Source organism: Pinus tabuliformis, chromosome 7 (assembly GCF_031772625.1).
Source record: "Pinus tabuliformis cultivar Carrire ecotype Pingquan chromosome 7, CPIR1, whole genome shotgun sequence".
NCBI lineage: Eukaryota > Viridiplantae > Streptophyta > Pinopsida > Pinales > Pinaceae > Pinus > Pinus tabuliformis.
This window is the reverse complement of record NC_142293.1, coordinates 571219422-571291510: the sequence shown is the minus strand read 5'-3', so window position 1 is coordinate 571291510 and position 72089 is coordinate 571219422. Positions and strand designations below refer to the sequence as shown.

Sequence of the window (72089 nt, the reverse complement as noted above, 5' to 3'; positions counted from 1 at the left end):
AGCATTGGGCTAGTCAATACATATTCTCCCATGGATAGCTTGATATTATGGCACTTTCCAGAGCAATTTATTGTTCCTCCATTTGCAATCATCACTTGACACTCTGGTGCTGGATATAGGAATTCAATTCTTTTGCTACCCTACAATGAATAAAATTGTGGGTGCTTCCTGAATCAATCAACACTATTACCTTTTTCTTCTTGATTTGTCCTTCTATCTTGATGGTTTGAGGAGTGGTAATTCCCACCAATGCATTACAAGATATGGTCGGATTTATTTGTTCTTCATCTAGGCTTTGTTCCTGGAGTATATCTTCTTCTTTTGACCTTTCTTGCTCCTTTTCTTCTTCCTCTTCACAATCTATGTAGAATAATTTCTTCTCAGCACACTTATGACCTTTAGTGTATTTGCTATCACAAATGTAACAAAGCCCTTTTTCTCTTTTTTCTTCCAATTGTTGTGGTGTCAACCTTATAGGTTGTGGAAGACTAGGGGCAACAACACTTCCGTCTTTATAGTTGTGAGTGGTATGCTTCCTGGTTGCCATAATTTTGCTTTCCATTTTTCTTGCTAACCTGAATGCCTTCTCTAATGAATCAGGTTCCCAAAGGCGAACATCATGTTGGATATTATCCTTTAAAGACCCTATGAACACATCAATCCTATGCTCCTCTGGAATATCTTTTACCCTTATGTTCAATTTTTGGAACTCCTCAATGTGCTCCATTACTGAACCCTTTTGTTTGAGACTTATCAATTGGCTAAAAAAGTGTTGCTTTTTGTATCTTCATAATGTGCTATCAATTCTTTCGTAAAAATTCCCCAAGTGATAAATTTTTAAAAGAGCAAAGCCATTGATACCATAGAAACTGATTTGGTTCCAAATATACAGTTTCCATACGTACCTTTTGTGTGTTTTGCACATTATTGAGATCGAAGAACTGCTCCATCTGTAATATCCATGTGGCAGGATCCTTGCCATCAAACTTCCTCATATCGATTTTTGGAATATGGTGGGTCTTCGATCCAACATTAGAGTCTATGGAATCATGATTAACATTACTTTTGTTCACATCATGAGTTTCCTTTACAACCTTTTCACCATTAGTAAGTATTTCTTGTAGAAATTTTGTCAAATCTGTCTTCAAATCTGTCATGTTTGTCTTCAAATCTGTCTTCAAATTTGCCATGTCTCTCTTCAAATCTGTCTTCAAATCTATCTTCAAATCGTCCATCTTAGCTTCCACACCATTTATCTTAGATTCCACGCCATTTATCTTAGCTTCTGTTAGCTTTTGTGACCGTGACATTTGTTGCACTTGTTCTTGTAATTTTGATATATCATGTAGCATTTCTTCCTCTTCTTCATGAGTCATGCTAGAGCTTTCAGGTTCCTTACTAGGTGTTTTCATTTTCTTTCCTTGAGGCATCAGTTACCGATAATAATGCTTTACTATGCCCTTTGAATTCTGTTAAACCAAGCTTACACAAAAATTAAAAAAAACTACACACCTTTTTTCACTTTATAGAAGCCTGATATTGAATCTAATGTATCTCTGTAATTTCAGATCATCCAATTCTGACATTGCGACCCGTAGTATCCTTCTGCATCCTCTTTCCAATGCCACAAGTCTGACCCAAATTTGATTCTCCAAGGAAGAGTTATGTGAAATCTCCCACACTGACTTGCTTTTAGACTATTTCAGTAGAGTAAACTTGTATGACATGCCACGAGTCACTGTTTCAGCCTTTGGATCTGAAACACACATACAAAAAACTAAACTCCGTTCTCTTTCAGTACCTTCTTACGAAATTTCAATCCAATCCCCAGAGAGAAAGTTATGACAATTTTCCCCAGGTCAACTATTTTGAATGTAATTCAGGAGTCTGCAAAAAGACAAACTTCCTTAGATCATATCTCCGCAAATATTGCGCAAAAAGATCTCAAATTTGGACCGAAGGTTCAGCGCAATTTCTTCTCAAATGGGTTTTTTTTGCGGCTTCTGAAACGTCACAGAAAAAACGTTATAGCGAAAATGCCACGATGACCTGTTTGGAGCATCGAAACCCTAGAATCCAAAGCTCTGATACCAAATGTTATGAAACCAGCTCAAGAAAAGATAGAAAAGATAGATCAACGCCTTAGAATTCAGCCTCTTCGAGGGGGCAACCTCCTTTAAATTACATAAATGAACAATTCTTGGATGATACAAATGACAAAACCTCCTTTCTATATATAGGAGTCTAAGGAGTCACAATATAATCCAGCCGACCTAAAAATAATAATATAAAGCCACAAAAATAACAATAGAGGGATTCTATGGGGCACAGAAATAACAACATGGGGGTAATAGGGGCACAACAATATAAATAAGGGGTATAACTACAATAGTAATGGGGTAATCACTAGTATTATAGGGACCCAACATATGCTTTTTCTTTCATTCATGAGATAATTTCTGTTGTTTAGGTTCATTTTGCTTCATTAGATTAGGTTTCTTTTGATGATTAGAATAGTTGTTTTTTATTCAAGTTGCTTAAGTAATTTGCTGTAGTGATAGAAAAAGATCCAAAAAGGTCAACAGTAGGTCTTGATCTCTTTTCTCCCTCCTTGGGACCATGATTTGAGGTCAAGGCACTACTGCTGCCACCAAAAACATAGTTTTTGCTCTTCCAATGCAACTGCTAGTGTGATATTTTGAGTTGGAGAAGTTGACATTAGTTTAGATTCACATGCTTAGATCATTTCCTATTTATTTACCATGGTTTTCTCACATGATTTCTTGTTCATAAGATATTTTTTAGCATTTCTCTGGTTTTAGGTCAGAAATTAGGTTAAGTTAGACAAAACTTTGTTTCTTTGTTCTTGCTATGGTCAGTTTTGCTAAGTGAATGTGCAGATCTATTGTAGGACATCTCAGCTCACTATCCCTCCATCAAACAGCCAACACCAACTCACTTCTCCAAGATTTCCCCACTCATTCGCCGCATTTCGCCAATCTGCCCTAATTTCTGCATTTTTCCATAAAGCTGCTTTCTTGTCCCTTGAACAAATCCAACCATCTCCTTCATCCCTGATCTTCCTTGACAATTTATAGACACCCCAACACCTTCATCCAACCTTCATTTCCCTTCTCCCATCATTTTTCCACCTTCAAACCTCCAAAAACCACTTTCGGCCTCCTCCTGTAGATCCTCCTGTAGAACCTCCTGTAGATCCCCTGCAACCTCCTGTAGAATTTCCTGTGAGTGATTTTTCGAAGTTTGATCACAATGGAAGTCTTCAGAAGGGTACTAGGGGCTTCTTAGGACCTCTCCACACCTTCCTCACCTTTTGCAAAAGCCAACTCCATCTTCCTTTGCCACCAACCCTCTGCACAACCACAACTAGTCAAAACACAAGCATAATAATTCCACATAAAAATGCTCAAAAGTACAAAAAGATGACTTCTTCTCATTTCTCTTCAGAAGTAGCGTGAATAAATGCAATTTACCTTTTCAGCAGTCAATGGCACCCATTTCAGTATTTTCCATCTCTTTTCTTGCAAAAGTAGGGTTAGTGGGTAAACTAGGGTTTGCTAGGGTTTGCATTTCATTCCAGTTTTCCTTATTTTTTTGCAAATAGGATAACCTCTATAGAGTTAGCTTTCTTCCATCACAATTAAAAGCTTCTTCTAAGAACTCATATAAGTTGGCTTAAACTCCTAGCAAACCTACACCAGCTGATCAAGTGACAACCTGCAGTAAGAGCTAGTACTTGTGCATACAACACTTTCACTTCCAAGTTTGTTACGAACTAGGAGGTTGATAAAAGTAAAGTAGGGAGCCCCAAGAGTTGCAACATTATTGTTGCAATACTGGTGCTTACCATCAACCATACTAAACAACAGTGTTTTAATCATAACTTCTTTGTCGCTCATATGATTTGAGTGATTCCAAATACAAATGAAAGTACACTAATAGTGATATATCCAATTAAAAAAATACAAAGTTTGTAAGAAGGTATGTGAAATATGTTCAAAACAACCTACATAATAGAGTTATTTTCTATTTCCCAAGTTCAACCAACAATCGATATTTTACGTATACCTTTTCTATTTTATATCGGATTGAATTCATTCAAATTTGATAGTAAATTATATTCATGTACTTGTCTCCAATAGAAACAATTTTTAAATACAAGAGGAATTCATGGGTCAAATGTGCTATGGAACAATTAGAAAACAAAGTTTTAAGAGTGTTGATTTATGATAGGCAGTCAGTATTTTGGTCATAACTTTCTCATATGATATAGAAAATGAGTGATTCAAATTTATTTGTAAACTAGATTCATAGGGGAATATACCATAGAAATATGTTTGCAATATATAGTGACTTAGACATCCAAAAACTTATTATTCCAACTCTATCACTGAGCTACCTACTAGAGACCCTGTCAATGTTTTTGTCATAAGTTTTTCCTTGAGATCAAAATTGAGTGATTAAAATTGGGTTAGAAATTAAAAGGAATATTTATAATAGGAAAAAAATTTAAACATATACCCATTTGGTCCCTTAAAAAATGACTGTCTCGACTATTTTTTTCAGATTTTTCATCAAGCCAATATGCCATAAAATATGATAAACAAGAAATTTCTCCCAAATGATGATGAAAATGGATATCAATGTTTATAGAATACTATTTTCAATATAATACATATAAATACAAAAATAAATTCAAATATCTATCACATATATTGATTTACACAATGTGGTGCAACAAACGCCACAATATTTATTTACCTACTTATTTATTTTATTTTCTACACTAACCTACTCTACTTTAAAAAAAGATGAAATATCCATACGTATAAGAATACTTCCAATGGATCCATTTTCAAAAGAAGGCCTCAAGTATGTATATACCCAAATTAGAAAAATGCACATTAACAAATACCAAGGTATGGGAGACCAACTTCCCTTGAAAAGATGGTGCCAAGAATTGTCAAAGTATGGAGTGATGTGGCAAACAAATAATAGATTGAAACAAAGATTCCATATAGTATTTTCTCTCTTTATTTCCCATAGTTATTATATCATGAAGTTCTTCCATGACTTGTGCAATTTTTGGATCTAAAACCTTCCTAGACCTAATATAAGTTGCATGTAGTGGTAGAGGTGAAATAGAATGGGTAGAAAGGGTGGGTAAATTTTGTAGTCTAACAATGTAAGCATGATGTACTAGTTTATTATTGTGATGGTGTGGAATATATTGAGCAAGAAAACATGATGTACTAGTTTATTATTATGATGGTGTGGAATATATTGAGCAAGAAATTGTGTGGGTCATGGATACTTTTGATGATATAGTTGATTGGGTTTTAGGGCTAATCTTGATAGGCAAGCAAAACGACATGCTTGTGCTGCAAGAATAGCCATGTAATCATAAGATGCTCCATGCCAAAACTATGGGAAAAATTGGTGGGGATTATACTAAGATCACCACAACCGCCATGGTGCAGGATTATATGATATATTATGCAAGTAATAAAATGGAAGGATAGAGTTTTAGAGCATACATGTAAGCCACAACTGCCATGGTTGTGAACTTGTTGCATATTCTTTATCTCTTTGATATGTTGCTTTCATCCTGGGTAAGGAAGAGAAGCTATCCATGGAATGGCTCAAGTCACATATCCTAGAAGTTTTGAGACTATCCAAAGGATAACCTCTTGCAAAATGGCACCGAGATCAAAACACTTTTTCAAATTCTTCTTGATTTTCTTTATCTTGCAAAATTCCTAATTGTGAATTTATATAGCTAACAAATTAAAATAAATTACTAATTTCATCTCCTGTAACTCTTTTTTTTGCAGCATATTTCAATAATGAAGAGGAAAGTTCTCTAGAACTCTTACCAGCCTTGAATATTCCTCCTTCAAATGTTCTTGCCAACTGGTTAGTAGAATGGGTGGTGCTTAGATCACCACTTAAATGAAATGATAAGAGTTTTTTTTATACAAATTTCTACCTCTAAGATTCCTACTTCTATTCAAGCATGATATTTGACCTGAAACTACATACTATGGGAAAACCTCACCACAAGTTAGATGGTGTGACTGTGTAGGTTCTTACCTTCTCTCTTTAATATCCAACCCTCTTGGAGTTAGAAATGCATCTACAATCAAATATTAGTGTGGTAGTGATCCAATTCTCTTCAGCGACTAGAATTATCTAAGATCTTTTACTTCTGTGATGTTAGAATAATTGCATTCAAAAGAGCATGAAAAGACACATGTGCATACTGTAAACAAGACAAAACATAATGACAACCATCAAATCATGAACACATACACATTGATAACAGAGTTCACCTAGTGTGGGTTACATCTCTAGGCCCTGGTGCCAAGACTAGGGAGGTCGCATCATTAATGCTACAAGATGATGATGAGTACATAGTAAATTCTTTGTCATTACAAGGATGAATACCCTAAAATAGAGTGTCTTGTCTCTCCACAATACCTTCTCAGGAACTCTCACTCATATGAGCAAATTCCCTCAACAAGAATGGCATGTCTCTCCACAAGACGTTCTCCCTGTAGGAACTCTCACTAAAATGGGTCTTCCTTTAACATGACAATCTAATAAATTCTAACAAGATGTGGCATACATGTATCCCTCAACATAATGGTAATCAAGGATCTCAACAATAAAAAAACATCTCAACAAATCAAAAGAAAGAATGATATAACTACATCATATACCTCCACTTTCCAGGATGGATGAAAAATGAAAAGCTCAGTTGCCTAAACGGAAACCACCGCTGAATTCGTGGTGCGAAATCATGTCAAACGACTATAAAATTTGCCCCTTTCTCACACCGTCAGATTATGGACCCTCGGGTATCTTGAAGATTCCCACAAAGATTCCTTTCTGAAGATGGCTGAAAAATTTACTACTCGGATGAAGATTTTGAGCACACCACTATGCTTGTTGTGAAATTCTATGAAAAATGACTATAAAGTCAGCATCATTCTGATACTATCAAAAATCAGGCTCCAAGGGAATCTTTAAGATTCCACAAGATTCTCTAAATATTCCTTGCTACTAGACACCTGTATTTCTTCTTCTCGAATGGAGATTCTAATTGCAGAGTTGGACTCCTAGCGAGAAAATTGTGCAAAAGTGACTATAAGCTTGACAAATTATGTCACTGGCATCTCTGGCCCTCAAGGGAATCTTTTCAGCATCTTAGATTCTCTATGTTCAGGGTTCCACACCCTTTGCCTACTCATGGTTCCACTAGGTGTGGTTCCATCATTAGGGTTCCACCCCTTCTTTGCTATGCTTTTCTCGGTTGAATGAGTAACAAGGTTTTTATATGTAGGCATCAACGAAGATTTCAACGTGAGGTCATTTGTCCTATTGGCAAAGGTCAAATTTGGGTTGGCGATCATTGCGTGTTCAAACCTTTGCATTATTTTTTTTGGTATGTCGCGGGTTTATAACTAGCACATGGTCATGCCATGCGATGGTGGCACTAAAAGTTTTGCAAGGCTTTCAGAAGTTAGCAACTTGTAACGGGTGGTTGAATTTATGTTAACGTTTGAATATGTGTATGTTTTTTTTGTTGGAGTTTACATATATATTTGGGGCCACTTGGTGAGGGCTGGCCCACATGGATTGAGTGGGCTCGAGCTCCATCAACACCGAAATTGACTTTGGTCCATGTGCAGGGTCCACAACATGTAGCCCCAACCCAACCACTATATACGTAATGTGGAGCGGAGGTGCCAAAGGTGGTTGCTCACCCACCCATTAATACATTTATTTTGGTTTTTCACTAACCAACTATATATTTTTAATTTTATCTAATTTAAGGGTTCTTAGACAAATTAATCGGTCAACAATTTCGCCCACTTGGTGGCCAAATTTTGTGCATCGGGTCTCGCCAATCTGTTGCCTCCTTAAGCCTGCTACTTGTCAAATTTGACCAGCCATAACTCGACCATAGGAACTCAAATTTGAGTGTCATTCACACCGTTGGAATGAGGGAGACAGGAAATATGATCTAGTTCTAGTTGCACTTCAATCCAATGACTTTTATTTTTGGGCTATTATAAAGCCACTTCTGAATTTGAGCGTGTCTAGAGACACTTGGATCATTCCTCCCCACTAAGGAGATTTTGGTCCTCTAGAAGCATGAACATAATTTTCAACTACTATGTACATTTTCTACACCACAACTATCTTGATAGATCACCCTTCCTTCTCCTCCACCCTTGTCCTTCGGAGCAATAATTGATGAACCGACACCTACATGCACTACAAACTTGTAGTACATATTTGAAAATTATATTATCAATTACATGACCAATCATGACCCAAACATCCCCACACTTCCCAAGATTTTATAAGACACACTCTATGGTCAAGTTTACATCATAATAGAAATTAATACCCCAGCTACCAATAAAAGGACAAAACATAATTGTTTCTTCAATAAGCGATGGAAAACACATCATCGCTTTTATAATTTAAATAGAAAAACATGATTTACAAAATTTAGCCAGGACAAGCTACCAAATCTAGAAAAACCATCTCTTACTCAACAAAGTGAACAACCATTATTGTGGCGGATTCACTTGACGAACATTTTCACCCACTGGTTTCTACGCAAACACTTTGTCCTTGAGACATTGATCTAGATGGAGCCTCCAACATGTGGCTCTTACACGTCCACCTATGTTGCAATGACTGCAAAAAATATTCTTGTTGATACCTGCTTTACCTTCTTCCTTCCCTGATGTGGAGAAGGCCTTTCACGCCTCATCCTCTTTCTTACTGCCATTCTCTTCCAGAACTCAGCAATCACATGGTTATTTAATCCACAAAAACTACATGTTTTTCTACGATATGATTTTTTTTCCATCATTAACATGGTTGTAATCAAAATGAACTTTGGAATACTAAGACTTGTTATACCTCTCTTGACTGTCTCTGATGTAAGATTTCTGATGAGAGCTTGCATTAGCTCTTCTCCTGCAACATGTATTGCCATGGGAGGATGGTGATGTTTTCGCATCATTCTCTTTCCTCAACGGTTTCAACAATGTCTTGAAATCTTCTGACACATTTAATCACTCTCCTTCAGTGTATCCCAAACCTGCGAATCAGGGTCTTTGTACAACCTCTAATGGATAAGTCATCACTTGGACATTAACACCAAGTCCTCCTCCTTTATACCCCATCTTGGTAACGAGTCTCATGCCAGTTCCTGAAATAGGTACCTCCACATTTCCAACAGAAATAACATCATGTGAAAATGAAACTGAAGAATGATCAACACTGTTTACCTCAGTTGTCAATTCTGAAACAAGTGATGACGACTTCACTAAGCGTTTGTTGCAGTTCAATTCTTCCAAGGCCTCTTTTGTGGATCATAGCTGAATCTGCAATATCTGCTTCTCCTCTTTCTCTTCTCATAGGAATCTCCTCAATTCAATATTCTCTGCTTAAGGGCTCTAACTAATCTCATCATTTGAATTACGAGAAGATGATGAAGAAGATGAATGTACACTCAGGGAGGTAGATGGAGCATCATCCTTTCCTCTTTCTTTCTCTCGTTCCACTCTTGGAATTTTATTCTCATAAGATTCATACATTATGTCTGGACCATTTTGACATCTTGAGGCAGGCCTTGTACATATCTCTGTCATCATCCATTTTCGTTCTAGCTGCAAGTTCAATATTTAACACTCGCAATTCACATCAGTGAGAAGAGTGCTCTGATACCAGACTTGATCTCGTTCTCTTCAACTACCGGAATTATCCAAGATATTTTACTTCGGTGATGTTAGCAAAATTTCATTCAAAAGATCATTAAAAGCCACATGTTCATACTATAAAGAAAATGAATGTTAACGACAACCATCAAATCATGAACACAAACACATTGATAATGGAGTTCACCCAGTGTGAGTTATGTCTCTGGGCCCTGGTGTCAAGAGTGGAGAGGTCGCTTCATTAATGTTGCAAAATGATGATGAGTACATAGTACATTCTTTGTCATTTCAAGGATGAATTCGCTCAACCAGAGTGGCTTATCTATCCACGAGACGTTCTTAGGAACTCTCACTCATATGGGAATATTCCCTCAACAAGAGTGGTATGTCTCTCCATGAGACGTTCTCCCTGGAGGAACTCTCACTCAAATGGGTCTTCCTTCAACATGACAAGCTAATAACTTCTCACAAGATGTGGTATACAAGTATCCCTCAATGTAATGGTAATCAGGGATCTCAACAATAAGAACACCATGTCATCAAATCAAAAGGAAGCATCACATAACTACATCATAGACCTCCACTTTTGAGGATGACCAAACAATTCAAACCTCAGCTAGTGAAATGAACACCACCATTGAATTCGTGGTATGAAATTGTGTTAAATGACTATAAACTTTTCCCATTTGTTACATCTCAAATTATGGACCCTCGGGCATCTTGAAGATTCCCCCAAAGATTCCTTTTGAGCTATTTTGAAACCATCTGGCCCTCAAGGGAATATTTTTAGCATTTTTTGAGCTATTCTGAAACCACTTGTGAATTTAAGCGTGTTTGGAGCTAGCTAGACCATTCCTTCCCACTGATGAGCTTCTAGTCCTCTAAAAGCATGAATATAATTTGCAACTACTATGTACATTTTCTTCATTGCAAGTGTCCTAACATGTCACGTTTCCTTCTCCTTCACCCTTGTCTTTTAGAGCCATAAGTGATGAACCGACACCTGCATCCCCTGCAACCTTGTAATACATATTTGCAAATTACATGCTTAATTACATGACCAATCATGACCCAAGAATCCCCATACTTGCCAAGATTTTATAAGACACAATCTTTCGTCAATTTTATGTCAAAATATAAATCAATACCCTAGCTACCAATAAAAGGACAAAACATCATGGTTGCTTTAATAAGCGATGGAAAACACCTCATCACTTTCATAATTTAAATCAAAGAACATGATTTATAAATTTTAGCCATGACAAGCTACCAAATCTACAAAAAACATCTCTTACTAAGCAAAGTGAACCACCATGATTGTGGCAGATTCACTTGATGAACATTTTCACCTACTAGTTTCTGCATGGATGCTTTGTCCTTGAGACGTTGATTTGGATGGAGTCTCCAACATGTGGCTCTTTGATGTCCACCTATGTTTCAATGACTACAAAACGTATCCTTCCTACATACCTACTTTACCTTCTTCCTTGCCTAACATGGAGAAGGCCTTTCATGCCTCATCCTTTGTCTTGCTACCATGCTCTTCCAACACTTAGCAATCACATGGGTATGTAAACCACAAAAACTACATGTTTTTCTATGACATGATTTATGTTCATCATTAACATGCTTGTAATCAAAATGAACTTTGGACTACTGAGACTTGTTATACCTCTCTTGACTATCTTTGATGCAATTATAGTGATGAGATCTTGCTTTAGCTCTTTTGCTACAATGTTTACTGTCATGGGAAGATGGTGATGTGTTCCCATCATTCTCTTTCCTCGCTGGTCTCAACAATGTCTTCGAATCTTCTGACATAGTTGAGCAATTCCCTTCATTGTATCCCAAACCTACAAATCGAGGTCTTTGTACAACCTCCAATGGTTGAGTCATCGCTTAGCCATTAATACCATGTCCTCCTCCTTTATACCCCATCTTGGTAAGGAGTTTCATGCCAGATCCTGAAATGGGTACCTCCATATTTCCAATAGAAATAACATCATGTGAAAATGAAACTGAAGAATGATCAACATTGTTTACCTCAACTATCACTTCTAAAATAGGTGATGATGGCTTTGCTAAGCCTTCGTTGCGCTTCAATTCTTCCAAGGTTTCTATGGATCGTAGTTGAAGCTGCAATCTTTTCTTTTCCTCTTTCTATTTTCGTAGGAGTCTCCTCAACTCAACTTTCTCTGCTTGAAGTATTTAACTGATCTTCTAATCTCGATGACGGGAAGATGATGAAGAAGATGAATTTACACTCGAGGGGGTACATGGAGCATCACCCTCCTCTCTTTCTTTCTCCCATTCCTCTCTCGCCATTTTCTTCTCATAAAATTCATACATTATGTCCACCATTTTTTAAATCCTTAAGAAGGCCTCATACATATATCTGTCATCCTCCATTTTCCTTTTAGATGCATGTTCAATCTTTGACACTCGCAATTCACATCAGCGAGATGACTTCTCTGGTACCAAACCTAATCCAGTTCTTTTCAACTACCGAAATTATCCAAGATATTTTACTTTTGTGATGTTAGCATAATTGAATTCAAAAGAGCATGAAAAGCCACATGTGCATAATGTAAAGAATATGAAACATAACGACAACTGTCAAATCAAGAACACAAATATATTGATAATAGAGTTCACCCAGTGTGGGTTATGTCTCGAGGCACTGGTGTTAAGAGTGAGGAGGCCGCTCCATTAATGCTGTAAGATGATGATTACATATTACATCCATTTTCATTACAAGGATGGATACCCTCAACTAGAGTATCTTGTCTTTCCATGAAATGTTCTCAAGAACCCTCACTCATATGGGAAAATTCCCTCAAAAAAAGTGGCATGTCTCTCCATGAGACATTCTCCCTGTAAGAACTCTCACTCAAATGGGTCTTCCTTCAACATGAAAAGCTAATAAATTCACACAAGATGTGGCATACAAGTATTCCTCAACGTAATGGTAATCAAGGATCTCAACAATAAAACCATCATTTCATCAAATCAAAAGAAAGCACGACATAATTGCAACATATACCACCACTTCGAGCATGGTCGAAAAATGCAAATCTCAACTATTAAAATAGAAACCATTGCCAAATTCGTGGCATGAAATTGTGTCAAACGACTATGAACTTTTCCCATTTCTTACACCGTCAAATTCTGGACCCTCGGGCATCTCGAAGATTCCCCGAAAGATTCCTTTCTAAAGATGGCCGAAAAATCCACTACTTAGATAAGATTCTAAGCACACCATTGTGCTCCCTGTGAAATTGTATGAAAAATGACTATAAAGTCAACATCATTATGATACTGACAGAAATCAACCTCTAGGGGAATCTTTAAGATTCCACAAGATTCTCCAAAGATTCTTTGCTGCTAGACACTTGCATTTCTACTTCTCATATAGAGATTTTGAATACATGATTGGACTCTTGGTGAGAAAACGTGCAAAAATTACTATAAGCTTGACAAATTATGTCACTGGCATCTCTAGCCCTCAAGGGAATCTTTTCAGCATCCTAAGATTCTCCACGTTTAGGGTTCCACACCCTTTGCATGCTCATGGTTCCGCTAGGCATGGTTCCACCTTCAGGGTTCCACCTTCGCTCTGCTACACTCTACCTGATCGAATGAATAACAGGGTTTTTATATGTGGGCACCAATGAAGATTTCAACGTGAGTTCATTTTACCTATTGGAAATGGTCAAATTTGGGTTGGCGGTGGTTGCCTGTTCAAACCTTCGCGTTATTTTTTTTGGTATGACTTAGTTTCCCAACTGGCACATGGTTATGCCATGTGATGGTGGCAATTAAAGCTTGGCGCAGTGGCTTTCGGTGGTTAGAAATTTGTAATGCGAGGTTTAATTTATGTTAACATTTGAATATGTGTATTTTCTTTTTAGTTGGAGATTATAGATATATTTGGGGCTACCTGGCGGGGGCTGGACCAAGTGGGCTAGATGGGTTTGAGGCCCACTAGTGCCGACATTGACTTTGGTTCATGGGCATGGTTCGCGACACGTGGCCTCGACCCAACCACTATATACGTAATGTGGAGAGGGGTGGCAGGGTGGCAGCTTGCCCCTCATTAATACATTTTTTTAGTTTTTCACTAACCAACTATATATTTTTTATTTTTCCAAATTCAATGGTTCTTAGACAAATTAATCGTCTGACAATTTTTACCATTCATTTTCCTCATTGCACGTGCTGGGTCTCGTCCAATTTGTTGCCTCATTAAGCCTACCACTTGTCCACTTTGACCAAAACTTTCACTAGCCATAACTCGACCATACGAACTTAATTTTAGTGTCGTTTTCACAGTTGGAATCAAGTAGACGGGCACTACAATTGGGTTTTGGTTGCACTTCAATATGAAGACTTTTATTTTTGAGTTATTCTAAAGCCACTTCTGAATCTGAGCATGTCTGACGCCACCTTGATCAGATAGTGTTATTTGACTACGTCCCCGACAATGACACCAAAATCTCGGAAAAATTAATTGCTTAATAAAAACAACTAATTACCTAGACATTAATTATCAACCCAAAGAACATATTTTTATTTCAAGAAAATTAACAAACTATATGCAAGAAGCTACCAAAAACTAATACTAATTCTACATGATTGTTCTAAACTAGCAAGCTCATTCAGCAAAAAATAAAACGTAAGACTTAAATGACAATGCTAAATTTAAAAAGCAGAAAGTAAATGACAAGAGAAATAATTATGTTAATCACATGACTTAAATTAATACTAAATTAAATCACACCTTGAATTGGAAATTTAACCTATTGCACCCAACATAATTCAAAATCTAATGTAAAGCATTAAATTAATAGAAATATAGAAATTGCAAGAAACAACAAATCTAGAAAATGTAGCAAACAACAAATTAGTTGATTAAAAAGTAACTTTAAGGAAGAATAATCAAAATTCAAAGAAACAACAATTAATTAAAAAGGAACGTCACACAACTAAACTACTTTACATGTTCAAGACAACACCTCATCCAGGAAGTGGGCCTAAACCACCAGGAGTTAGTTCTGCCTTGAAGAATAATTCAGATAAAATTGCAAACAACATATGAAAATTTTAATAAATGGCTTCCTTCGTTAGGAGATCTTAAAAATAATTACAACCAGAACAAAGTTCTTAACTGTTCCTCAAATTCAACAATTTTCCATCATCCCCCTTTCTGATTTCTATCTTCATTTAAATACACATAGCGAAAAAGGAAAATCACAACTAAATTGAACATCATGATTTATGATTAGATTAGAAAATTATTTTCGTTAAAATAATAGATCAAACAACAAGATCATATCTGGAAGATCTCTCCATCATTAATCAGCTGGAACAAGTTGAATTTGGTTTTATACTTGGGGAAAATTTAGGAAACGACCGCAACAAAAAATATGGGAAAATTGTCCTTAAAGAACAATGGGTTTCTCTCAATTAAGATTGAATTTTGTAAAATTGGAAAGTAACAATCTAAATTGGTTTGTTCTACACAAAGCCCATGTCGTGAAAGTTCTATATTCGTCCTCGTTTTCCTGTAATCCAATGCAAAATCATCACTTCTTATCCAACAAATTTCAAGGTTGGAATGTGTGACCATGAGTTGGAGCTCAAATTTGCAATCTAGATGAGAACTTGGTGGGTTAAATCATGAGTGCACTTATAACAACCTTCTTCATAAACCATCACTAGAAAAATTATGCATAATAAGCTTCAATTTATTAAAAATAAAGGAGAACAAACATTTCTTATCCACAATATCATAAATAATTATGAAATAGAATTATATGATCAATTATGATAAATAGAATAATAAAAGATCAGTAGTAATGGATGAAATAGATGTCAAGAAATGATAATTATAATAACAAATTAGTGGCCCAACATTGATCGCGAAGGGAAAAAACCTTCAAGAGGAAAGTCATATGAAGGATGAAAATGAATAAATCCACTACAAATAATATCATCACTTGGAAAAATACCTTATATATAGCCTCAACAAGGTATGACACCTTCAAAAATTCATAGTAGAATGAAATGCTATTATTATGACAAGCTTGGGAATCATTCTAGGTATTGTTTTATAATAAAGTATCATGAATTGAAACATAGAAGTAGAAGGAATAAAAGTCATTTTGCTAAAGGAGGAAAAGCTATGAATAATGATTTTAAATTATTTGTTTCAAATGTTGCACTATTTGTTGACATCGATGATTCAAATTCATTGTTCGTAGACTCTAGAGCCTTTATTCACATGTCATGTAATAAACATTGGTTTCAAAACCTCCATGAACTAAATAATTGTGCAAACATATATCTTGGAGATGATCATCCACACCAGATTAAAGGGTATGGTGATGTGCCTATAAAATTACCAAATGGAAGTGTTAAACATATTCATAATGTGATGTATATACTTGGCATTAAGAAGAATTTAATCTCTATTTCTTCCATAAGAGATTAAAATTTGAAGGTAGAGTTTGTGAAGTCACATTGTTTGGTGAAAGACATGCATGATCACTTCAAAGTTGTTGCTACAAGTGTGATAGTTTGAGGCTTATATGAGCTTGTTGTGACAAGCAAAAGTCATCAAGCATTGGCATCTTCTGCTATGATAGAGAAAGATCTTTGGCGCCAAAGATATGGCCACCTAAATTATCATGATTTATTCCTATTTCAAAAACAAAAAATGGTAGAGGGACCCCATTGTTAAATAATGAATATTTTGTGTGTGAAGGATACACATTAGGGAAAATTCATAGGGAGGAATTCCCTACTAATACATATAGAAGAAAAAGGGATATTTTGGAGCTTATGCATATATATATGTGTGTGTGTGCCTATGCATATTAGATCATTAGGACGAGCATATTTTTTTTTATCTTAATTGATGATTGAATAAAATATACATGGGTTTACTTTATGAGAAAATCTAGTGATGTATTTGAATATTTTAAAGAGGTTAAAAACTTGGTGGAAAAACAAAGAGGAAAATACATCAAAATCCTTTGATATGATCAAGCGGGAGAATACAAATTGTGAGATTTTTTCAAGTACTGCAAAGACCATGGAATCATGTAACAATTAACAGTGCCACATACTCCACAATAGAATGGAGTAGCTAAAAGGAAGAACATGACCTTGATGGAATGTGTGAGGAGTATGATGAAAGTTAAAAATATTTCTAATGCTTTTTAGGTTGAATCTATTAATATTGTTGTATATTTAAAAAATAGAAGTCCAACAAAAATTTTGAATCATAAGACTCCATTTGAAGCTCTTCATTGATATAAACCAACAATAAACCATTTGAGAGTATTTGGAAGCAAAGTTTTTTCTCATGTTCCAAAAGAGGATATGAAGAAACTTGATGCCAAAGCCATCAAGTGTATATTTATTGGTTACTATTCTGATCATAATGCATATAAAATGTTTTTTCCCTCTTCACATAAAGTCTTTGCATGTAGAGATGTTTTATTTCATGAATATGCAAATGAAGGCCACTGGGACGACAACTATGATGTATGATATATTCCTCATGAGCATGATGACTCCAAAGAATAAGTTGAAGAAAAAGAAGAGAAGAAACAATAAGGTGAATCCAGTGATATGGACACCTCAACTAGCGAAAGCACACCCAAAGAAGAATATGGGTGACCACAAAGCAGAAGATGTAGCGAGAGTAGTGAACTCCCAAGAAGATCAGCATGCCAAATTCAGCCTCTTGTAAGGAATAAATATCATGCCTTGCTTACTAATGTGTTTAATGTCGTATAACCCTTGAATTTTAAAGAATCTAAGGAGCACGTGGAATAGAGAAATGCAATGAAGGAAGAATATCATTCAATAATAAAAAATGATACTTGGGAATTAACTGAATTTTTTAAAAATAAAATACCCATATAATGAAAATTGTTGTTCAAATCAAAATTTTGAGTTGATGGGAGTGTGGATAAATATAGAGATAGATTGGTTGCTAAAGGATATTAAAAAAAACAGGGAATCGATTATCATGAAATCTTTGCACCAGTAGCTAAGTTAAATACAATTACAGTTTTGATTGCTTTAGCTACAAATCATAAACAGAAACTTCATCATTTGGATGTTAAATCTTCCTTCTTGAATGGGGAATTAAAAGAAGAAGTATATCTTACTCATCCAGAAGGATTTGTTAAGAAGGGACAAGAACATTTAGTTTGTAAATTAAAGAAAAAATTAAATGTAGGTTTTGAACCCCGTTTAGAAATTACCTACATACGAATTTAAAACACAGAAAATAAACAATACGAGAGCATAACACATAAAACACATATACACAGATATTTTCCCCTGGATCCCAAAACCAGGACTACCAACTTTATTTTTCATTATGTTCCTTTCAATGTTACAATACATATTTATACATGTCGAAGCATCCAATACCATGTACCAAAAACCATCACATCCAAAACCATGGACCGAAAACCATCACGTCCAAAACCATGTGCAAAAAACATGCACAAAACCATAGGTAGGTCTGCCCAACCTAATATAGGGTCCAAAACCAAAATTTTCTGGGGCGCTACCCTGGACCCCATAGAGTGGGGTTACCTACACCCCTCAAACCCCCTGTGACTCCCCCCTCTACGCAATCGGCACAATGAAGGGGGGACTCTACCCCCCTTCTAACTCCCCAGTTAACTACGTGGGTTAGTCATGGAAATAATATAACACAACCCAACATTCTCCCACTTGTTTTTGTCTTTCCACAAGGGGCCACATGACAGCTTAGTCATTTATCCAGCCCTGCAATGCCCATTGTTTCTCTACACCAAGAGAATTTCTCAGAGCTGATAGATTTTGTCAATGCATATGCAGTATTCTTCAAAGTGTCCACCTTTACCAGCAACACCTTTTTGTCTTCTATCATATCCCTCACAAAGTGATACTAAACATCAATATGCTTTGTCTTTGAATGATATGTAGGGTTCCTTGCCAAGAAAATTGCACTATGGTTGTCACAGTCTATCCTTATAGCTCCTTGTACTAACCCCATACTTGAACACAATCTCTGCAACCAAACTACTTCCTTGCTTGCATGAGTGGCTACCATGGATTCTGCATCTATAGTTGATAGTTCCACTACAGATTGTTTCTTACTCATCCAACTAACTACACATCCAAATAGATGAAACACATACCCACTTGTAGATCTTCTTAGATCCAGACCTCCAGCCTAATCTACATCAACAAAGCCATGAATATCCAACACTCTATCCAATCCTGGTCTTCATTGGTAGTACAAACCATAGTCATTAGTGCCATGCAAATACCTCAAAACCCGCTTCACTGTTGTCCAGTGCTCCTTCCCTAGTTTTGACATAAACCTACTCAATACTCCCACTGCATGTGCAATGTCTAGACTAGTACAGACCATCGCATACATCAAACTACTGACTGCACTTGCATATGGAATGCAGGACATGTCCTCTTCCTCTTCTTGTGTCTTGGGACATTTTTCAGCAGATAACTTTACACCTATAGGAATAGGAAACTTCATCGATTTATTATCTTGCATATTAAACTTCTGTAATATTGTCTCGACATACTTCCTCTGGTTTAACTAGAGCTTCCTCTTTGTCTGATCTCTTTTAATTTCCATGCCGAAAATATACTTTGCAGCACCAAGATCTTTCATGTTGAATTTGGAGGACAAATGGATCTTCAAATCCTGGATAATTTCTTTGTCATTTCCAACTAGCAATATATCATCCACATATAACACCAGATAAATAACACGGTCACAATTTAATTTAAAATAAACACAATGATCTGCTTTGCTTCTGGTGAAGCCAAGTCCCCGTACAAATGTATCAAATTTCTGATACCACATCCTTGGTGACTGTTTTAACCCATACAAAGTCTTCTTTAACTTGCATACCAGTTTTTTCTTATGCTTCACCGCAAAACCTTTAGGTTTCTCCTCTTCTAGATCCCCATGAAGAAATGTTGTCTTCACATCCATCTGTTCTACCTCAAAATCAAAAGCAGCAGCAACAGATAAAAGTAATCTAATAGAAGTTACCTTGCCAATAAGAGAAAAAATATCACCAAAATCAATTCCTGACACTTGGGAATAACCTTTGGCTACCAACCGAGCTTTGTATTTCTCCACCTTTCCTTCTGCATTTGTCTTCTTCTTGAACACCCATTTGTTGCCAATGGGTTTCCTTCCAGCCGGCAACTCCACCAGATCCCAAGCCTCATTTTTGTCAAAATATGCCATTTCAACAACCATGGCCTCTTTCTAGAGTTTTCCATCCTCTGAATCTATTGTTTCCTTCAAAGTTTTGGGATCATCATCAGTAATAGATAAAGCAAAATTTGAACAGAAAGTAGATGGACTATACCTTTTTGGCTGCCTTCTTTCTCAGACTGATCTTCTCACACCCGAAGTTTGTGGTTCTTCATCTTCTGATTCCTCCTCTATTGTAGAGTCTGATTCTTCCTCCTTAAGCTCAAACTCTATCTTCTCAGGTTCCTTTGGTTGGAATTCATGTTTAATAACATCTTTCACCTCTCTGAAAACCACATCTCAGCTGTACACAACCTTCCTTGTTGCTGGGTTCCAAAGCTTATAACCCTTTAAACCATCCTTATACCCAATAAAGATGAACTTTTCATATTTACTATCCAACTTGGTTCTTTTATCCTTTGGAACATGTACATATGCATCACATCCAAATGCCCTTAGATGTGAAAGAGAGGGTTTCTTACCAGTCCATACCTCTTATGGAATCTTATCCTCCAATGCTGATGAAGGTGATCTGTTGACCAGGTAACATGCTGTCTCCACTGCCTATGCCCAGAATTCCTGTCCTAACCTGGCACCACTGAGCATGCTTCTTGCCCTTTCCATCAACATCTTGTTTATTCTTTCTACAACTTCATTTTTCTCAGGTGTGTACGGAGTAGTATTCTGTTGTGATATACCACACTTCTTACAAAATTATTCAAATTACTTGCTGCAAAACTCTCCACCATTATCTGTCCTCAACACCTTTATCTTCTTCTCTGTCTGGTTTTCCCCCAGAGCCTTAAATTCTTTAAACCTGTCAAAGACTTTAGATTTCTTCTTAAGGAAATATATCCATGTATTCCTTGAGAAGTCATCTATAAATGATACATAGTACACAAACTTACCCAGTGATGGAACCTTGACAGGTGCAAACACATCACTGTGCACAAGTTCTAATATATGTTTCACCCTCTTACCACCAGAGGGAAAACTCACCTGATTCTACTTCCCATATACACAATTTTCACAGAAATCAAAATCCAGAGAGCTATTACTCATACATTCTACCATACTTTTACCATGAAGTATTCGAAGGCCCTTCTCTCCAATATGTCCAAGCCTTTGATGCCACAACATGTTCTTCTCTACAGAGACCACTATATTTTTAGCTCCATTTTCAGGAACCACAGAACTGTTGCACCCATCAACAACAATGCTACCTTGTAGCTTGTACATAGTTCCAATCTGAACTCCCCACATCAATACCAGTGCTCCCCGAACCATCTTGCAGGTATCCTTCTAGCCAATGCAAGAATATGTAGAAAACTCGGAAGTGTTCTAACCCTTCTACCTTGCAATTTCAAATTTACTTTTCCATGACCAATGATTCTAGCCTTCCTATCATCCCCTAAGAAGACATCACCACCATCGTATTTCTCATACTTGCAGAACCACTCTCTATGGGGAGTGAAGTGAAAGGATGCACCTGAGTCAATCAACCATGCCTCATGATCTACATGTGTACTTGAAGAAGCCAAGTACACATCCCCACCTTCGTCTGAGGTTGTTTTCACCTCTGTAGAAGGAGCATCATTAAATCCATTTCCTTTGTCAAGAGCTTTAGATTTACAATCCCTTTTCTAGTGCCCTTCCTTTCTGCATTTCCAGCACACCACCTTTACAGGTTTTCCTGGAGATTTAGATCTCCCACTCGATGACTAATTTTTGTTTCTGTTCTAGAACTGTCCTCGTACAGACAAGGCATCACCATTCTGGCTCTCCATATTTTTCCATCTCATCACCTTCGTCATCAAGGATGAGACTATTTCATCAAACTGTAAGGTAGTTGCATTGCTACCTATTGTAATAACCAGACTATCCCACAAATCTGGTAGAGAACACAACAAACTAATGTACTTATCTTCATCTAAAATTTTGATATCAACAGATGATAACTGACTTACCACAGTATTAAACACATTCAGATGCTCTGTCACTGAGTCTCCATCTTTCATCCTCAGGTTATACAACTTTTTCCGTAGGAACAGTTTATTCACCAGAGACTTAGACTGGCACAAAGTCCCTAACTTGTCCCACAAAGCCTTCATTGTAGATTCCCCTAATACATTCAGCAATACTGAATCTGAGACACATAATCGTATTAATCTCTTTGCCTTCCGATCCAACTTCTTCCATTCTTCATCAGAGACTCCCATTAGTTTAGTACCCGGATCTACCGCGATCCACTGTTCTTTATCCACCAACAGATCCTCCATCTTGCGTTTCCAAAACTCAAAACTCTAATCATTAAATTTCTTGATCTCTATCATTCCATTGCTCACCATCTTCTTTCACCACCAGAATCAATCCCACAGATCTCCCACTAAACAGGATCTACCAGAGGCCCGAGCGAAACCCCTCAGCAACAAAGGCATCCCCTTGAAGCCAAAACAACTCTGATACCAAATGTAGGTTTTAACCCTGTACAGAAATTATCTGCATATGAATTCTAAAATAGAAAATAAACAATGCGAGAGCATAACACATAAAACACATATACACAAAGATTTTCCACTGGATCCCAAAACCAAGACTACCAGCTTGATTTTTCATTATGTTCCTTTCAATGTTACAATACATATTTATACATGCCGAAGCATCCAATACCATGGACCAAAAACCATCGCATCCAAAACCATGGACCGGAAACCATCGCGTCCAAAACCATGGACCGAAAACCATTGCGTCCAAAACCATGGACCGAAAACCATCATGTCCAAAACCATGTGCAAAAAACATGCACAAAACCATAGGTAGGTCTACCCAACTTAATATGGGATCCAAAACCAAAATTTTTTGGGGCGCTACCTTGGACCCCATAGAGTGGGGTTACCTGCACACCTCAAACCCCCTGTGACTCCCCCTGCTGTGCAATTGGCACAACGAAGGGGGGGCTCTGCCCCCTTCTAACCCCCCGGTTAACTATGTGGTCTAGTCATGGAAAGAATATAACACCACCCAACTTAAATGGGTTGAAACAGGAACCAATATTGTCGTATGAAAGGATTGGTTCTTTCTTTCATCGAAAGGTTTTTATGAAAATTGAAAGCGATCCTAATATCTATATAAAAAAAAAATCAAAAGTGGCATGTTGTTTTAATTTCCTTGTATGTTGATTGGAAATTCTTGGAAATTGATGTAGGAGCATGCGACTTAGAGGAAAAATCTTCAAACTTATTCCAAAAATCCAAAAAAATCTACAAGCAAATGAGTGGGGTCCTTTAGCCATCAATTTCCTTGCTTTTCTAGTTTAAGATAAGGATAGAATTAAGAATAAAATCATGTTGTAATAATCTCTTATGGATAAGCGATAATAAGCCTTATGGATAATTGCTTTAATCGCTTTACTGTAATTGGCATGCTTTTGTAAGAGATAAAGACTGAGTAAGCTTTATCTATTATGTTTTAAAAAGAAATAACGAGATGCTCTGAAGAGGTCAATCCCGGATGCATTGTGACTTTCGAAGAACTCTCTCTGTGCATTTGAATTGATAGTTCTCTGTTAACTGGTATTTGCATGTGTGTTTGGTGGTGATTATTTTCTTCTGAACCTTGTTAATGGTGATTCAACATTGTTTCCCTATTAATACTTGATTTAAGATTGCTAATGTGTTTTTCTTATATCAACATGCCTGTTTTCCTTGTAAGCATTATTGAGTTCCACAAGTGGAAACTCTGTTTTACACAGGAAATTCATGAAATTACTTAGTTGAACAAAGTGCCAGACCTGATATTTTATTGAATCTGGTTCATACCCATATCGGGTCCGAACCATTATCTCATCACAAAACCACAAGTGGAGTGGAAGGTACCTTTGGAGCCGCCAAAGTTTGAAACTCCAATAGCTCAGAACCAAAACACTATAGAGCAGGGTGTATAAGGTTTTGGGTCCGCGAAGCTGATCGCATCACTAGATCGGAGCGGGAGGAGCCTAGTATTGGGAGCATTGGAGTCGTGACTGCGATCTCTGATAACACTATGTGTTATCGCATCGGAGAAAGGAATGTTGGAAGGCCGATAGTAATCGCCGATAGTGTTATTTGGGTGTAACACATTTCTTTGGGAATCTTGTGCTGATAGTGTAATTCCTAAGAATTAACACTATAGTGGTGTTAAAGCGTGATAGTGTTGTTACGTTCCTTTCGAACAGAAGCCCACCGACTGTGTGTTTTGCGTTTAAAATGAATTTTCCTCATTTTAAAGGAACGCTAGTATATTATTATAATTCCTATGGAATTATAGTCCGAAAGGAGGGAAATAGGCCTACGATATGATTTGTGCCTGATAACAAGGGTTGAGGTGATTAGAGGGAAAAACTCATGAAGCAGTCAAGCTAATAATAGATGACTAATACACCTGTTGAAACAAAAGGACAAATTCAGCCAGAGTTAGAAGAAATTATTTCAGGTGTCAACCGTTTGTCCATATCGCCTACACCCAGGCCACCATTAATGCTATCAAAGCAACCTGTTGACACTGAATTGAATCTCAGAGGTAGGACAAGGAAAGTTAATATGGCCTTCAGAGTTGGAAGAGGATGAGGACGTGGTGGAAGAGGACGACCTGTTGCAAATGATAAAGTAATGGAAGCTGTGCAACAGATGTAAGCTAGATTAGATGCATTAACAACAGGAAGAAATATAGATGATGGAGATGTTAGTGAGCCTGAGGTTGAAGCTGCAGAGGAGGAAGCTGTAGCAGTTACTCCTGAGATGAGATTCTTCCATTCAGTGTTGAGATCCACAGCTAGGCCAAAGACCGAGGTTCCAATATATGAAGGAGGACTGAATCCAGAAGGATTGATATACTGGATTAATGGCATGGAGAAATTCTTCGACTATGAAGAAATAGAAGATGAAAAGAAAGTAAAGTTTGTTGTCACCATGTTAAAAGGCTATGTAGCGCTTTGGTGGGATGGTGTGCAGGCAAAAAGAAAGAGACTTGGCAAGCAACCTATTAAGAATTGGATCAGAATGGTAGCAAAGCTAAGGGGTAAGTTTTTACCAAGTAATTATCAGCAAACTTTGTTTAGACAGATGCAAAATCTTAGACAAAGATCTATGACAGTGAAAGAATGCACAAAGGAATTCTATAAGGTAAGCATAAGAGCTAGAGAAACTCAAGATACAGATGAGAAGGTGGCTAGATATGTGAATGGTCTTAGGATGGACATTCAGGACGACATAAGTATATTGTCTCCTAAAACAGTAGAAGAAGCTTATCAGGTGGCACTGAAAGCTGAAGAAAAGCATGTGAGGAAATAGTCTGCCAGAGGGAGAGGTACTTTCTGAGGAAGGGGAAGTCAAGGTGGTAGGGAAGATCTACAACACCTAAAGATGGAGCTACCAGCACCTCAACCCAGCATGCACCCACAAGAGGTGATGCAAGAGGCAGAGGGAGTTTTTCTAGAGGAAGAAGAGGCAGAGGAAGAGGAAGCGAAATAAGATGTTACAAATGAACTGGGACACAGAGCTTTTGAGTGCCCAGAGAATGCAGGAACAAGCCAAAGGAATGCAATTGTTGCTCTAGTTGAGGGAGAAGCACCAGCATCAACAGTAGTGGTAGAAGAAGAAAATATACCAAAGAGAGGAGAATCTTTGGTAATCAATAAAGTCTTTCTCAAGCCAGCAAAAGGAGATAGTTGAACCATCACAAAGAAAGACCTTGTTCAGAACAGTGTGTAAGGTTCAAGGGAAATGTTGTTAGATGATCATTGATAGTGGCAGCACTGATAATTTTGTCTCTACAGAAGTGGTGGAGAAATTGAAGTTGAAGATGATGAAACATCCAACACCTTATAAGGTGTCATGGTTACAAAAGGGACATCAACTGTTAGTGAATTAAAAGTGTGAAGTGGAGTTTCAGTTGGGCAAGTATAAAGATAAAATTGTATGTGATGTGATGCCAATGGACGTGTGTCACATATTGCTTGGAATACCTTGGCAATATGACAAAGGAGCTATGCATGATGGGAAAAGAAACACCTACAAGTTTAGAAAGGATGGTGTCAATCATACATTGTTGCCTCTGCAAGAAGAAGATGTGTTAGGAAAGAAGACTGATCCAAAAACGCTGTTACTAGGAGGAAGGGAATACTTGAAGTAAATTGAAGAGAATGAGGTAAATTTTGCTATAATTTGTAAGCCCAAGGTAATAATGGCTTTTACTACAGTTTCTTATTTACCCATTGAAATTCAAGAAATGTTGGAGAACTATTGTGATATTATTGTTGATGATTTTCCTAATGAGTTACCACCCATTAGAAGAATTAGCCATCATATAGATTTGATTCCTAGAGCAAGTCTACCTAACAAAGAAGCTTATAGAATGACTCCTATAGAAAATGAAGAGGTTAGGAAGCAGGTGCAAGAATTGCTTGACAAAGGGCTGATCAGAGAAAGCTTGAGTCCTTGTGCAGTACCAACAGTGTTGAGTCCAAAGAAAGATGGAGGCTGGAGAATGTGTACAGATTCAAGAGCCATCAATAAAATCACAATCAGGTACAAATTTCCTTTACCTAGAATTGAAGATTTAATGGATTGCTTGAGTGGAGCAAAGTATTTTTCAAAACTAGATCTTAAAAGTGGGTATCATCAGATAAGGATAAGAGAAGGGGATGAGTGGAAAACTGCCTTTAAGACAAATGAGGGATTGTATGAGCAGAGAGTAATGCCTTTTGGGTTGTCAAATGCACCAAGTACATTTATGAGACTCATGAATGAAGTTCTTAAAGAGTTTATTGGTAAATTTGTAATAGTATATCTGGACGATATATTAGTTTACAGTAGGTCTAAGGAGGAGCACATAAGACATCTGAATTATGTCTTACAAAGGCTACAACAAAAGAAATTATTGTTGAATTTGAGGAAGTGTTCATTCATGAAAGAAGAGCTAGTGTACTTGGGATTTGTTATTTCTACTAAAGGGCTAAAGATGGATCCAAAGAAGATCAAGGCAATCATGGAGTGGTCTTCACTTAAAAGTGTTTTTGAGGTAAGAAGTTTTCATGGTCTTGCTAGCTTTTATAGAAAATTCATCAAGAATTTTAGTAAGATCAATGCACCTATTATTGAGACCATAAAGAAGGACAAACAACCATTTAGATGGACTACTGAAGCAGAAAATAATTTTCAGCTGTTAAAGAAGAAAATCACTAAAAATCCTATTTTGGTTCTACCTGATTTTAGTAAGCCTCTCCAAGTGAAGTGTGATGCCAACGGAGAAGCAATTGGAGGTGTATTAAGTCAGGAAGATAGACCTATAGCTTATTTTAGTGAAAAGCTAAATGATTCAAAGAAGAAGTATTCTTCTTATGATAAGGAGTTCTATGCAGTTGTACAGTCATTGAAGAAATGGAGTCATTATCTAATGTCAAAGGAGTTCATACTTTATTCAGATAACCATACAGTATTGTATATTATGCAACATCCAAAGCTTAGCCAGAAACATGCTAAATGGGTAGAGTATCTTCAAGGTTTCCATTTTGTTTTGAAACATATAAGTTGCCAATCAAATAAAGTTGCAGATGCCTTAAGTAGGAGAAATATATTACTGCAAGAGAGTCAAATTCAAGTGGTAGGATTTTATTTTCTTAAAGAATTATATGAGACAGATTCAGATTTTAAAGAGGCATTTGAAACTTGTAAGAATCCTATTTTGATGGATAGGAGTAAGTGGCTGGATTATTTCTTACAAGATGGACTGTTGTTTAAGAGAAATCAGTTGTGCATACCAAACTATTCTATGAGGGAGAACTTAATTAGAGAAAAACATAAAGGAGGACTTGCAGGACATTTTGGCATAAAGAAGACTTTTGAACAATTGAACAGATTTTATGTCTGGCCAAAAATGAGATCTGATGTGGAAAAGTATGTGAGAACTTGTAAAGTCTGTCAATATGGAAAGGGAAGAAGCCAAAACATAGGTTTGTATGTTCCATTACCAACTCCAGATAGGCCTTGGGATATGGTAAGTATGGATTTTGTTTTGGGCTTACCAAAGACTCAAAGAGGTAATGATTCAATTTTTGTTGTAGTGGACAGATTTTCAAAAATGGCACACTTCATTCCATGTTATAAAACTAGTGATGCTTCTCACATTGCTAATTTGTCTTTTAAGGAGGTTGTAAGATTGCATGGGTTGCCTAAGAGTATTGTCTCATACAGGGATTCCAAATTTGTTGGACATTTCTGGAGGACATTATGGAAGAAGTTGGGAACTAAACTAAGTTTCAGTTCTACCTATCATCCACAAACTGATGGACAGACTGAAGTTGTGAACAGGAGTTTGGGAAATATTTTAAGGAATCTTACTGCAGAATATCCAAAGCAATGGGATCAAGTGTTGGCACAAGCTGAATATGCGTATAATGACTCACCTAACAGGAGTACAGGATAGAGTCCATTCCATATTGTTTATAGAATGCATCCAAGAGGAGTATCTGAATTGAGAAACTTAGGAAAAGAAGAGATGAGAAGTGTAGATGGTGAAGATTTTTCTTCAGATATGCAAGCGATACATGAACAAGTGAAACAACAGTTGCAGGATAGAAACATCAAGTACAAGACTAAAGCAGACATGAGAAGAAGAGAGGTGAACTTTGAAGTTGGAGATTTGGTATTGACACACCTTAGAAAAGAAAGTTTTCCAAAGAGGGAGTATAACAATTGAAGTTCAAGAAAATTTGACCATGAAGAGTATTAAGAAAGTTTTCTGCAACTGCCTATGAGATTTACTTACCCCCTAATGTTGGAATATCACCAATTTTTAATGTTGCAGACTTTTACAAGTATGAAGGTGAAACTGTAGATGATACAGCACAAGATCAAGAGACACAAGAGATTGACTGGGTAAAACAGTTACCCATAGCAAAGGAATTGTAGCTAGAAAGAATTTTGGACAAAAAGGTGTTTAAGAAAACAAGGGGACAAGAGTACTTCCAGTATTTGTTAAAATGGAAGGATCTAAGAACCGCTGAAGCTACTTGGGTTACAGAAAACATGCTACAGAAACTGGGCAGTTCTATAGATGAGCTCATGGACAGGAGCCCATGAAGAATTTTTTCCTCAAGAGTTTGATGCAGGAGCATGCGACTTGGAGGAAAATCTTCAAACTTATTCCAAAAATCCAAAAAAATCTACAGGCAAAGGAGTGGGGTCCTTTAGCCATCAATTTCCATGCTTTTCTAGTTTAAGATAAGGATAGAATTAAGAATAAAATCATGTTGTAATAATCGCTTATGGATAAGCAATAATAAGCCTTATGGATAATTGCTTTAATCGCTTTACTGTAATTGGCATGCTTTTGTAAGAGATAAAGACTGAGTAAGATTTATCTATTATGTTTTAAAAGGAAATAATGGGACGCTCTGAAGAGGTCGATCCTGGATGCATTGTGACTTTCGAAGAACTCTCTCTGTGCATTTGAATTGATAGTTCTCTGTTAACTGGTATTTGCATGTGTGTTTGGTGGCGATTCTTTTCTTTTGAACCTTGTTAATGGTGATTCGGCATTGTTTCCCTATTAATACTTGATTTAAGCTTGCTAATGTGTTTTTCCTTATATCAGCATGCCTGTTTTCCTTGTAAGCATTGTTGAGTTCCACAAGCAGAAATTCTATTTTACATAGGAAATTCGTGAAATTACTTAGCTGAACGAAGTGCCGGACCTGATATTTTATTGAATCTGGTTCATACCCATATCGGGTCCAAACCATTATCGCATTGCAGAACCACAAGTGGAGTGGAAGGGACCTTTGGAGCCACCGAAGTCTGAAACTCCGATAGCTTGGAACCGAAACGCTATAGAGCAGGGTGTATAAGGTGTCAGGTCCGCGAAGCTGATCGCATCGCTAGATCAGAGCAGGAGGAGCCTAGTATTGGGAGCATTGGAGTCGCGACTGCGATCTCCGATAACACTATGTGTTATCGCATCGGAGAAAGGAACGTTGGAAGGCCGATAGTAACCGTCGATAGTGTTATTTGGGTGTAACACATTTCTTTGGGAATCTTGCGCCGATAGTGTAATTCCTGAGAATTAACACTATAGTGGTGTTAAAGCGTGATAGTGTTGTTACGTTCCTTTGGAACAGAAGCCCGCCAACTGTGTGTTTTGCGTTTAAAATGCAGTTTCCTCATTTTAAAGCAATGCTAGTATATTATTATAATTCCTATGGAATTATAGTCTGGAAGGAGGGAAACAGGCCTATGATATGATTTGTGCCCGATAACAAGGGTTGGGGTGATTAGAGGGAAAAACTCATGAAGCAGTCAGGCTAATAATAGATGACTGATACACCTGTTGAAACAGAAGGAGAAATTTAGCCAGAGTTAGAAGAAATTATTTCAGGTTTCAGCCATTTGTCCATATCGCCTGCACCTAGGCCACCATAAATTGATTGATGAAGTTAAAAGACACATGTAACAGGGGTTGAAATGAAAGACCTTAGTGATATAAACTAGACAAACTATGGTTAGATAGAGTAAATATATCATAGAGCTAGTGAAAAGGTTCAAAATGGATCAGTGTAAAGTGACATTAGTACCTTTAACATAATATCAAATTCTACAATGATGATGGCTCGAGAGAGGTGGATGTCACACTATATCATTAGTTACTTGGAAGTTTAAACTATCTCATTACAACCAGGCCATATATTGCATATTTAGTCAGATGTTGACTCAGTTCCTGGCCAAGCCTCTTTAAAGTCATTAGAAAGCAACTAACGGGGTGCTTTGGTAACGTAGGGGAACTACTGATTATGGTATTTCATATATTGATGCTTTTGATGTTGAGTTGATATACTACTCTGATTCATATTGGGTTGGGAATCTTGATGACAAAATATCAACTTTAGCGTATACATTCAACATTGGATCTAAGATTGTGGCATGGAGCAGGAAGAAACAACCAACTATTTCTTTATCATCAACTAAATATGAATATAAAATGTTGTGTTGTGCTACATGGGAAGAAACTTGGTTGCGGAAAATTCTCAAATATGTTGGAGAAAAATAGAAAATGCCTACAACAATCAATTGTGACAATCAAAGATCCATTAAATTGGTCAACAATCTTGTGTACATGGAAATGTCAAAACATATTGATACTCAATATCATTTTGCCCTGAAAAGATGCACTCTAAATAAGTTACTTTATTTTTTTGTAATAATAGTGATAAAGTCGTTGACTTCTTCACAGTGCCTCTTGGAAAGGAAAAATATGAGTCATTTAGAACTCTGTTACGTGTGGTAGAAAATATATTTCTCCATTAAGGAGGAGACTTAGAATTAATGGATAAATGTAGTATTTTCTATATTATTTCATTATCAACTATTTGTTATGTTACGTTAAGATTGCGGTGTCTTATTTAGATTCTAGATTCTAGCTGTTAGGAAGTTGGTCAAACTTCTCAACCAATTGCATTGTTATATGTATGAATGTTTTTGTTACATTGTTATATACGTAATAATGTTTTTGTTGAATGAATCATGTTTGGAGAGCAAGCAGTATCAGGTTGAGCTAACCTCACCAAAGCTATGCATTTCTTCCATATTTTGTCCTTCTTTAATTCCATTTGGAGTAAATTCTAGACATGATTGTTTTTCAAATAATTTATATTAAGAAAAATACAATATTGTTGTGAAGGAACGATTCGCAGGTCGTGCCACTGCACAAAGCAATGGTCAAGGTTGACCATGCTTTATGGATCCAATATCAACTTTTATGAGATTGAGGAGATTTTTCCCTGGGTTGTTTGTAACGACTTCTCTAGACATTGTTAAATGCATTTTTTTTAATTTGATATAATGGGTGTTTTCAATGTTTCGTAAAAGCCTTGAAATGAAGAAAACATTATTAAATGCAAAATATGACGTAATGGGTTTTTTCAAGGTCTCTTAAAAGTATATGTGATTTTAAATGGGAAATAAATTTATTAAAAAATTTGTATTGGATTTTGATTTTTTAATATTTTTCTTCATTTCTTTATTATAATGTTTTTCCATCACCTTTCATAGAATATGATATATTTGATGGGAAATATTATCTTTTATGAAAATTACACGGAGTATTGGAATGTTTCAGCTTATTAGAGTTTATTAGTTTGAATTTTTATCATTTATTTTTATTGTATTTATTTATATTTTAAAGTGGCTAAATGAGTGCCTCCTCAAAATTATATTTTTATATTAGTTTTTTTCTTAATTTACACATTAGTGAATACAATTTGATATATTTCTCATTAAGGGGATGACGTGTTAGAATAAAGAAAGTAGAGTAAATTTGATATATTTTTTTAATAAATTATTTTTAAATAATTACTTGTATGATATTACAATTAGGAAAAATATATTTAAAAAAGATTATAAGATAGTTTTTAGTTTACATATACAGAATATTCACTTGAAATAAAAGATTGAATATATTTTATTTGTTTCAATTTTTTTAATTGTCATTTAAATCTGACAAAATTATATCCCAAAATATTAGAACTTTATAGAAAATTATAACTTATGTAATATAGATAATTACTTGTATCATGTTAGAATTGGGAAAAGAATATTTCAAAAAGATTGTAAAGTAGTTTTTAGTTTAGATATACACTCTACTCACTTAAATTAAATTATTTTGAATATATTTTATTATTTTAATATTTTTACTTATTATTTAAACCTAACACAATTATACCGCGAAATTTTAAAACTTTACGAAAATTTATTATCATTATGTAATATATTATTAAATAATAGTAATTTTAATATGCCTAAAATATAGTAAAGAGTTTAAAATTATAAATATATTATTAAAATTTAAATAAAATTTATATTATTAAATTAATTAATTATTTAAAAAAATAAATTAATTGATTATTTAAAAAAAATCTATAAATATATATATTCCATATTTACCTTTATTATAAAGTTAAGGATTATATGATGATAAAAGGAAATTTTAGATCATATATATAAAAGTTATAAGCAAAATTACAAAATGGTGATAGAGATGAACAACGTGTAACTTATATATATATATATATATTAAAATTCGATATTTATTTATTTTATAAAATAGATAAATGATTTTATTTTATGAATTTTTGATTGAAAATAAAAGTGGCACTATTAAAACACTTCATAAGATAAATCACTGTTTCAAATCCTTTGGAAGTGCTGATTTCTTAAAAGAAAAGCATAAATAATTTTTTAGATTGAAATAATTGGCCCTTGAATTACAAAATTAAATTAAAAAAAGGAATACATATCCAGGACGAAGAAAAGTTATCACTCATAAATTCATCTACATGTTTTAAATATAAGTAACATGTTAAACACAAAATCCAATGTTATTATAATGCAAACAAAGATAATGGTTGCTCGAACATGGTTGGATGACCGATCTCGAGATAAGAACAATTTTGACTATCAAGGGATTGGAAAAGCCCATGAACGAACGGGTTGTCAAGGATCTTAAAAGGTTACATGAAATAGGCCAAAAACATTATTAACAAAAACACTCAAGAAATTCAAGTTTGTAAGCACCCCAAGTAATTTAATACTTTGGGGAAAAGTTCAATAATTGTAGTAATGTTATAAAGGGAAACTTCGTTAGACATTTGGACACTGAATGTATTCCAATTAAGTTTAGATTGATTTTAATTTTAATCGATATAATTCATATATGTAAAGTATCTTTTTCATGGTATACATTTTAGTATAGATTTTTGTATAATTAAATAAATTATTTTTAGTATATGATTATATAGGTAAAAGAATTTCTACACTAAAATTTTAAAAATAATAAAAGAAAAAAAGAAATATCCAAAAGTAGTTTATCGAGATATGTTGGCATAAGTCATTTAAGAAGATTCCATTACAAATGCATATGAAATAGTGAAACTATAAAATTAAATAAGTAAAAAAATGCTTATCTTATAATACATCTCACATTACCAATATAAAAAAATCTCATAAAAATAATTAAATTATAACTTTATCTTAAATTATTATTATTATTAATCATCTAAACAAATTAATATATGAGTTAGACATATATACACTCTAATAAAACATGTAGCAAGATTCTGAACCATGGAGATTAGCCTCACTTTACCATGGAGATTATTAATATGTAAATAGATTTTATTCTTATGCCATAGGCTAATACCATGACGTGCTACTACCACATGTCAAAAAAACTGTAAATCATATTCATATGCCATTTTTTTTTAATCAATCAATTTAATTAAAAACGAAGAAAGGGCATAGCTATTTTTAAGAACCTTTGATTTGTGACTACTACTAAGAATATCCTAGAATATTTAGTGGAGGTTAAAACCCTACCAACAACTTAACAAGTTCCTACCATTGAAATAATTTGCATATAGACCTTGCTAGCATAATACATTAAAGCATACTATTAAATATTTAAACCAATATTAAATATAAAACAATGAAGATTAAAAACTAGCAATTGCATAACATAGGGAAGAAGAGCATAGATGAAAAAAGATGTGATATTTTATGTGATTTACATAAATTACGACCTCTAACAATAAGTAATAATTTAATTTAACTTTACAACATGTTTACTTTGGCCTGTGAGCATGTTATATGATAGTTTAGTTGTTATAATATACCTTTTAGTATAAGCAAACTAAATTAAATTTATATTGAGAAATTTTAAATTATTGTAGTTTTGATATTCAATTTTGGTTCGTGGTTGGGTGTATGTTGATTTGCAAGTTTTGCAGAGATAGAATGGAAGACTTCAATGATTAGCTGGTTTATGGGTTATTTTTGTGTTTAGGGGTTTCTATATTCACTTTTAATTTGTATTTCCACAATTCCAATAATAATAAGCTATAAACCCATCACTTTGTCAATAGTATTTGATGTAATATAACCTCATTAAAAATATGATAACTCTATTGTATAATTTCTTTTGGTCAAAACTGATAAATCTAGTAAGAATTTATTTTCTTTACGTTTCTCATTATATAAGTGCTTTGGTATTTATCTATATCATGGATGATATAAGTAACTAAAACTCCTCTAGATTTATAGTGTAAATTACATAATAGTTGTAAATAGTTTAGCTAGAGAATACACATATTTATTAGTAACCTATAATGATATCTTAAATTCAACTTTGTAAATTATATAATAGTTGTAAAGAGCTTGACTAGAGAATACACATATTTATTAGTAGTTTATGATGATATTTTAAATTCAACCTTGACGAGTATAGGGTTTTGGAAATTAAAATGTTACCAGAGTTTTTAGATGACACTATACATCAAGTTGGACTTTTTTTGTTGTTATATTTACAATTCAAATGCCATTATTTGATTGAAAATTCAGCCTAAATATTTGCAATGGACTTTTTTGTTGTTATATTTACAATTCAAATTCAGCCTAAATATTTGCAATGGATCCCCGACTTATAAAATTTAGGCTAAATATATTTCTCCCTCAACCATGAGGACATTCCAGCCATCATATTATGATGAACAAAAGTAAACAAACCAGTAACTTAATTGGAAGAAGGTGTTCTTCCCAAAAATTCGAAACAACATTTTTTCACGTAAGTTGTAACTTTAGCTTTCCAGCTTTCACTTTCCATTATCTTATAAAAAAGAAAGTTTCATGCACGGCATTGGTTTTTTCTTGTATTCTTTCTATTCTGTCCACCACATCATGAACTCGCTTTATTGAAAAAAAACATGACGAGAAATGTTGGGACTCTTCATCATTCTTGTCACATTATTTTCAAACTCTTCCAGACTTTCCTCTCAGTGTGTTTTCCTTGTTTGAGATTTTCCATTTCCTTCAAATCCTCTTTTATATGTGCCTAAAGCAACAGTCGTAAGTGAGTGATACAAGCTTTGTGTGAGATTTATGACCTCGTGAACTGTGAGTTTCCTCTTTATTTTCCTTTCATTTCTGAAAAAAATTGACAAGTGGGTTTTCCATCTTGAAAATAGTTGTTGTTTGCCTTACATGAGCAATAATAATGGGAAATATTGAGAAGTTCTACAAGGCTGTTATATTTCTTGTCCTGATTTTTTAAAGAATCATAATATTGTGATGCCATAATTTTCTTTTCCAACGTGACGGAATTCCATTTTTATTAACAAAAAAGAATTCTCTAGATCTAGTGGTATGATTTAGAATAATAGAAGACAAAAAAATTCAATGTTTTACTTAAAAAGATTGGAATATAGAAATTAAAAAATTGGAATATGGAAAATAAACCTACCTAAAATTCATAACAAGTCTTTTTCTTTTCTTTTCTTTTACTTGTAAGCTCCAATACTAACTCCACCTGCTATAAATAAAACCCGCAACAATAACTTTAGATTTCTAAAATTATAACTATAGAAATTTACAAGATACTTGTGCAAGAAACTCCAACTAGAATTATGTTTTTCAACCATAAAAATATAATTTCATCTAACCATTTATTCTACATGCATTCATTAATAACATCACTTAACCATATAAAAAATTATTGCAATATGTTTTTTCATAAACACTATAAAATATATTTTCTATTAATTATTTATTCAACAAACATACTCATCTTAATTTATTTCAGCGTTCCCTTTCCCAACTTCCAAGGAATGCTGTTATAAACAATGTTTAGAATTTGGATTTGATTTAATCGTATATAATTTTTTTTTACTTTCAATTTAAATCATGATTTGACATTTCTGATATAGCATATGGCTAAATCGGAGCAGATCTGGAACACTCCATTTTTTAAATGATAGCTTTATGTCAGTGTACACTGAAAAAGCATTCAGTTTGTCATGTGTTTTCAACCAGTGGACGTTATCTTTTACTTCTCTACTTAAAAGTCGGCGCTTCATTCAAACGCAAACCAGTATCGTAGACTGTAGTGCCCACAAGAAGATGAAGAAAAGAATAACAATATAAATATAATAGAAAGAAGATGCTCGAGCAAATGAAACGGAGAGTGTGTTGAAGACTGTGCAGTGATGGGTTGCTGATGATGTACACGAAGAGAAGATCTCCGTAAATGCTTCTGTTCACATGCAAACGCATGTAGAATATGATCCCGGACCCGCAATAAGATGAAGTCCAAGACGAACACGGCTTTCTTGTTCTGCGTGTTCTCTGTAAGGGTTCAGTGAATTCTTCTTTTGCTTTTCTACTGAAAGTGAAAGCAGATAATCAACTTGACACATCAGCATCAAACTTTAATGACAATCAGGCAAACCAGCACATGGATGAGAATATCATCCGGAGGAAAATGTGGCATCAGAAGGACTTCGATCGCTTTCAATCCGTGAGGGAGGGCATACACATCAAGATCCGAAAAGAAAGAAAGATGTATATGCCCACATACATTTAAAAAAAAAGAAAGAGAGAAAATATGTCTTCCTTGGTAGAAATGAAATGTGACGAAGAGTATTAAACAGAGGATGGGGAAAGATTGACATAGCGAGCTATCGAAGGAGAGAACCACTGGCGCATTGAACTGAGCATGCCATTGGTGGAGTAAGTACGTCAAGGGACGAAACAGAATTAATTTTGATTAACGTTTTATTAACCTTCAACTCTACCTTGGCTTATGGCAGTTCGTGAAGGTCACAGGGCAAGGAGTAGTCTGCTGGTTGCTGCCACGGTCAATTGGGACTCTCCCAAGTTATTCTCAGCTGCAGCATTCCGAAGTTATTCAATGTTGCAGCCGAGAATATTATGGGGACAGTCCAATTGGTCACACAACCAGCCGATTACACCTTGTATGAGTGCCCCAACTGGTGTGAGTTTCAACTTTCATGAATTGCCATAAGCCAAAACAGAGCTGCAACGCTAATAAAACATTATGCAAAATTAATTCCGTTTTGTTGGTTGACATACTTCATCCGCTAATAGCACGCTCAGTTCAATTTGCTAATGGTTCGCTTCCTCCTCCTTGGATAGCCGAGTGTGCAAATCTTTCTCCTCTTCTTAATAGCCTTCATCATTTTTCTTTTAACCAGGTAACGATTTTTTTTTCCTTCTGTTATTCTGTGAGCATAATTTTCGCTGTTTTTTCGATCTTGATATACTTGCCATCCCACAACGGTTCAAAGCTGTTGAATTCCTTATGATGCCATCCCTTTTCATTGCAGGTCCCAGATTATATATTATCCATGTACTGGTTGTCTTGTTTCTGAATTAAGGTTTTATGCTAATGCCTTACGTTTATCTTCTGCTTTCACTTTGGGAGGAAAAGCGAAGATGAGTTCCGGATGTGAAACATGAAATCCTTAATGGAAAATATGAATATGTGATGTGAAACTCAAAATCCTTAAAGATGAACACGCGGTAGAGGAAGGCCCGCTTCTTCATGTTATTCCATGTTGAAGATGATATTAACACAGATAGTTGTTCTTGTATTGGAAATGAGGTGTGGTGCATTCGCAGAAGTTAAGATCTACTGACAAAACTGAAATGCATGGTGAAGATTATTGGAATATTCTTCTACTGCTTGTAGATGGAAGGTTATCATTACAAAACATTGAGGATTCAAATATTGAAATGTATACTTAAAATTTAAGGTTATTAGAATATTTTTGGCTTTTTCTTCATGGAAGCTTGTAGTTATATAACATTGATAATTGAAAAACCTGTTTTATTTAAACGTTTGATAATTGAAAAATTGATCATAGAATGGGGCTTTTTGATTATGAGATGTTTCAGTGTTTTTGGCTGAAAAATATGGTCAAATTTTGGTCTGTGTTGTTTAAATTGAATTCTTTACTAATTATATGCATTAGTTTGCCTTGTTTAAATTGAAGTTTTTACTAGCTATATGGATTCAGCGAATGGATTGTACAAAAAACTAATAATTCCAACAAATTCATACCAAATTCTAACCCAATTAAACAAGAGAATAAGCTTAAAAAAAACCACTAAAACCTTAACAAATAAGCTACAATAAATAAATAGAATTAATCAATTAGAAATGAGAATTTTTATTGGTTTAAAAAGTTAACTACAATATAGATTAGAAACGATTGAGTTCAATTATCATATTGGCTACTACTTTTCTGCAACCTATTAATTGGAAATCCTTTCCTTTAACCTATTAATTGCTACTACAGTATTGTGTTGTGGTAGGCATTTTTGTTACCGGCCTTGGGTAATAAGCCCGCTTCATTGTTTCTCGATTAATAAGATAGTGATAAATTGGTTTCATCATAGAAGATGTGTGCAGGCAGATATGGAATCAAAGTTAGAGCTGCATAATTGAACATGGAACTTTTTTGTGTAAAGGGATGAAATGTCCCATTCGCTCTCATTGCAGTTGTCTATCCACCACAAGTCGCATAATTATGCTAGTGCACTTATTGCTGGCTTACATGTGCATTTTCTTTTCTCAGAGATCTTCTTGTTTTCCTTTGCATCTCTAGCATCAGCCAATGCTGTCCACAATTGGTTAGAATTCAACGCAGTCACCATTTCATTTGCACAAGCATCTTCTTTTTTCCATATAATATTTGTTGTTATTCAGCATTTCACTTCGAGTAGGAAAGCAAAAGATTTATTCCACCTTCGAAAAACGTTATCATTTTAAAAATGGAGTTTTCAAAATTTTTCCGATTTGACTTTTTGTGATTAAAAATATCATGATAATTACATCATGGTAGAAAAAAAAATTAATATAATGAAAATCATTTCGGATTCTAAGATATTTGGATAAAGATTGCATAAATATATTATGATTCAAATTCATATACAATGAAAAGATTATTTGATGCATTCTATATATCTGTTTATGACATTCTACTGAGAAAAATTTTTTCGAGAAGCAAAGCACTCCTAGTTGTATAAGTAGGAACATGAAGGAGTTATTCTGTTTATGATAGGTAAACGTAGAAGCCCTGATGAGAGTATAAGAAATTTGTTTGTTATGAGAATTCTTTTGTGTTAAATTTTTGGAAAACAACTTTTGATATGAAAATGGAAATATTGAAGTTTTTTTTTATAATGCGTAGCCTGAAATATTCTCTGATGTTTACAGCTACTCGATTCTTAACATCCGTCTTAACACTAAGTCAATGTACTCAACCGAATCGAAGGAAAAGTAGAGGATGATATCCATGTCTTCCTTAATTATGTGCATATGTTTCTACCTTCCTGTTCTTTTAATACTAATAAATTACTACTTAGTGTAATCCAGTTTTCATTGTTGCTGATCTGACACATCTGCTCAACTCAATGGTGTCCTATTTGATGTTAGCCGGCAAGGAAGCTTTTATATTCGCACTCTCCTTTGTTTTCAAATCGATTTGGCTAAGGGCATTGGGCTCTATATCAATTGGAAATCAAATTCCAGCATATCATGCTTCATACTTTTATAAATTTGCATTTATAATTATTATCCATATTGGTAACAAGATTTCAAACAAACACCACAAGAAGATTTCAAAGTGATTGCAAGAATCATGGAAACACCTCCTATCTTGAAAGAGTTGCAAGCGATAGGACTTGCATTACAATTATTATCCATCTTAGTAATAAGATTTCAAACACATAGCAATAATCATGACACACTACAAGAAGATTTCAAAGAGATTGCAAGAATCAATGAGGCCTCCCTTATTTTGAAAGAGTTGCAAGGCAGGAAAACTGGGAGATGATAGACACCAAAACTTATATCGGAAATTTTAAACAAATAATTTGGAAAGTTAAATTTTGAACATATTTAATTAGTAAATAGGGAAAAAATAAAAGGATTTGAAAATTGGTGAAAATGCAAAATAATTTTTTTAAATAAAAGCTTATATAATTTTATAAGTTCAACCTAATGTAAAAGATATTTATTTTAAAATTATATATGTATATATATATTTGAAAATGCATGATAGCCCCAAGGATAGTTTAGTTAGTTGAGTTCCTTCTGCTAAATACCTTGCCTATTGGGAGGTCACTAGGTGTAATAATCCATTTTTTTTTATCCGGTCAAAATGGATAGAATCTACCCATGGTATTTGCCCATAATATTTGCTTTTGTTTTTTTGAGGGAAATAGTAAAATAAGGTTTCTAGAGATTCCCTCAAGCCTATTAAAGGGAATAGGAGCTAGGGATTTGGATCATTTTAAGTTTTCTATCTATTTTGTCTTTGTTGAGAACTTGGAGAGGTCAGTTTTAGTCTAATCCCAAGGAAAAAAACTCCATGGATGAATTTGTCTATTAGGTCCATCCAGGATCTACCATTGTGTTTCAGTGTTGTGATTTCTTATTTGATGAGCAGCTTTGCATGCCATTGCCCAAGATTTCTTATGTTAATTATTCTGGAATGTATTATTTGCATAAATTAATTAAATAAAGTGGTTGCAGTTCTAAATCCCTTATATATTCTGGTTTTGTTTGAAAGCTCATGTTAATTAGAACACTATAGTGTGCTAGATTTACTAAAAAAAATTAAGGTTTGGAATCTTACACTGGTATGAGAATTGTGCATAACGCCAGCCTGAGGGTTTTAAACAGGGAATTTTGGAGAGATTTATTCTAACCCTAACCAGCATTTCCATCTTCTCTGATATTTAATATCACCCTAATTGGTTTCTTTGGAGGCTTTTCTGCCGCCAATTAGAGGAACGGGAACGGGAACGGATTTTGATCTATATTGGGGCAGAGTATTTTGCAATTAATTGATTTTTCTAGGGCTATTTGGGGCACGACTATTCCCTGTCAGAGGTTTAGGAATCGATTATCTTGCATAAGGCCGCGAATTGTTGAGATCTGAATTCTTGCAGAAAGGGCGTTGACCTATTGTATATCTCCCAAAGCAAGATGAGGTCGAGGAGATATGGCACTGTTATAACGTTCACAGTGGGATCAACACGGGGGAAGCTCTGTATATTGTCGAGAGATCTCGACAATAATTCAAGGCTGCAAGGTGGGATCGGAGCGCCGAAAGGCCAAAATCCAACAGCGCCAGAGTCATACAGTGGACCGAGAACAATTACAAGCCAATCCACTAACTGTTAGAAGTCACAGTTGGCTGACGACTGATGCATGGGTCACGTAGTAGTAAAAGGGCCATCGTCGACTGAGTTATAAGTTATAACAGGGTTGTTGTTCTGTCGTTGATGAGCGTTTTTAGATGCACACAAAACCAGAGGATTCACTTCTACTGACTCGACAAAATGCTGACATGCTACCTCGTGTCATCAAAGCATTGTTGTCAAGTAAATTAACCAGTCAGTAAGGGAACAGAGCTCCATGGACGTTGAACCTTTCCAAGGGCGCATCATTGACGACATTTGTAAAGGCCAATTTTTTATTGACCTGTCCGAATTATTTTCTTTGACGAGGGCCGGTCATTTGCGACTATTTCAGTGGGAACGATTTTCTTGACTGTAGTTGCAAGGATCCGGAGGTGGAAAGCCACCACGACAACACCATATGGTCGAGCAAAGTTATTATAGTTGAATTAAGTTGGAGATACGTGAGCCTCATATCCCGCAGGGCTGTAGAGAAGCCGAAGGCACTATCTATCATCGACTAATCACAAGGATTGCAGAGGGCATTCGTATAACCACGCAGTCGCATCACTGTCAGAACCGAGACGCATCATAGCATGATACCAAGTGTCTTAATGGGAAATTGATATATCGTAAATTAAGTTTGTGCCCGGGATCAGATAAGCATCGCAGTAGAAGGTTATTTCGATTGCTTGAAGCTGAATCTTTCTATCATCTCGGAGAACGCTGAGCTACAAAGCGTGTGCATCTGGGGGATAGAGGCTGCCTTCTAATCAAAGACAAGGGAAGCTTCTAATTAAAGACGCCCATTGGGTATGACAAAAAAGGAACAATAGGGAAACTTCTAATTAAAGGCGCCCATTGGGTATGACAAAAAGGAACCATACATGAATAAGATGAATTGCTCTTTTTTGTATTACAAATCACTTAAATAAGATTACATTGAAAACATGACTAATATGAATAAGAGGGCTTGCTCTTTTCTGTATTACAAATCACTTAAATAAGATTACATTGGAAACATCACTAATAAATCACTGGTGTTCGGTGAAACTGAACTATAGGACACTTGGAAGGAACGTTTTGACACCTAATATGTGATTGGGATTAGATTCTCCAACACTCCTCCTTAATTACAACCACATAAAATTCAATTAAGATACCAGCTGGTCTATCTCTCAGCTAGGTTTACAATTTAAAAATTGACTTCAACTTTTCGTCTTCTCTTTTTCCAGATCCTATAGCTTTTAAATTGTTTCAGCCTTTTCTCTTTGTTGTATCCTTCAAATCTCAGTCTCTTCATTTGTTGGTGCAGCTCTTCCATTTTTCCAAGTAAAAAACTACTCATATGTGGGTTGTTGCCACATATTATCTTATGTAGTGCGCTTTTCGTCATCAATCTGCTACAACATAAGATTATAATAAAATTTTATCTCTTCAGGACTCCAATACTTGAAATTTTCATTAATTTCTTCATCATGCATACCATCTTCAACATTCATTTTTGTAGCTTCTATGGAGGCATCATCTAGACATGGTATTGTAAGCCATGCTTGAAGAAAATTTAACTTTTCTTCAAAATCATTATGTGTACATGCACATTTCAAATCAATGGTAAGTGTAAAAACATCTACAGAACGACATTTGTTATGTTCTTTTTGCTCTGCAATGAGAGCTTTTTCCTGTTGTGCTTCTTTCTCTGCCTCTTTTTCTATCTCTATTTTCTCTTTCTGGGTTTTTGTATTTGCCTCTATCTTTATCTTTGTCTCAGTCTTTGCTTCTTCCTCTTTTCTATTAACATGTGTTCCTACAGATAGGTTGTCTTCTACTAACTCAAGTGGGATTTTCTCACTGAGTAACATCATGTCTATATGATGTTTTTGCTGCATCACCTGCAACCATTCATCGTTAGCCAACAATTCTTCATCAAATTTTACATCAACAATATTATTTGTTGGATTCACCATAGTATTGACTGCTCCAATGGCAGTTTCATTGTCATCAACAAGCTTTGTTGCTCCATTCACCAAAATTTCAGCAACAAGATCTGTTGTGGGTTTTACCAAATTTTCATTAGCAAGATTTGTTGTTGGATTTACCAAACTTTCATCCACTTATGGATGTGAACAGTGGGGTTAATGAGCATATATGTGCTCGTTCTCTCCTGCTTCTACTACTTCTTCATAGACATCATCCACTTGTGACTGAGCACAATGGGATTCAACACACTTTTCATCTTGTTGTAGATCTGTTGCTATAAATCCACCTTCATCTTCAACTTCAATTCTCCCCCTTCCACCAAAACATCTTTCAAAAGTATCCAAGGCCTCCTTGGCTGTCTTGGCTTCTGAAATCAGGGGAAGAATATTATCATCTACATATTGTTTTATGCATTTCCATGCAAAGACATCCTTTTGCCTCTTCACTTCCAGATCTAAAAGGATCTCAAACACCTCCTGTTGTCATTTTGACTTTCTTAGTGTCTTGGCTTTTCCCATTTGATCACTGACGGAATGCAGCTCATCAAAGAAATCAAACTTCAAACCTAGCAATAGACTTCTCTGCTACACAACTTTTCATTCGAATATTTTCAAAATAAAAGTACGCACTTATTCAAAAAATCACTTGGACCTTTCAAACCATTTAAACCTTTAAACCTTTGGCGTTATGCACATTTTGTGCTTCATGCAACGAATGGGCTTCACGTACTTCGTTGGTGCTGTCTTCATGGACTTCACGTACTTTGTTGCTGCTATCTTTTACAAAGGAATGACATTACAAAACTTTGCTACATTAATGCTCTATGCTCGTTGATTTTTCTAATGCGGTGGGAAGATTGATGTGGTAGCATGCTAATGCCTTTCTTGACCTTGAAGGGCAGCGTTAGTTCTCTAATGCACTGTCCATCACAACTACAGAGTTTTAAGCCGAATATGGTGTATGGAAAGGTGACTAATGCATTTCTTGTCTGGCTGCACGGCGTTAGTACACTCTAGTTTGACTCATGGATAACGTTAATCTCCAAAAGAAGATTCTTCAACACAGACTTCGCAACAACCTTCGTCTCACATCTGCTTCACTTTGCTACAATCTTTGTAGCGAATCTCTTCTCTTTTCTTGTGAATACACACATGTATGAAATGTTTCTCTCAACAAAAATTACTCTCTTCCATCACGTTTTTGCTCTCTCAACGAGTCTTATGCAAACTCATCTCTCCTTGTTGCTCTCAAGGAGTCTTACACAAGATATGCTCTGATACCATGACAAAGAATGAAACTGAAAAGTGGAGCATATATTGCTCTTCTCAATATTCTGAATGATTAAATAGGTTACATTGTAAACATCAATAATAAATAACTAAAGTAAAACTTGACACCTATGGAGTAGAAATCAAGTAAGACTAAACTGCTTATGACACCTAGTAGACAAGAAATCAATAAATACGACACCTAACCAACAACTAACTGACAGTGAGATATATATCTCATCAGGGTATTCATCACTGTTGAAGCCCATAAATCCCACTCATTCCAGAGTCGAGGATCTATATTCAACCTTGCGATGAGCATAGGATTGAAGCTAGTCCACCGTCAGACTCGATTGGTCGATAGGCCATTTCAGTCATACTAGGTTGTGGTTACAAGGATTAAGAGACAACATGCCATGACAAGTGCATGACCTTGATAGGAGGGTTGCGCGAAGCTGAATGAAGCCGAAGGTTCCTAGGTTAATTGCAGCAAAGGGATAGAGAACTGAGATCACTTGAGGCAAAGTCTTTATTTAAGTCCGCAAGCTTTACACTGTGTGCCAATATTATATGGTTGTGAGGCATAACCAGAAAGGGTGAACAAGCCATCATAGCTTGGCACAGGAGGAAGGGCCGAAATACGTCGCAACAAAATTTTATTTTTGGGTGTGGGCGCATTGGAGCTCAAAGAAGAGGGCCAAGGCCGTTGTTGTAGGGCAGTTGAAAACAGTCAACCATGGAACAAGTCCAGTGGTAAGCAAGCTTCCCTCATCATGATGGAAAGGGTGCAAATATAATTTGGTTATATTAATGAAAGAACTTTGGTTATAGAGTATAAAAATGAAGATATAAGGGTTATACAAAAAAAAGAGAAAGAAAGGAGAGTATAGGTATGGCAAGTTGTTAAGCTCAATTTGGTGTGGTTTAAATGAAAAAGAAAAAAGGAAATGGGATCTGGAGACATAAGGGATTTTGGATTAAATTAAAACAAACAAAAAGAAGAAGAAGAAGAGAAGTGAAGTGAAGTGAAGGGAGGATAATTTCCAAATCTATGGCTATAGTATCTACCGGTCAAATTTGTTGAAAATATTTGGGAACACATGATTGACATAATCTCCTTATTCCTCCATATATTCTTGGTTTAGAATGAATATGGATCATCTTGAAGAGACCTTGGAAAACACCCAGAAACTTCTTGATGAACTAGTGAGAATATATGGTCCTTTACACAGCAATAACTCCTTAGACGAAAATAATGGTCAAAGAAGCAGACCTTTCTCGAAAAGAGTTTATGTGATTTTGCAGCAGAAACACCCAGGAGAAGTGAAGCAAGGACATGGAAGAGGGGCTAATTCTTCAAACTTCGATTTGAATTGCAACAAACAAAGTCAAACATAGATATTCATAAGTTGGAGGAATTAGACACGTGTCTCTGAGGTGGGGCAACAAGAATGGAAGAAAATTAGTTGGGCTCTCAATCCATCCATGCTTGCATTGATACAACCCAAACTTTGGGAACATCCTTGTGAAGAGGTTAGGCTCACAGTTTCTTCTTGTATCAGCATGATCATAGCTCTAACATCATCCTACAATAATGATCTCATGAGAGATATAATACAGATGATAGTAGAAGCCCTTCAAGGGTTGAATAACATCATGCTTCCTACCTTTCAGAAGCGGTGCAGAATTTTAAAACTCATGGCAAAGTTCAGCTTTGGCACCTCTATGTTGAATTTAGGATGTGATGAATTAATATTTAAGTTAGTACAAAGCTTTTACACCAACATTACATCAAACCATCTAGACTGTGTTATAACAAACATGTAAAATATTGTGTCTTTATTCTTAGAAGGAGATGATGATATGTGCAAGATACTAAGATCCAAATTATTGACCATCTGGAGGAAGGAATCAAAGTTATCACTAGTTTCCGATGATCAAGTTGAGAAGTTCATTGGGAAAAATATAAAATTTCTTAGAAGGGTTCTAACTAGGAAGGATTTGAGAATGATTGATGGAGGAAGCAAGAAAAAAACCTACAGCAAGAATGAACAAAGGAGGAGAGGAATATGTTTCATCTACAAGGGACCTTGGGCCCTTAACCATTCATGTCCAGGTGATAGGAAGGAAGCAACAAGGACAAAACAAGAGGAGATTCCTTTAGATCCTGGGGATTCTTCTGTAGTTGTGTCTATTGATTTTTAGGATGGTGAGCAGCAATGTGATATTATTCAAGGAGGTTGCAGGATGACACATATTTGGAAGTGCAAGAGGAAATTCTACCTAATGGTATTGATGAGGTAGACTCTTATACCACTGATTCCATAGGTCTCCAGGGGAATATCAATAAAGAATATGAACAATCAAGTATAGATAGTAGTCCACCAATACATCTATGTTCGACATTTGGAGAGGGTGGGAAACATATTGTCTTCATAGAGGGAGGAGGCCAGGGAAAATTGAGTGAGGAGCCTATCGTAGTGAACCATCATGATGAGAATGATCATGAGGAGAAACATGACAGATATAGTGTGCAAAATGAACCATTTCGAGAGAGTGAGTCAAAGGCTCAAGTTGAAGTTGTGGTTGTTTGGCATCCGGTGCAGACAAGTACAAAGACATTTAGCAAGGCACCAAAATTTCCAGTGGAGGACTTCCTGGGAAAAGGTCATGCATTTCAAGACAAATATTATGATGTTGAAGCAGAGAGTCTAGAAAATCCAAGACATTGTCTTATAGGAGAATCAGAAAATTGAGGGGCTCATAGGGGTAAGTGTTGAATCAATGACCAAGCTATCTAGAATTGAGGAATGACTCAAGTCTCTCACAAGGCAGCAAGAGGAGTACAGTTGGGAATTCTAGGGAAAACCTCTACATGAGTACATAGAAAAGGCTTGCAACACTACCAACCCACCTTTATACATTAGGGAGAGCATGGAAAATTTATCCAAATGGATCATCTTGGGTGACCGAGTGGAGAAGCGTGAGTTGAGCATCAAGCAACATCAACATAGTAGACTTATTCCTTGTGTAGGCATTCCTGCATTAGATCCTTTCCACAGGATGGATTGGCAAGAGATTATGAGTTGTAACTCTATCGATGGGATGATTCCTAGGAGGATACCCTTAGCCAAGGACATATTGCAGCTTGAGCCCTTACACATGAGCAGTGATGGAGGGATGAGATGGTATCATAACCCACAAGTCCCAGGACTTAGGTGGCATTGGGATCCAGGTGAATCCATTAAGGGCAGGATTGGTTGGAGGATTGTTTGGGATCCTGCTTTTGAAGATACATCTGGTATCATTTAGAATGGAGTCATAGAACAACACAATAGTTAGTATGGGATTTAGGTGTCAATATACATATGCTTTGTTGTGGATAGAAGTGGATTGGTTGAGGGCAAGCAATATTTGGGCGGGAGGATTTGTAATATTCCCTTTTCTTGATGTTGTTAAAATGGACAGAATCTACCCATGGTATTTTCCCATGGGATCTTCCCATATTATTTTCCGTCATTTTTTTATGGAAAATAGTAAAATAAGGTTTCTAGAGAGTCCCTCAAGCCTATTAAAGGGAATTGGAGCTAGGCATTTGGATTGTTTTGAGTAATCTTCTATTTCGTCTTTGTTGAGAACTTGACGAGGCTAGTTTCCTTGTGCAGGCATTCCTACATTAGATCCTTCCCATAGGATGGGTTGGCGAGAGATTATGAGTTGGAACTCTATTGATGGGATGATTCCTAGGAGGATACCCTTAGCCAAGGACATATTGCATCTTGAGCTCTTAGGCACTAGCAGTGATGGGGGGCTGAGATGGTATCATAACCCACAGGTCCCAAGACTTAGGTGGCATTGGGATCCAGGTGAATCCATTGAGGGCAGGAATGGTCGGAGGATTGTTTGGGATCCTGCTTTTGAAGATACATTTAGTATCATTTAGCATCGAGTCATGGAACAACACACTGGTTAGTATGGGAGTTAGGTATCAATATACATATGCTTTGTTGTGGATAGAAGTGGATTGGTTGAGGGCAAGCAATATTTGGGTGGGAGGATTTGTAATATTCCCTTTTCTTGATGTTGTTAAAATGGACAGAATCTACCCATGGTATTTTCCCATGGGATCTTCCCATAATATTTTCCATCGTTTTTTGAGGGAAAACAGTAAAATAAGGTTTCTAGAGAGTCCCTCAAGCCTACTAAAGGGAACTGGAGCTAGGCATTTGGATTGTTTTGAGTTATCTATCTATTTTGTCTTTGTTGAGAACTTGACAAGGCTAGTTATAGTCTAATCTGAGGGATGAAAAACCCATGGGAGAATTTGTTTGGTGGATCCATCGAGGATCTATGATTGTGCTTCAGTGTTGTGACTTCTCATTTGATGAGAAGCCTTGCATGCCATTGGCGAGGATTTCTTATGTTAATTATTCTGGCATATATTATTTGCATAAATTAATTAAATACAGTGGTTGAAGCTCCATATCGCTTATGTGTTTTTGTTTTGGTTGAAATCTTATGTTAATTAGAACACTATAGTGTGCTAGATTTGCTAAAAGTTTTAAGGTTTGGGATCTTACATGCAATCAAATTTCCTTGAATACCTTGGGGTTAGGCCTTGCTAGTTTTCTCAATGTGTAGATCACTTCAAGATTTTCTCGTGGATGTAGTGGTCACTTAGTGTTCGTGAACCACCCTAAAAAATAGTTGAAGATACAAACATCCAAATAGTGAGTAGAAAATTTTCATAATTTTAAGACTAAATCCTATCAAGGTTAACAAACATTTATAAATATATCGCTGAAAATTTTGATTGAAGATACAAATATTCCAAATAGTCAGTAGAAAACTTTGATAATTTTAAGACTAAATCCCATCAATGTTAGCAAACATTTACAAATATATTGGTGAAAATTTTGAAACAAATGTCATTCACATCTTTTTATTTCCCTACATATGGAATATTGAAAGCGGCCTTAAAGCCTTTTAAAAACTTAACTCGAGGGAAGTTTCTTTTGTCCTATTTTATATTTTTCATGCATGAAGTTGCAATCTACTAAGAGATAAAGAATATCATTTGAGATGAAGTGGGCATTCATATTTGATATTGTATCTTTTTCCATAGCAACCACAAGTACTTGCAAGCTTTAACTTATTGCTAGTAAGTTTCATTAGCAAGAAAATATCTACATCCTATAATGGTAAGTATATATATGATAATAAATATTATTAATTTGAAAAATATATGTTTTGACTTACTTTAGGTGAGAATTTTCCATGAGCTATAAGATGATGTTAGAGGGGACACATTCCTAGACAAGAGGGCATTTTAAGACATTTTTTTAGGATAAAATTAAAATTTTGTCTTAAATATATACTACCCACTTTCCACCATTTTATTTTGTCTTTATTATCTACTACCCCACCCTCTTTTCAACATTTTCCTTTCACCAATATTTTTCATTTTAAAATATACCACCCTCTTTCCTACATTTTTAATTGAACATTTTCTAGCACAACATTAGGAAATTATCCAGACTTCCTGGGGACATGAACTAGTGCATAGAGCTCCACATCAAGATCCCCCTACAATACTCGATTATCCAAGATGGTGTGGAATTCATCGTCTGGGGCAGGTGGACGGTAGAATGTTATTTTCATACGTATTTCTTCAGTAGGAGCTTTGTGGTACTTCTAACCATGTTGAAGATGCAAGTCGAAACAAAGAAACAAACCCTCAATAAATCACCCACCCTTTCATAAGATTTCAAAATTATGTAGAAATATTGGCTTCGTAGAGTGAGTCTCCCCTTCTTTTTCCCCTTATTTCACTTTGAGAATCAAACCCAAATTATAGCTATGAAGGAAATCAAGATTGCCTTCCTTTAGTGCATGAGAGACGCCTCCACCACAAGCAAGTTGAAAAATTCGGTACCGATGGAATCAATCCTTATTAACTCACCATTGTAACATCACCATTGAACCATTCCTCAGAGAGATAGAAGTGATATTTATCTATTTTGTTACTATACAATCTGGTACCAAGGAAGAGAACGTAGGCAGCAACGGTCAGAGGTGCACATGGTTTAGGGTTGTGCTCTCTGAAAATTCTACAACAATGGCAAGGGTTTGGCTTCTGTGGTTGTGTTTTCCTGTTAAGAAGATGGGTACTTTACATTCATAGTGCATTTGATTTCCAACCTTGAATTTTATAAAATCAAAATCTATACAGAACAATTGATATACACCTAATAGGTAAACCAACTTATACTTTGGTGGAGGCTCACGCAAACATGAATGTAATAATGTTACCATCAATTATGTGTTGATGTAGTGATTTTAGTAAAAATAATATAGAATATATTATTTTCATTTGTAATATATCCCCTATTCGAATATGAAAGGAAACCTCTTGATCAACCTAGGGGTTCCACATCAAAGTAAAATAGTGTAGGATACATTATTATCATTTGTAATAGATTTTAATATCATGAACTCACCCTCTTACCATGAAAAAGTGATAAAATCAAGCTTCAAAAATTTTACTAGAGATGAGAAGAAAGAGGAATAATAAAACAATGAGGGCTTGTTGCTGAAAAATGTGGAATTGGGTTTGGTATTTGTAAATATGAAATGTAATTTTAGTTCCTATATATTGTAAAATGAAAGAAAAATTATTATTTTTATTTTGAAGCCTAGGATTCATGCTCAAGGTAATTTCTTTTAGAGGTCAAACAACCATTGTTTTCTTCTAGGGTTTGTCCTAGGTCAAGAAGTCAAAAGAGTCATTGTTATATGTTGAATACCCCATCGGGCATATTGTAACTTGTAAAAAGGATTATTTTTGTATTTAAAAGTGTTAAAATACCCTCCAAGGCTAAGTTGTCTTTCCAGCTAAGAAGTGGGCCTAATTTTGAGGAACTTCATCCACCTTGAAAGCCTATATGTGGGAGGGAACTCAACCTCCTAGAGACATAATTCACTCTCTCATCAAGTAAGAAAAGGAGAAGAATAAAGAGGTTAGCGAAGAAGGATAAGGATGAGGATCAAGTGTTTGGTCTATTTTACTCTCTCTCTTCACACATGTGAAGGACAAAAGCTATGGTTTCTGCTGTTAGGTTAGGGTTTTGCTACTGTAGGATTAAACATGGAGAAAGTGTAGAAAGAAGGTCAAAGGAAGGCTCATTAGGTCATCCTCATACCATAAAAGATAGATAAATTCAAGAGAAAGTCTAAATAAATCTTGGAATCTGAAAATAAGCTCACACATGTGGAAGTAGCTTCTACTCGAAGTGCCAAAAATTTCAGACATGTAGTAAGAGGCCAATATTCTATTATTGGGGATCAAAGTTGTGCTGCTGAAAGAGATTTGAACAGGTTCGACTTGGATAAAGGAAGCACATCATCAAGAATGTTGGAATTGGTCTTGGAGAGGTATTAGTATTGATCTAGACGTATTAGAATTCGTGAGTTGAATAATCTATAAGAAGAGACGATATTTGTGGGTTTTCCTCTCAAGTGAAGAGGTTTTGGCCTTCGCTTGAAGCATATATCCTTGGTTCTTGTGTACTATTGATCTTCTTGTTTTGTTAGTTTTTTTATTATAATTATAATACAATAATACAAGAAGAAGCTAGTAAGGAAAAGGAAAAATATATCACAAGAAGTTATCGGGCTAAAGAGAAATCATTCAATCTATTTCCCTATAGATTCCTCAACATGGCATCAAAGCTAAGGTTGGCTAAAGGTATGATGAAGATCAGTACTCCCTTGAAGAATTTTCTAAAGAAGTGTTTGATGGTAGAAAATCATCTCAAGAAGGGCATCAAGGAATTGTGGAATCTCATACTATTCAAGAATGATGTGACCAATACATCTACAAAGGACGATGGACTATTCTTAACTCTTGCTGGCACATTTGAAGATGAGAACATTTGGGTAATAGGTAGAGGAGCATCAAGACATATGATTGGTGAGCACAAGCAACTAAAAACCTTATCAAGAGGAAAATACTCTTACTCTGTTAAGCTTGATGACAAGAAGAGATATCCTGTAATAGGAATTGGATCAGCCTTGCTAGAATGAGAGAATGGATGAAGCATTCATCTCAACAACATCCTATTTTTTCTAGGTTTTCAAAAGAATATACTTTCTATTTCATGTCTAGAAGATAATGGATATAGAGTCGCTTTTATAGATGGAAAATTTGTAAAATGGGATAAAAATTATAACATCAAAAATTTAAATATGATTGGGATTCGAGAAGGAATACTCTACCTATTGTTGACTCCTCTATCTCAAGTTTTGGTTTACATTGAAGTAAGCCCATGTGAACATTGGTGTATAATATTTGGTCACCATAACTACAAGACCGTACGTACTCTAAACTCAATGGTGAATGGCAAACTCAAACTCAAGGAGGAACATGAAGGGGAAAAAATGTCAAGAGACCATTTGGAAGTATTTCTTCTAGGTCAAAAGAAATTTCAGATCTCATTCATTCCAATGTGTGTGGTCCTATGTATACAAAGTCTCTTGGAGGTCATCTATATTATGTGACACTCATTATGACCATTCAAGAAAAGCTTTGGTTTATTTTTTAAAATCCAAGGATGGAGTATTCATCAAAATTCAAGAATTCGAAGATGAAGTGGTCAACCTTACAGAAAGAAGAATAAATATTATAAGCTCTAATAATGGAGGAGAATACACTTCAAAGGAAATCATATATTTTTGTAAGGAGTCTACAATTAAGAGGAAGTTTATATTCTCATAGAATCCCAAACACAATGGAATTGCGGAATGAAAGAATTGATCTATTGAAGAAAGTGTAAGATCCATGTTACATGATCAAGGTCTACTAAAATTTATGCTGAGTGAAGCAGCTGAGACTGTTGTATATATTCAAAATAGAATTCCTCATGGATCATGTTGTAGCGGCTACAAAAACCCTCCAATATTTTTCCTTAGCCTGTTTTGGAGCCTCCCTACCAACCTTTCACAGTGCTTTGTCTTGCTTCGTCAAGTACTCAAGCTTCAGCATTTTCCTCACACAAAGGCAACCTGTTGATCACAGTCGATCCATTCCCCTCATAGGTTGTTGACTCGGACTTGGTCCAATTGCAGGCTGAGCAGCTCCCCCTTGAAAATTATGTATTTCTAGAGGGTAGCAAGCCTTCCCTCAAGAAATTGCACAATCCTCTCTGGCAGCCTGTTGGGCTACAGGATTACTCAATCCGGCCATCCAACACTCCCAACAGGATTTGCACAAATTTCCCCAATAGGGCTACTCAACCTAGGATTTGCGCAAATCTGGGCAGTAGTCAGCTTCTTTGCCCAGAAATTGTGCAATCCTCCCGGGCAATTAGCCCAAATCACAGCCAGGAAGGCGAATTTTTCCCAAACAGTTTAGAAACTACATGCATGAGTAGTGTGGTTGACCAGTTCCACCCAGGACCAAGGAGACTTGACTTTCATGCATGCATGACTTGCTCTTCCCGGAATAGTAAGAGGCAACATGTGAAGGGAATCCCATGATTTAGGGAGCTATCTTTAGTAGCCAGAAGTTACATGCAACGTTGTTTTAGAAGTTTCCCTCCAAGTGTCGTTGTTTCCTAGATTTGTGGCATGCGCGTCATGGGAACAAACTTATTTATTTGACACATAAGATCTCATTCATTCACATCGATATTGGAGCTCTGACATCCCACATCATATCCAGGACTCTTTGACACATCTAGCTCAGCTATTCACGGGTAAGTGGCCTCAACTTGTCTTTTTCAACATTTATGTCGATTTTTGTGTATTCCCTTGTGTGAGTGCTATTTTCTTGATTTATTTGAATGCTTGCTGTCATTTACATGTACACTAGCTTGTCCTAGTTCTGTTTATATTTTCGTTGCTATCTCACTGCTTTCACATGCATGAAATTGTTTTTGCACGGACGTTCACCCAGCCAGTGAACTGCCTCACCCACATGCATGTTGATCTGTTTGATGAATATTTCATTCATGTTTTGCATGCAGTGTCAGTCACTTCTACTATCGCTTAGTGTCACCATGCATTTACTATCTTAGTTTCTTTCAGTTGCCTGTCGACGAGTCGGGCCAACCCTGATCGAGGCTCTGCCTTCACCAAGGCTGAATTACGCAATTTGGGGAAGCAAGGCTCACCTTCCTCCCTAGAAATGCACATTCTTGCCCATCACTAGCCTCTAGGATTGTTTTGCGCATTTCTGGAGGACAGTGGCTACTTGGCTGAAGAAATTGTGCAAATCTGTCCTTGGGCCAATAGTCCTTCCCACCTGGAATTGTGCATTACGCAATCCCAACAGCCAATTGCCTGACTAGATTGTGCATCTCGCAGATCCAGCAGCCAGTCCTGCCTCCCAGATAGCCTATATTTCCTTTTGCATAGTTCTGACAGCCAGTCACCCAGCCTCTAAGTAAAATTTTCTCAATCTTGCTCATCAGTTTACTAGGTATGTGTTGTGTCCTTCCCCTGATTTTCTTTGTTTCCACTGACATATTTCTTGCCTTGCATGCTTCTTGTTTCCAGATATTTTAGGTATTCATTTGTCTCAATGGCTTCCAATATAATAGGATAATAGGACATTTATGGAGTTGTAGTTGGAGTTAGCAGTTGAGCAGGTGTCCTCTAGTCTGCCAATCTATGAAGATATGAAGTTGTGTCTAGACAAGGACATCAAACTTAAGTTGCAAGAGGTTAATGAAACATTTGTAGGCACTATTTGGGAAGACCTCGAAGACTGCCAGGTGTACATGAACATTCACAAGTGCGGATTCTACAAGATTGCATGCAGATACCCTGTATTCCCATGCATGGACATGATTCACTGGATATTCTCTCACACTGACCCCGAGATGATGACCTTCAGCAATGTCAGTGGGACAAATATTGTAACCTTCTGGGCACGAGATTATGATGAGATGTATCAGATGTCAGAGCCTGTGATTGTCATGAGTCCTCCATTCAACTTTCCCAGTAGCAAAGGTAACCCCAAAGACATTTTGAATGATTGGATAAATGAGCGAGCTCGTTTTAGGATGACATCCAACCATATCTACAAGACAAAGATATTGAGGAAGGTGCACAATTACTTGGGCATATTCGCATGTCGACTGAGTGGTCAAGCAAGCACTGAAACCTTTCCTCAAAGTTGGGTGATCGCATTGGACCAACTGGCCGGAGAAGGAAGACCATGCAACTAGTTTGGCATACTAGCTCACCAGCTGAAAGAAAAAGTCACGAAGGCTTGACAGTCACCTGAGGGTATGCATGCAGAGATTTACATGTCCGCCTACATCCTAGATGTAGTCTGTGCCCAACACGAGTTCTCGGACTTGGAGTGGGCATGGTCACTGGTGAAGATTGTTGTGAACACATATTTGAAGTTGTTGTTTGAATGCAACTTCAGGGGAGTAATCATACGGCTATTCGACCATTTTTTAACCCTAGTGTACAGGTTGATTTTCAAACAGGATCCACCCTGCATGTCAAAGGAAGAAATGGAGGCATTGTTAGGAATTGCAGATTGGTATGCCTCACCATCCAGCACTTTCATCCGAATGTTTAGTGCGGAGAAGCCTCTGCATGTTCTGCCAAAGTTTGCCTTGGACGTACTTGTCATGCAAGAAGTAGTGTGTCACATCTCAACAAGATTGACAGCTAGACTGCAGTAGAAGAAGAAGGCACCTTGGCCCACTCTTCCATTGCAAATTGGGTTATATGAGATCCAAAGTATCAAGAAAGCAGATGTTGAAGCAAAACATATGAACAAGTACCTGTTTGACCTCCGAAGCTTCAACCCCTATGACCCACATTGCATTGTGAAGGATCACTACATGAGAGTTAAGTTCAACTGGATCCATGGGGCATTTCATTGGGCTGAGGAAGACTGATGGAGGTATTGCTACAATTCTTCCGGACCCAATGAATAGGTCATATTTGCCATAGATTGGTTAGCAAAGCTGTTTGAAGCAACATCACAGAGAGCACCAGCAGTAGCAACAGCAACAACAACAGAGGCAGTAGATCCAAGCATACTTGTGCGCGATAAAGGGAAGAGGAAGATTGTCGACTGCATGGAGGAGGAGCAAATTTGTAAGTTTCGAGTAGATCTAGTTGTAGAACAAGTAGCTATGGCTATTCAGGCAAAGAGGCAGTAGCACAACAAGCGAATCGAGCGAAGGCAGAGGGATAAGAATAGAATGGAAGAAGCAAAGAAGGAGTTGCATGAGCTGAGGGAGAAACTCCAAAAAGAACAAGAGTTGCGCCAAAAGGAGAAGGAAGCGCAGCATCATCAGATTCAACAGGGGGTGCATCACCTGCAGATAGATGAAGCAGCACCCGTATAAGTATTTGATTCATCTGAACAGCTGGCATCAGAAGAACAAGGTGAATCATTGCACGGGAAAGTCTTTGCTCATGAGATAGAATAGGTGCTTGAATAGTTGGATGCAGACATGGAGCAGCAAGAGTTAGAACACCGACCTCATGCCTCACCAAAAAGAGGTCAACTCACCTTATTCAATGCATCCAGATGATGAGAAAGTCTCAAATGACCAAGGACGCACTGAGGTCCTTGGTGGTCAGCGAGAAGCAGAGGTGCACAACATCTCCTTTGACGAATCTCATCACCGAGTTATGTAGTATCATAGAGTACCAACTCCAAAGGACTAAACATCCCCTGCACATGTTGAAGAATGAGTGATCATGACTAATGTGCACAAGCATACACCTGCTTTTCCCGATGCAACTAGAGTATACGTCGAAGCCACTAGCTTAAGTGTTCATTTCCTCATAGCTGAGAATGACCAAATGTCAAAGGAACTACAAGTGGCCAAGCAAGGAGGAGACTTGGTGACAATGTCTGCCTGAGCTGAACTGAAGAAGGCAATACTAGATGAAGTATTTTCCCTTGATACAGTTATGCGAGCATTGTACTCCAATTTTGGTACCGTGCACTAAGCAGTCATCCATCTCCATGGATGGAAGCAGCCATGTGTGAGAAGAGCATGCATCTTGAAGAACATACATGTTGTCGTTGATAACATGCAAGCATGGATGATGAAGTATAATGGATCCCCGCTTCACTTGCCAAAGATGATGAGGGCCAATGCAGTTGAGCTACAAGCACGTATCCGAAGTAAGATCCGGAACTATGAGGACCTACCACAACTCATCACTAGCACATAGGCTTCCCATGCACGACTATTCAAGAGCATGGATGTTATAGTGCACACTCATGCGATCCCATCACCTGGGACTGTCACCCAGGCGAAGACAAAGAAGAAGGTCTGGCAAGAGCTTCACTTGTACTTAGACGATTTGATGTGCACCGTCACCAACCCAGACTTTCGTGTCAGTCCAGACATCATGCGCAATTATGTTGTTGGTCCGGCCACAGTGAAGACAACGATGCACATGCTTTCAGATGAGTTCGACAGAGGAGCCTGAGCAATGTACCCGGATGCTATGGAGGCAAGGTTCAGGTTTCAGACAGATGTCACAGCAGAACATGCGGACACTATAGTTGTCTAAGATAGAATGATGTCTAGTTTGGCTTTTTCAAGCCATTGTTCACATGGGTACATGTGCATTGTAATGTTGAGTCATGTCAAGTGTAAGGCAAGTCTCAATAGTGGATGTAACAGTCATAGAGTAGGTGAAGATTCATGAGGGTATTTGAATGGTCACAAAGGGGAATGTCAAGGGTCACCCCGCCCTTTGCTATAAATGGTCCCTCATAACTCATTGTATAGGATTCTTGGTCAGCTAAGCTTCTATTAAGACTATCTTGAAGAGAGCTTGGACAATATTGTAATGTGCCTTGGCTTCTCCACTACACCGAGATAGTACATCTCTTTGGAGGAGCAGGCAGATGTGGATATAACATTTCACTGATGGGGCTAGCAGGTTTACATGGATGTATTGTATGATTGGAAAATACAATCTTATATAATAAGAGCTAGCACATTTTCATTCATCTGTTGTTATTGTAGTTGGTCTGCTTTGGTTGCCTTAATGATATATTTTGTTTAACTTACGTATTTGTGTATGAACTAATTTGTATGCAATTATATGAATCTTGTTGCAAATGTCTTGTATATGATGTTAATGTTGTTCTGTCCGTGTCGACTACTCTACCAGACACTAGATAGACCTTTCAGATGAACCTTTCTGTAACAACTGTTTCACTCACTCAGACTAATCTGTGAGTGTTGTACGTGTTATCATACCTTGTATGTTGTGACTACCACATCCGAATGGACTGCTCTGCCAGAAGGTATGTATGTGCTTTTGTATTGTGTGTTCCTAGCTGAGTTGGGACTGATCCCTTTCAACCTAGAACTAACCTTCACCCTTATCTCCCCCCTTATGTGTTAGAACCTCTCCTACACCTTCCTTGACTCACTACAGTAGTCACACCATTGCTACTGACAGAGTTATATTACTTGCCTCTGTGCGACATCGCGATCAAGGCATTACCTTACCATCCACTTCTAGTACTCCTACACCAAAAGGCCAGAGGTCTAATTGGGAATTCTTACTAGGGAGATCCCCTTGACATGTTGGCAGGTCCAACACCATCAACATTTCTGGGACTAGAAGGAGGGCCTAATGACAAGTTGTGTCTTCTCATCCAGTTTTGAACCTTTGCACATCTTTCAAGGAGTCTTGCACTCTTATTCCCCCACGATGTTTTTCGAATCGTGAAGATGCCTCCTTAGTGGGGACGCTTTTCAATCTCTTGTCCTCTCACACATATGATGGTGAAGGTGAAGTGTCCTGGCCTGAGCACTTACAAAAATTTCTTTCCATGCTTCATGAGGAAGATGAGTTTTCTGACGAACAGGCCTGTTGGCTGCTTACATACACACTTCGTGAATCTCCATTTCGTTGGGTGCTTAGCCTGCTGGCTTACACCATGCACTCATTTGAGCACTTATGTGATCTCATTGAAGACACATTCTATCATTTTGATCCAAACCATATTGACTGGAAACTGTTACAGCGACGGAGGGCTCAACATGAATTAATTATTGATTTTTGGTAGCGCTTCCATGACTTTCATTTTCAAGCTCCAAGGAGTCAGATGAAGTTTTCTTATCTTTGTGACCGGTTTGAGTATTTCCTTAAGAAATATTCCTGTCCCAAGAGAAAGCTTGAAATCAAGCCTCGCTCAACATTCTTCATTAATGAAGATGTGCAATCTCATGTGGATGCAGACACCGTCTCAACTGACTGTCCACCTTCCTCTCATTCAACAGTTCCACCACTACCAAGTGATGTTGAAGAGCATACTCACACACATGTTCATCATTCACACTCTCCCAACATCACTTCGCTCAATTTGTGCGCATATTTGGTTGTGAATCCTTTGGGTTCTCATATGCATGCTTGTCTACGACCTATGTCTTTGCACTTGTATGTTCCTTCGAATGATGTTGTCTTGTGTTTGTCCATTTTGAACTCTTCACTTGTTGTGAACGAGGAGCAATCCATTGACGGTGTTGGTGTTGCACAAACAGCATGCACTATCATTCATGAAGAGTATGAGTGGGAGCTTGAACATCAACACTCGGTGAAGGATGACTCCTTTTCGTCCGAGCCCCCTTCGTTCTTTCCTAACCTCTTTGCTGAACCTGCCATGCATGATTTTGCATATGTGTCTTCATCCATGGATGCACCCATTGTTGACCACTTGCAGAACTCACTGGATGTTAGTCCATCATACAACAATAGAGAGGATAAGTTACTCATTGAAGATCCACTTGATCCTTCATTTGTCCTTTCCAGAGACACAAAGGATGAGTTTATTTGCTTTTCATCTACCCCTATGTTTGATTCATCTGATCATGAGGATGGCGAAGAATTCAATGATTTTTCTTATCGTGGTGGTCGTGATCCATTTACTTCCATTTTTTACCACGATTATGAATCTATCGTAGTTTATCTTTCGAAGCCACCAGTTTGTGATGATCTATCTGATGATGAAGTTGAAACACCCAAGACTGTTGAGGCACTTCAGCCTGAGCTGATAGTTATGTCAGGCCTTCGCTCTCTTAGGGTTAGTCTCACTTCCGATCATGGAACTGTTCAATCACCCAAGGCTCCTCATCACCCATCTATATGCATTGAAGTTCCATCTCACTCATAGATCACACTTCCTCCACTCGAACTGCACGATCCCATTTCTCATGCATTAGAGGAGTCTTACATTGCAAGCACTCGTTCGTGATGCAAGTTATCTTTGCTTCTTTCGTTTGCTTGCATGTCACATTCAAGAGTGTGATTATGCTCCAAAGTTGCACCTAGTGTCACCCAACACCATGGTAAGTCCACAAACTTCCCATCATGCACATGCACTCACTTATGTCCCATGGGAACTTTAAAACACGAAGTGTGGTTTTCTTCATTGTTATATCTTTCTTGTTTGTTGGTTTGCACAACTAGGTTGCTCACGGACCAAGCCTTCAACAACATGGGTATACCAATGCACCGGTGGCTACATTGGAAGTATCACTTCACGTGATCAGGAGCATGCACCATTAGTGTAGGAGTAGGAGTAGTTTTTGCTTTCAGTCGTTTTTTGCATTCTTTTTTACTTACGTTCTTTGACTTCTTCTTTGCTTACTTGCTTTTCTTTCAATTTTTGCTTCTACTCTTGCTCTGCTTTGTTGTTTGTTAGTTTGCTTGTTTCATTCGTAGGTTAGTTTTGCATGAAACCATGTATGACTCTTGAAGCAAGTAGGGAAAAGTACAAGAGGGCTTGTACAAATATCACTATGTGGTTATCTGTCGTCTTACCTCTGTAGGATGAGCTTGTTACTTTTAGTCCATGATACGTCGAAGGAAAATATATATTTTTCAAAGTGAATCTTGGTGATAACACAACACTTGTGCACTAACTAGCGTCACCTTCTCTAGTCAATTGTTTTTGGGTTAAACCTTGTCAACTCAGTCAATTAGAGTAAGGTGAGGTGGAAAACCTTAATAGGCATGTCAGAGATACAATAAACTACTTCTCTGCTAGAACAACCACTTCTGCTCTCAATAAGTCGGGTTCCCTCTCCCGCCTATGAAATGAATAAGTGCTATGCATAGTGAAAAATGAAAAAATGAAAAGTCAAAAAATTCAAAAAGAGCAATAAATAAGGCGAAAGAAGAGAAAGGTTTTCTACGCAGGGAGGTGATGCAAGTAACTCCACCGGGGTACTGACCAGAATCACTGGTAGTGGAGCCATGCTTATGTTCCCATGTGACTCCACTGGGGTACTGTCCAGGCCTATTGGTAGTGGAGCAACACCAGAGATGAACCTAAGACTTTGACAACTATACTGCTTGTGCACCTGTATACCCCTCAACCCCAATCGAAACAATTATGTTACCTTAGCTTGGAATGTGTGTCAAATAACCAAGAGTTTGGTAGATGCTACACCTTTCAATCAAGCTAGTGTGAATCCAAGATGAGCTGAGAACTGAACAATACTTCCAAAGGTGTTAGACTTGCTTTTCACGAACAAGGTCTATGCAGAGAGCTAGAGTTCTACCAGTGTGTCACCAATTGTTGTAGCAGATACAACCACCCTCCAAAATTTTATCTTAGTCTATTTTGGAGCCTCCCTCCCAACCTTTCAAAACACTTTGTCTTGCTTCATCAAGTACTCAAGCTTTAGTGTTTTCCTTGCATAAAGGCAGCCTGTCGATCACAGTCAATCCATTCCCCTCACAGGTTGTTCACCCAGACTTGGTCTAGCTACAGGCTGAGCAGCCTCCCCTTGAAAATTGCTCACTTCTGGAGGGCAGCAAACCTTCCCTCTAGAAATTGTGCAATCCTCTCTGGAAGCCTACTGGGCTCCAGGATTGCACAATCCGACCAGCCAAAACTCCTAGCAGTATTTGCGGAAATTTCCCCAGCAGGGTTACTTAGCCAAGGATTTGCACAAATCTGGGCAACAGTCAGCTGCTTTGCCTAGAAATTGTGCAATCCTCCTGGGCAGTAAGCCTAGCTCCCAGCCAGGAATGTGCATTTTTCCCAAGAAGTAGAGCAACTGCATGCATGAGTAGTCTGGTTGACCAGCTCCACTCGGGACTAAGGAGAATTAACTTGAATGCATGCATGACTTTCTCTTCCCAGAATAGCAAGAGGCAACATGTGAAATGCAACCCATGATTTAGGGAGTTATTTTTAGTAGTCAAAGGTTACATGCAAAGTTGTTTTAGTAGTTTCCCTCCAAGTGTCACTTTTTCCTAGATTTGTGGCATGCATGTCATGAGACCAAACTTATATTTTCGACACATAAGAGCTCATTCATTATCATCGATCTTGGAGCTCTGACATCCCACAACACAGCCAAGACTCTTCGACACATCCGACTCATCTATTCACAGGTCAGTGGCATCAACTTGTCCTTTTTATCATCTCTGTCGCTTTTTGTGTATTTGCTTGTGTGAATGTTGTTTTCTTGATTTCTTTGAATGCCTGTTGTCGTTAACATGTATACTAGCTTTTCCTAGCTATGTTTCAGTTTTCATTGCAATCTCACTACTTTCGCATGCATGAAACTATTTTTGCACAGACGTTCGCCCACTGGCGAACTGCCTCACCCACATGCATGTTGACCTGTTTTTTGAATCTTTCATTCATGTTTTTTGTGCATTTTCAATCACTTCTTCTATCACTTAGTGTCGCCATGCATTTACTGTCTTAGTTGCTTTCAGTTCCCCGTTGGCAAGTCAGGCCAACCTTGGCCTAGGCTCTACCTTCACGAAGGCTGTATTACACAATCTGGGGAAGGAAGGCTCACCTTCCTCCCCATAAATGTGCATTATTTCCCAGCACTGACCTCCAGGACTATTTTGCACATTTTTGGAGGATAGTGGCTACTTGGCAAAAGAAATTGTGCAAATTTGTCCCTAGGCTAGCGGTCCTTCCCACCTGGAATTGTGCATTGCGCAATCCCAACAGCCAGCTGCCTAACTAGATTGCACATTTTGCAGATCCAGCAGCCAGTCCTACCTCCCATACAACCCATACTTCCCTTTGCTTAGTTCTGGCATCCAATCACCCAGCCTCCCAGTAAAATTTGTGCAATCTTGCTCATCAGTTTCCCAGGTATGTGTTGTGTCCTTCCTCGGATTTTCTTTGTTTCTACTAACATATTTCTTGCCTTGCAAGTTGCTTGTTTCCAGATATTTCAGGTGTTCATCTATCTCAATGGCTTCCAAGAGAACAAGATCACAAGGCATTGATGGAGTTGTAGCTGGAGCAGCAGTTGAGCAGGTGTCCTCTAGTCTTCCGATCTATGAAGACACGAAGTTGTATCTAGACAAAGACATCGAACTAAAGTGGTAAGAGGTTAATGAAACATTCACGGGCACTTTTGGGGAAGACCTTGAAGACTGCTAGGTGTGCATGACCATTCAAAAGTCCGGCTTGTACCGGATTGCATGCAGATACCTCGCATTCCCATGCGCAGACATGATTCACTGGATTGTCTCTCAAACTAGCCCCGAGACGATGACCTTCAGCAGTATCAGCGGGAAGAAGATTGCAACCTTTTGGGCACAAGATTATGATGAGATGTATCAGATGTCAGAGCCCACGATTGTCATGAGTCCTCCATTTAGCTTACCCAACAACAGAGGTAACTCCAGAGACATTTTGAAGGATTGGGTAAAGGAGCTAGCTCGCTTCAGGATTACACCCAACCAAAACTACAAGAGAAAGATATTGAGGAAGGCATACCAATACTTCATATATTCGCATTTCAACTAAGTGGCCAGGAAAGCACTGAAACATTTCCTCAGAGTTGGGTGATCGCATTGAACCAACTAGCTAGAGAAGGAATACCATGCAACTGGTCTGGCATACTGGCTCTCTAGCTGAAGGAACAAATCACGAAGGCTCGACAGTCACCCGAGGGTCTGCCTACATCCTAGATGCAGTCTGTTCCCAACATGAGTTCCTGGGCTTGAAGTGGGCATGGTCACCGACGAATACTATTGTGAACACCTATTTCAAGTTGTTGTCCAAATGTAGCTTCAGGGGGGTAATCATACCACTATCCTACCATTTTGTCACCCCAGTGTACTAGTTGATTTTCAAACAGATCCACCCTGCATGTCAAAGGAAGCAATGGAAGCATTGTTAGGCATTGCCGATTGATATGCCTCACCATCTGGCACTGTCATCTAAATATTCAGCACTGAGAAGCCTCCGCATGTTCTGCCAAAGTTTTACTTGAACGTACTTGTCATGCACGAAGTAGTGTATCACATGTCACAGGATTGACAGCTAGACTGCAGTTGGTCTAAAAATGGAGCTCTTAGGCTTCTTATCTAGCTTACAAGAACCTTTCCCACTTCCAAAACTTGAATATTCCCAATTCTTTAATGATTAACCAATGCAGAATTAAGAAATCCATGAAAGTATAGGTATATGCTTGTATTTATTGTTGGTTTTTTATGTGCTTTAAAATCTGCTGTGTATGTTAATATTTAAATGTGCTTGAACATATACTAAATGCATATAATAGTGAATAATGTAGTAGTAAAACAATACACGTAAGACAACAATTTAATGAGGAGTTCACCCAAAACTCTTGTGTGCTATGTCTCTGTGATCTCTTGTCAATTTGACTGGGCTCTTTGGGATTATGGTTTCAATTATTTTACAAGTGCTACACTTAACTCCATTAGTTTTCAACTGAACTAATGGGCTTACAATGCCATCTTACCCTGCTGGCTGTCCATGCTGTGCTGACAGATCTAGGCTTCTCTGGAATAATTCCTTCAGTCAGTGCTCTGAGCTTCTTGAGCTTCTAGCCTCTGTGACTCCCTCATATCTCTATACTGTCTCTGGAAAATGCCTTATTATGTGTTTACGCACCTCAGGCACCAGCAACATCTACACCATTTGATCTCCTACTGTTCTACAATTTCACTGCAGCTTCATCGCCCCCAACCTCGGGTGGCTTCGCTCTTTGCTCCTCTTGCTCAACCTCCCTAACCTCTGGTGGCTTTCTGAGCTTTCAATTCTCTTCGAGCTCCTCTTACTCTACAGACTGTCTTCTCTGAGCTTATGCTCAGCATCCAAGCACCTCTGTGCTTCTGGAGCTCCCTCTGCGCATCTGTTGAGCCTCCGAGAGTTCGTTGGGCCTTCTCATGGATTTCGCGGCCTCTCTACTCTGCCTACGTATTCACCGAAGCATCTCTAGGCTTCCTGAGCTTCTCTGATCTCTCCCTGAGCATTCCTCTGCCTGCACCTATGAGAATCCTCCTTCTTTGTCCTTTTTGTGTCTTTCTCGGCCTCCCTTTGTTAACTGTGTTTTCTATTCTTTTATTAACCATTTGGTTACCTTCCCAAGGCATGGAAGACCGATCATTTTACCAAAGAACCCTTTTTCCAATTGTACTGAACCGACAGGCATGGGAAACCCGGTTGTTTCACCTTACTCTAGCATAAATCCCCAAATAGACATTATAACGGAAAACACAGGCGAAACTCATGAAAACACATCATGAGCCTTTAGCCTAGACTTCAAATTTTATGCAATCACGCAGATGAGCCCCATCGGGTCCGGGTCTGATCACATATCGCAATCGCAATGTATATTGGCCCTAACATCGGGGGTTCACCGATTGCCGATCGCCGATCGCTCATATCGGCGTATCACTATTGGCCCCTTTCATCGGCGCTATCGTTGATCGCATATCAGTGTATCGCAGAGCTACAGCCCGGGGGTCTTCCCTTATGACACATGCCGATCCGATACATATGCAAATGTGATATTACATTAAACCATGTTGCAATCGGACCATCGGGTCCACAACATACATCGCAGTCGGGGTTTTTGGGGTGATGGCCTATAACCGAACCCATTGATTACATTGTCGCCGATATATATATATCTGTGTGTGTGTGTGTGCCAATATATATAATCGATTTCCCACTCTGATAGTGTATTCCACTATATCTATGTTTTTGACCGCCAATAGTGTTGAAAGCATATATGTATGGGTTTTGGCCCCGAATAGTGTTAAACACATCCTTTGCTCCTTTGATAGCTCCCGATAGTGTTAATATGGGTTTATGCTACCAATAGTTTATATGACCCATATATATATATTTTTATGCCACCGATAATGTAAACACACACACACACACACCCACATATATAAAAGTTTGTGCCTCCGATAGGCTCGATTTCATGGTTTTCTTCATGTTTTTGGGTCCCATTATTAGTGGATTTGCTCCTTTTTACAAGGGATATAAGGAGCTTCATTTTATAATAACTTCTACATCCTAAGTCAGTTTTGGCCCATTCAAATTGCAGTAAATTTAGAATGAGACGATCTTTGCAATGGGGCTAGTTCTGGGAACTTACTTGGAATTTCATTTTTTCTCAGTGAGGAATACTTAGACTTAGGAGTCTATCCACGCCTCCCCACTAAAAGAAATTTTGGTCTCCAAAAGACTGACATACTGGTCTGAACAGTAAATGAGAGTGACTCACCCTCTTCTTTCAGCCTCCCTACACTTGCCTTTGCATAGTGCCTCTAAACCAAAGTTTCTGACCACTTCCCTTCTTGGATGGGCTGGTCTTCCTGGGAAGAACTATCTTTCTCATTGCCTTCCTACAGAACTTCTGCTGAAACAGTCATAGAAGGTAATTTTGAGCTTCTTTGCCTTGATCATTGATCCAAGGTGGCTCAAACAAATGTGAAGTACATTTGCTCCACAAAACTTTCATTTGTACCTGTTTGACAAGTTGCCAACAACAACTGTTAACAACAACAGGCATACAGACAACAACTGGATGGACTAAACTCCTGCTCCAACAAAGGAACAGATTTCACATCTTGTGAACACCTCTATGTCTTTCATCTACATACAAATGATGGACTAGACAACAAGCCCACAAAACATGCCTTTAAAAACAAATGACCCTTCAAGTCAAGCATGTAGAAAAAGACCATTTGGACTCTTTTTTTTTTTAAAGATGAAACACTTCATTATTATCTCCATTTTGGAGACCAAGTTAACTTCTCTCAAGTCAACATCACATGCATGTCAAAGCAATCAACCCTGCAAGTTAATCACACATACATGTCCAAATACAAGGAAAGCCTCAACATCCTTGTGTTCATGCACCTCATGCTCATGCATGCATTTCATGCTTCAACTTTCGCTTAAGTACACTGTACTTTCGAAGCTGAAATGAACATAATGTTGCAATAACAAAGTGAGTCTCCTACTCAACTTTTTCCATTCACCATTTTGATATAAACCTGCAACTTGTATTCAATTACCACAGAAATGCAAATAGATGCATCATATCCATAGGCACGCAACTTCTAATTAGATAAGAATTCCAACCATTTCTTACCAATCCATTTCAAAGGTCCCTCCTTTTTCTGTACATCCGCATCAATATGTGAATCATCTTGAGACACATCATTCATGGAATCTTCCTTTCCATTTCTGCCATCTTCTCTTTCCACCTTCTCCTTCAGCTTTTGTGGAAGCATTGTTGGATTCTGAGTCCAACACCTTTCAGCAAGATGCCCTTGCTTATGGCAGTAAGTGCACTGCATGTGCATCCTCTTGATAGCATGATTTGCCTTGTCCAATGGGCCTTTGGTTGCTTGCTTTCTTTCCTTCAAAAGTTTCCTGTATGTGGCCATTCTCTTCCAACATCTAGAAACATGATGGTTATCCAAACCACAAAAGGAACATGCAATTATTTTCCCATATCTATGTGGAAATTTATCATGCTTTGCAAAATCAAAAGGACTATGGTTAGAACTAGATTTATACCTACCTCTTTCACCTTTATTGCCTTCATGAGGAGGTGAAGCAAATGAAGAAGTGGCTCCCTTTAGAATCCCATCAATCTCTTCAAGGCTGTCAGAGTTTCCACAACTCTCTGGTTCAAGGGTGTGCTTCTAAACACCTGCATCCTACAAATGATGTTTCAAGTCATTGCATTCCTCCTAAACACAATCTTCACACTCTTCAGATAGAGGACCTACAATGAAACTCCTTCTTGGAATGGTTTCAATGGCCTTCATGACAGCTTTGGAACTCTCTCCATAAGATTATGCATAGCCAAGACCCAAATACTTAGGCCTTTCCTCAATCATTATTAGTTCAACAATACCTTGTGCATGCTTTCCCAAGCCCTTTCCTTCATAGCCCATCTTGGACATTAGCTTGGAACCTATGCCTTTAGTATGTTTTTCAAAAGAACCAATATAAGCATTGGAATGCTTATCTCTTCTTCAAGCTGGTACTTAACTAAGGCTTCTTGGGTAACAAAGAGTTGTGACTCCAACTCATGCATCCTTTTCAGGTTCATATTTGCAATATCGAGTTGCCTCTCCATTTCTTGCAATTTGTCAGGAAGCAACTACTTCTCCTCCTTCATGGAATTTAGTTGCTTTCTAAATATGCTTCTCTTCCTTCCATCCTCATACATTTATCTCACCATATCCATCATGGTGGACAATTCTTGCTTCATGTCTTCGTCAAAGAGTCTTGTGAAGAGAGAAGAATTTGAGGAACCACTTGTAGAAGTTGTCATTATGCCAATGAACAAAAAACAAAAAAATTCAACAAGATAAATAAAGAGCTTATTTAAGCAACCTCTTGCAACAAACCTCTTGTGCTTTGGATTGCCTTGAGGTCCTTGGGATAGAAGAATTCCTTCAGCCCTTATTCCTGTTTGTCCTTCTTGGACTGAGCTATCAATAGCTTCCCCTTTACCTTTGCAAACTCAGAAAATAGTCAGTCTGCAAACAAGCATACAATCATCCTCTTGCTATTCAAACACCTTTCAAACAAGAAGTCTTTGCTCTGTCAATCAAGAATTATAATATAACCTTCTTAAAGGTCTGTTTAATCAATCTTAAGCTTTGATACCACTTGATCTAAAAATGGGGCTCTTAGGCTTCTTGTCTAGCTTACAAGAACCTTTCCCACTTCCAAAGCTTGAATATTCCCAAGTCTTTAATGATTAACCAATTCGGAATTAAGAAATGCTTGAAAGTATAGGTATATGCTTGTATTTATTGTTGGATGTTTATGTGCTTTAAAATCCGTTGTGTATGTTGATATTTAAATGTGCTTGAACATATACTAAATGCATATAACAATGAATAATGCAGTAGTAAAACAATACACATAAGACAACAATTTAATGAGGAGTTCACCCAAAACTCTTGTGTGCTACGTCTCCGTGAGCTCTTGTCAATTTGACTTGGCTCTTTAGGATTATGGCTTCAATTCTTTTAAAAGTGGTACACTTAACCACATTAGTTTACAACTGAACCAATGGGCTTAGAATGCCATCTTACCTCGCTGGTTATCCATGCTCTGCTGATAGATCTAGGCTTCTCTGGACTAATTCCTTCAGTCAATGCTCTCAGCTTCTTGACCTTCTAGCCTCTGTAACTCCCTCAAATCTCTATACTCTCTCTGGTAAATGCCTTCTTCTATGTTTACGCACCTCAGACACCAACAAAAACTAGACCATTTTATCGACTGTTGTTCTGCAATTTCACTGCAGCTTCATCACCCCCAACCTCGGGTGGCTTCGCTCTTTGCTCCTCTTGCTCGACCTCCCTAACCTCTGGTGGCTTTCTAAGCTTTCGAGCCTCTCTGAGCTCCTCTTGCTCTACACCAAGCATCCTTATTCTGCAGACTATCTTCTCTGAGCTTACTATTAGCATTCGAGCACCTATGTGCTTCTGGAGCTCCCTCTGCACATCTGTTGAGCCTCCGAGAGTTTACTAGGCCATCCCATGGGTTTCACAGCCTCTCTACTCTGCCTAAATATTCACTGAAGCATGTCTGGGCTTCCCGAGCTTCTCTGAACTCTCCCTAAGCATTCCTCTACCTGCACCTCTACGAATCCTCCTTCTCTATGCTTTCTGTGTCTCTCTCGGCCTCCCTTTGTTAACTGTGTTTTCTGTTGTTTTATTAACCATTTGGTTACCTTCCCAAGGCGTGGAAGAATGATAGTTTTACCAAAGAATCCGTTTTCCAATTGGACTGAAACAACGGGCATGGGAAACCCAGTCGTTTCGCCTTCCTCTGGCATAAATCCCCAAATAGACATTATAACGGAAAACACAGGGAAAACTCATGAAAACACATGATGAGCCTTTAGCCCGGACTTCAAATTTTATGCAATCGCGTGGATGATTCCCATCGGGTCCGAGTTTGATCGCATATCCCAATCACAATGTATATTGGCGCTGGCATTGGGGGTTCGCCGATTGCCAATCGTTGATTGGTGATATCAGCATATCGTTATTGGCCCCTTTTCATCGGCGCTATCACTGATTGCTTATCGGTGTATCACAGAGCTACGGCCTAGGGGTCTTCCCTTATGACACATGCTGATTTGATACATATGCAGATGCGATATTGCATTGAACCATGTTGCAGTTGGACCATCGAGTCCGCGACATACATCGCAGTTGGGGGTTTTGGGGTGATGGCCTATAACTGAAGTCACCGATTACATTGCCACCGATATATATATGTGTCAATATATAGAAAGCTTTCCCGCTCTGATAGTGTATTCCACTATACCTATGTTTTTGACCGCCAATAGTATTGAACGCATATATGTATGGGTTTTGGCCCTCGATAGTGTTAAATGCATCCTTT

At 37.3% G+C, this 72089-nt stretch overlaps 1 long non-coding RNA gene across 1 annotated transcript; it reads left to right on the top strand.

The window, feature by feature from the left end:
• The first annotated feature begins 37457 nt into the window (after positions 1-37457).
• LOC149248709 (uncharacterized) lies at positions 37458-38697 on the top strand. Its single transcript, XR_016265766.1, has 2 exons — positions 37458-38137; positions 38270-38697. It is a non-coding gene; the product is annotated as an uncharacterized LOC149248709 (long non-coding RNA).
• The last annotated feature ends 33392 nt before the right edge of the window (positions 38698-72089 follow it).